The following is a 72,089-nucleotide window of genomic DNA, read 5'->3' on the forward strand; positions in this document are numbered from 1 at the left end:
ACAGTCAGAGGAGATGCAAAAGCAAAAACACTCCTGACACAAAATGTTCAGGAGATCCAAGACATAATAAGAAGACCAAACCTAAGGATAATAGGAATAAAAGAGGGCAAGGAAAATCAACTAAGAGGCACAGTAAATGTATTCAACAAAATCATAGAAGAGAACTTCCCTACACTTAAGAATGGGATGACCATGAGCATAGAAGAAGCCTACAGAAATCCAAATAAAGTGGACCATAAAAGAAAATCCTTTGAATACATAAAAGTCAAAATGCCAAGTGCCCAGAGCAAAGAAATATACTAAAAGCATTAAGGGAAAATGGTCATGTAACATATAAAGGCACACCAATCAAAATCACACCTGATTTCTCAACAGAGACTATAAAAGCTAGAAGATCCTAAACAGACATCATGCATACTATAAGAGAACAAAAGTTTCAGCCCAAGCTCCTATACCCAGGAAAACTCTCAATCATCATAAATGGACATACCAAGATATTCTAAGACAAAACTAAATTTATACAATATCTGACCACAAAACCAGCACTACAATGAATTATAGTTGAAAAACCCAATACTAGGAAGGAAACTACATCCAAGAAAAGACAAGAAAAAATCTAAGCAAGAAAACCAAAAGAAGAAAGACAAACAGGCACAATTCTACCTCTAAAAGCAAAAATAGCAAGAAACAGCAACCACTTTTCCTTAATATCTGTGAAAATAAATGGACTCAATTACCCAGTAAAACAATATAGGCTATCAGACTGGATACATAAAAAGAATCCAGCATTTTGCTGCATACAGAAAACTCATCTCAGAGACAAAAACAAACACTATCTCAGTGTAAAAGTTTGGAAAAAATCTTCCAAGCAAACAGCCCCAAGAAGCAAGCTAGAGTGGCCATTCTAATTTCAAATGAAGAAGATTTTCAACCAAATGTTATGAAAAAAGTTAATAAGGACACTTTTTACTCATTACAGAGAAAAATTTTCAGGAGGAACTCTCAATCCTTAACATATATGATCCAAATACAAGAGCACCCATATTCATAAATAAAAAACCCTACTTAAGCACAAAAATACATTGTAATCCACACAATAATAGTGGGAGACCTCAACACCCCACTCTCATAAACGGACAGGTCATGGAAACAGAAACTGAACAAGGACACAGTAAAACTAGGAGAAGAATTGAACGAATTGGAATTAATAAACATCTACAGAACATATCTTTAAACAAAAGAATACACCTTCTCAGCACCTCATGGCACCTTCTCCAAAATTGTCCATATGATTGGTCACAAAACAAGCCTCAATAGATATAAGAAGATTGAAATATTCCCATGCATTCTTTCAGATCACCATGGTAAGGCTGGTCTTTAAAAACAACAAAGACAACAAAAAGTGCATATACACATAGAAACTAAACAATACACTTTTAAATGATAGCATGCTCAAAGAAGAAATAAAGAAAGAAATTAAGGATTTTTTAGAATTTAACGAAAATGAAAACACATCATACCCAAACCTATGGGATGAAATGAAAGCAGTAGTGAGAGGAAAACTCATAGCACTGAGTGCTTCCGAAAAGAAACTGGAGAGAGCATACACTAGCAACTTGACAGCTCAGTTGAAAGCTCTAGAACAAAAGGAAGCCGATATACCCAAGAGGAGTAGAAGGCAAGTAATAATAAAATTCAGAGCAGAAATTGACCAAATAGAAACAAAAGAACCATTTAAAGAATCAACAAAACCAAGAGCTAGTTCTTTGAGAAAATTAACAAGATTGATAAACGCTTAGCCAGACTAACTAGAGGACAAAAAGATAGTATCAAAGTTATTAAAATCAGAAATGAATGTGGAGACACAATAACTAAAACTGAAGAAATTCAAGAAATCTTTAGATACTACTACAAAAACCTATACTCAACAAAGCTGGAAAATCTGGAGAAATGGATGAATTTCAAGGCAGTAACCAGACACTAAGTTAAACCAGGAACAAGTAAACCATTAAATAATGTCATAAAACCTAAAGAAATAGAAGAAGTCATCAAAAAATTCCCCCCCCAAAAAAAAAGTCAGGTCCAAATGGGTTCAGTGCAGAATTTTATCAGACATTTATTGTCCATGTAATACCAATACTCTTCAAACTCTTACACAAAATAGAATCAGATGGAACACTGCCTAACATTTTTTCAGACCACAATAACCTTTGTTCCTAAAGCACACAAAGACCCTACAAGGAAAGCAAACTTCAGACCAATTTAACTTATGAACATTGATGCAAAAATACTCAACAAAATCCTTACAAACTGAAGCCAAGAAAATGATAATTCAACATGATCAATTAGGCTTCATCCCTGGTATATAGGGAGGGTCTTATAAATAGAAATCCATCAATGTAGTCCACCATATAAGCAAACTCAAAGATAAAAACTACATGGTCATCTCACAAGATGTTGAGGAAGCATTTTACAAAATTCAACACCCCTTCATGTTAAAAGTCTTGGAAAAAACAGGAATCAAGACCAGTAACTGAACATAATAAAAGCACTATACAGCAAACCAATAGGCAACATCAAACTTAACACTGAAAAACTTGAAGCAATCCCACAAAAATCTGGGGCTTGACAAGGCTGCCCCCTCTCCCCCTACCTATTCAACATACTACTGGAAGTCCTGGCCTGAACAATTAGACTTCAAAAGGAAATCAAAGGGATAAAAATTGCAAAGGAAAAGTAAAAACATCACTATTTGCAGATGACAAGATAGTGTATGTGAGTGACCCCAAAAATTCTACCAGAGAACTTCTATAGCTGATAATTATGTTCAGCAAAGAGACTGGATATAAAATTAACTCAAACTAATCAGTAGCCTTCCACTACTCAAAGGACAAACATGCAGAGAAAGAAATTACGGAAAACATACCTTTCACAATAGTTACAAATAATATGAAATAACTTAGTGTGACTTTAATAAGCAAGTTGTACTAGTTTACAACCCCAACAACAGTGGAAAAGTGTTCCTCTTTCTCCACATCCTCCACAGCATCTGCTGTAATCTGAATTTTTGATCTTGGTTAATCTGACTGGTGTGAGGTGGAATCTCAGATTGTTTTGATTTGCATTTCCCTGATGACTAATGATGTCCAGCACTTCCTTAGATGCTTCTCAGTCATTTGATATTCCTCAATTTAAAACTTTTTGTTTAGCACTGTACTTCATTTTTTAATAGGGTTGTTTAGTTCTCTGGTGTCTAGCTTCTTGAGTTCTTTGTATACCTTGGATATTAGGCCCCTATCTGATGTGGGGTTGGTAAAGATCTTTTCCTACTCAGTTCGTTGCCATTTTATTTTCTTGACAGTGTCCCTAGCCTTACAGAAACGTTGTACTCTCATTAAGTCCCATTTGTCAATCTTCGACCTTAGAACATGAGCCATTGGTGTTCTGTTCAAGAAATTTTCTCCTGTGCCTATGTGTTCTAAGGTTTTCCCTACTTTCTCATGTAGTAGTTTCAGTGCCCCTGGTTTAAAGTGGAGTTTTTTGATCTTCTTGCACTTGAACTTTGTAGGTTCTATTTTCATTCTTCTGCATGCTGAGTGCCAGTTGGACCAACACCATTTGTTGAAGAGGCTGTCATTTTTAGATTTCCTTCTTTAGAGGTTTGAAGTTCTTTTTATACAGGTCCCTCACTTGCTTAGTTAGAGTCACACAAAGATATTTCATATTGTTTGTGACTGTTGTTTAGGGTGTTTTTGCCCTAATTTCTTTATTCACTTGTTTCTCCTTTGGGTAAAGGAAGGCTACTGATTTGATTGAGTTAATTTTGTATCCAGTCCCTTTGCTGAACCTGTTTACCAGCTGTAGGAGTTCTCCAGTGGATTTTTTGGGGTCACTTAAGTACACTATCATGTCACCTGCAAATAGTGATGTTTTTATTTCTTCCTTTCAAATTTGCATCCCTCTGATTCTCTTTAGCTGTCTAAGTGCTCCAGCCATGACTTCAAGTACTATGTTGAATAGGTAGGGGGATATTTGGCAGCCGTGTCGAGTCCCTGATTTTAGTGAAATTGCTTCAAGTTTTGCACTGTCAAGTTTGATGTGGGCTGTTTGTTTTCTGTATATTGCTTTTATTATGTATTGGTATGAGCCTTTTATTCCTGTTCTTTCCAAGACTTTTAACCTGAAGGGATGTTGAATTTTGTGAAATGCTTTCTCAGCATCTAGTGAGATGACCAAGTGTTTTTTTTTTTTTTTTTTTTCCTTTGAGTTTGTTTATGTCATGGACTACATTGATGAATTTCTGTATTAAACCATCCCCGCATCCCAGGGATGAAGTCTACTTGATCATGGTGAATGATCGTTTTGATGTGTCTTGGATTCGGTTTGCAAGGATTTTGTTGAGTATTTTTGCAGCACTGTTCTGAAGTGAGATTGATCTGAAGATCTCTTTCCTTGTAGGGTCTGTGTGGTTGAGAAGCTAGTGTTATTGTAGCCTCAAAAAATAAGTTAGGTGGTGTTCCATCTGATTCTATTTCGTGGAATAGTTTGGAGAGTATTGGTATTAGGTCAAAAATAAAAGTCTGATAAAATTCTGCACTGAATCCATCTGGACCTGAGATTTTTTTGGTTGGGAGGCTTTTGATGACTGCTTCTGTTTATTTAGGTGTTATGGGATTATTTAGATTGTTTACCTGGTCCTGGTTCAACTTTAGTATCTGGTATCTGTCTAGGAATTCATCCATTTCTTCGAGATTTTCCAGCCTTGTTGAGTATATGCTTTTTTAGTAGGATCTGATGATTTCTTGAATTTCCTCAGTTTCTGTTATTATGTCTCTCCTTTCTGATTTTGTTAATTTGGATACTCTCTCTTTGCCCTCTAGTTAGTCTGGTTAAGAGTTTATCAATCTTTTAATCTTCTCAAAGAATCAGCTCTTGGTTTTGTTGATTCTTTGAATGGTTCTTATAGCATGAACCATTAGAGTGCTCTTTAGTCAATTTCCCTCTGTAACAATGAGTTCAAGGCTCTTTTGCAATTTTCTTCTATTGGATTCTGTCTATCAAATTTTATTTTTAGGACCTTGAACCACTTGGACTTGAGAATTATGCAAGGTGACAATTATAGATCTATTTTCATTTTCCTACATACACACTGAGAGTTAGACTAGTGCCATTTATTAAAAAACTTTTTATTTTTCCATTATATATTTATAGCTTATTGTCAAAAACCAAATGTCTGTAAGTATGTAGTGTTATTTCTGGATCTTCAATTTTATTCCATTTATCAGTGTCTGTCTCTGTATCACATCATTTTTTGTTTCTGTTTTTGTTTTTCACTATTGCTTTGTAGTATACCTTGATGTCAGGGATAGTAATTTCCGCGGAATTTCTATTTTTGTTTGGAATTGTTTTCATAGTCTGTTTTTGTTTATTTGTATTTTTTGTTTTTGAGTTTTCATATAAATTTGATAATTGTGCTTTTCGTGTCTTTGAAAAATTTTGTTGGGATTTTGCTGGGGAATGAACTGATTCTGAAGATTGCCTTTGGTAGGATGGGCATTTTTAGTATGTTAATTCTACCAGTCCATGAGCATGGGAGATGTCTCCATTTTTTGTGATTCTCAATATTCTTCCTTAGTGCTATGATTATTGTCATACATATCCTTCACTTGTTTGTTTAGATGTTTTATATTTATTTGTACCTACTGTGAAGGAGTTGTTTCCCTAATTGCTCTCTCAGCCTGTTTATCATCTATATAAAAGAAGGCTACTAATTTATTTGAATTAATTTCATATCCAACCACTTTTCTAAAAAAGTTTACTGCTATAAAATTTCTCTGGTAGATTTTTTGGTGTAGTTCATATATACTATCATATTATCTGTAAATAATGATACATTTACTCCACTGTCAATTTTTATCATTTTCATCTCTTTTTGATGTTTTATTTATTTTATTGTTCAATCTAGAGCTTTGAGAACTATATTGAATAGATATAGGGAGAGTGGTTATTCCATTATTGTTCTTGATTTTCATGGGATTGCTTCAAGTATGTCTACTTGATACTGGCTGTTGGTTTGCAGTAAATTGTTTTTTTATGTATGAACCTTGAATTCTTCATATTTCCAAAACTTTTAACATCAAGAAGTATTGTATTTTGTCAAATGTTTTTGTTCAGCATCTAAGGAGATGATCATGTGATTTTTTTTTTGAGAGTATTTATATAGTAGATTACATTTTTGGATTTTTCATATATTAAACCAATCTTAGGTTTCAGGGATGAGGCCTTCATAATCACATTGAATGGCTGTTTTGATGTGTTCTTGGATTTGGTTTGCAAGAATATTGAGTATCTTTGCATCAATATTCATAATCAAAATTTTTTTGAAAGTTTTGTTGTTGTTGTTGTTGTGTCCTTATTTGGTTTAGGTATTAGCATAATTGTAGCTTCATAGAATGAATTATGTAGGGTTCCTTCTGTTTCTGTTTTATGGAAGAGTTTGAGGAATATTGATATTTTGTCTTCTTTGTAAGTCTGTTAGAATTTCACAATAAAGCCAGCTCTCTCAGGCTTTTTATTGGTTTGGTAGTTTTTAATGATATTTTCTATTTCCTTAGGGAATATTGGTATGCTTAGATAGTTTACCTGCTCTTGATTTAACTTTGATATAGGTTATGTGTCTAGAAAACTATACATTTCACCTGGATTTTCCTGTTTCGTTGAGTATAAACTTTTGAAGTAGGATCTGATGAGTTTTTAAATTTCCTCCATTTCTGTTATGATACCTCCCTTTCCATTCCTGATTTTGTTAATACTGACTCTGAGACCTTTTGTTAGTTAGGCTAAAGGGCTGATTCTTGTTGAATCCCTCAAAGAACCAGCTTTTGAGTTTGTTGAGTCTTTAAACTGTTCTTTGTGTTTCTATTTGATTTGGTTGATTTCTATGCTGTGTTTGACTATTTACTCTATTTTACTCGTCTTGATTGTATGTGCTGTTTTTTTTTTATTTTTGTTTTTGTTTTTGTTTTTTTTTGGTTTTTTTTTTTTTTTTTAGAGCTCTAAATGTGCTGTTGAGTTGATAGTGTAGGGTATATCTAATTTCTTTATTAGGGTACTTAGTGCTATGAAGTTTCCTCTTAGAACTGCTTTCATTTTGTCTCATAAATTTGGGTATGTTATGTCATTATTTTCATTGAAGTCTATGAAGTTCTTTCTTCCTTCCTTTCTTTCTTTCTTTCTTTCTTTCTTCCTTCCTTCCTTCCTTCCTTCCTTCCTTTCTTTCTTTCTTTTTTACTGACCAGGTCATTTTTGAGTAGCAATTTGTTCAATTTCCATAGATCTGTGGGCTTTCTGTTCTTTTCATTGTTATTAAAAACAGCCTTAGGCCATGGTGATCTGATAGTATGTATGGGGTTATTTGAATCTTCTTTCATTAGTTGAGGCTTGATTTGTAACAAAGTTTAAGGTCAGTGTTGGAGAAGGTACCAATGTGTATTCTTTTGTTTTAGGGTAAAATGTTTTATAGATATCTGTTAAAAGCAGTTTGTTTAAAGCATTTTTTAATTTCACTGTGTCTCTGTTTCATTTCTCTTTCAATTACCTGTCCATTAGTAATAGTGGAATGTTGAAGTCTCACAATATTATTGTATGTAGTTCAACTTGTGTTTTTTTAGGTTTAGTAAAGTTTCTTTTATGAATAGGTTGCCATTGCATTTATATCCTAGATATTCAGAATTTTGGCTTTCTCTTGGTGGATTGTTATTTTGATGAATATAATGTGTCCTTTCTTGCTTGATAAATTTGGTCGAAATTCTATTATTGTATTGAATATTAGGATGACTATTCCACATTGTTTCTTCAAATCATTTGTTTGGAAGATCTTTCTCCAGGTATTTACCCTGAGGTAGTGTCTGTCCTTGTTCTTAAGGTATGTTTCTTCTGTGTAGCAAAAAGTTTCATTTTGTTTGGATATCCAGTTCGTAAGCTTGTATCTTTTTTAGACATAAATTAAGTTCATTAATATTGAGAGATAATGAAAACATATGATTGCTAGTTTCTGTTATGCTAGCTTATGTAGGTGCATAATGTGCATGTGGTTCTCTTCTTTAGCTTTGTTGTGAGATTGTTAATATCTTGTCCTTTCCTTGGCATTGGTGCACTCCTTGTTTTGGTGACTTTCTTCTAGAAAGCACTGCTTGGCTGGATTTGTAGATAGATAGTGCTGAAATTTGATTTTGTCCTAGAATATTTTGGTTTCCCCATCTATGTTGATTGAGAATTTTGCTGGCTATTATAGTCTCTTAGAGTCTACAAGACCTCTGACTGGGCACTTTTGGCTTTTATTGTCCGGTATAAATCTCAGAGGTCTACCGTTATATATTTCTTGGCTATTTTCACTTTCAGCTTTTATTATTCATTATTTACTCTGTGCATTTAGTGTTTTAATTATTATATGATGAAAGTATTTTTTTTCTAGCCCCATCAATTTATTGCTCTGTAAGATTTTTGAACATTTATGGTTTTCTCTTTCCTTAGGTTAGGAAATTTTTCTTTTATAATTCTTGAAGATGTTTTTAGCCCATTTTAGCTGGTAATGTTCACTCTCCTATATTCATAGTATTCTTATATTTGGTCTTTTCATTGTATCCTGGATGTCCTGGATATTTAAGTTAAGAGTTTTTTTTTTATGTTTTGATCTTTTAGGCACTTGTGTGAATCTCTTTTAAGGTATTTTTTATTTCTGAGATCCACTCTTGTATTTCCTGTATTCTCTTGGTGATGCTCACATTTGTAATTTCTAAACTCTTTCCAGGGTTTTCTTTTCCGCGGTTGCCTCCATTTGTGTTTTCTACCACAACTTTTAGATATTGTAGATCTTTATTCAAATGCTTTAACTGTATGCTTGAGTTCTCCTGTTTCTCTTTAAGGAATTTATTTGTTTCAATTTTAAGTGCATCTATCTTTTTACCTGAGTTTTACTGTATTTCTTCAATAAGTTGTTTAAATCTTCGTAAATGGGCTCTTTTATCTTCATAACATATAATTTTAGGTTAACTTCCTGAATTTCAGGTGTGTTGGTATGTTCAGGGCTTGCTGTGATGGTAGAACTGGTTTCTTATTGTGATGGTTCACATATGTTTTGCCCAGGGAGTGGCACTATTACAAGGTGTAGCCTTTTTGAAGGAAGTGTATTACTCTTGGGATGGACTTGGGGACACTCCTCCTAGCTGCCTGAGGCTGGTCAGTCAGTCCCTAACTTCTTTGGATGAAGATGTAGAACTCTCCGCTCCTCCTGCACCATGCCTGCCTAGATGCTGCCATGCTCATGCCTTGAGACTGACTGGACTGAACCTCTAAACCTATAAGTCTTCCCCAATTAAATGTTGTATTTTATAAAACTTCGATTGGTCATAGTGTCTGTTCACAGCAATAAAACCCTAACCAAAACACTGATGATGCCCACATATATTGTATTCTGTTGCTTATGGTCTTGAGCTTGCCTCTTGACATCTGGTTATCACTGGTGTTTTCTGGTATAAGAGTTTCTCTCTGGAGCATCCTTTTTATGACCCTGGGTTGCTTCATGTGTCCTGATAAGCATTCAGCCCTAGATGCAACTTATCTCCTGGAAGGCATTCATACTCTTTCATCTTCAGAGGAGCAGCCAAGCTATTCCCAATGTATAAATGTTCAGCTTACAAACTGTAGTTCTGGATTGCCTGTGTGCAGCACAAATCTAGGGAGGTATTCAGACTGTTGGGTAAGTTGAGCTGTATGATGCTGAGCTCCAGGGGATCTGTAGACTGTGGAGGCAGTTGCTCTGTTGCCTTTTTTGAAGTTCATCTCCAGGGATGCTTTAAGGCTGTCCTTTCTTCAGGAAAGCAGGTGAGCAATATATACAACTGTACTTATAATATTGAAAAGAATGAGGCCAGACGACTGTGAGTGTCTGCTGTTATTTGTGTTGTGTGCTAAAAAAAAATATGGTAGAGAGAATCATGGTGCTCATTACTGTTTAACTTAGTAAAATGTTTATATATTATTCATTGGGAAAATGTTATAATAGAAGCCAGGTAAGATGTACCAGTGTGGAAATCTAGTTGCTATATAAGCCAGACTAAATACCTGAGTTTGATCCCTGGAAAATAAAGGAAGGTGGGGTTAGAAAACTCACTTTGTAAAGTTGTCTTCTGGAAACATATACTTTGGCTCAGTAGCTTTACCCCAAGAACAATAATAACCAAATATTTTGAAAAAGTATATCCAAGGTGTACAAGGAACTCAAAAATCTAGACACCAGAGAATCAAATAACCCTATTAAAAAATGGGGTACAGAGCTAAACAAATCATTTTCAGTTGAGGAACACTGAATGGCCGAGAAACATCTGAGAAAGTGCTCGACATCCTTAGCCATCAGGGAAATGCAAATCAAAACAACCCTAAGATTCCACCTCACACCAGTCAGATTGGCCAAGATCCAAACTCAGATGACAGCAGATGCTGGCGAGGCTGCGGAGAAATAGGAACACTTCTCCACTGTTGGTGGGGTTGCAAGCTAATACAACCACTCTGGAAATCTGTCTGGCGATACCTCAGAAAATTGGATATAGTACTACCTGAAGACCCAGCTATCCCACTTCTGGGCATATACCCCAGAGACACTTTAATACACAACAAAGATATATGCACCACAATGTTCATAGTGGCTCTACTTATAATAGCCAGAAGCTGGAAGGATCCCAGATGTCCTTCAGAAGACGAATGGATACAAAAATTGTGGTACATATACACAATGGAATACTAATCAGCCACCAGAAACAATGACTTAACCAAATTCTTAAGAAAATGGCTGCATCTAGAGAAGATCATCCTGAGTGAGATAACCCAGTCACAAAAGAACAGACATAATATGCAGTCACTGATAGTGGGATGCTAACCCCAGAGGCTTGCACTCCCCCAGAAACAACTCACAGACTGTATGAAGTCCAAGAAATAAAGAAAACAAAAAATATACATATATTCACAAAACAAGAAGACTTTGACTATTTCCATGTTGCGTTTTGTTTTACATGTACTTTACGCTTATTGTAACTAGTAGGTTTTTAATGCATACTGTCAAGCCCTTGAAAAAAATCAAGTACTGACTAAAAAATATATTCACATGGTTTTATGTAAAATTTATTTTAATGTCTGAAAAAACAGTACTGACAAAAATGTATAATTTTAAGCAAAAAATGTTTAAAATCTGTACATGTATCTTTGTTTTGCAAAATAAAGTCGTTAAAAAAAAGAAAAAGTATTCTATAATAGAAGATTTTTTTACAAGAAATAAGGCAATAGGTGTATCACTTCAGCAAACTTTATTTAAAAAACAAAAACAAAACAAAACAACAACAACAAAAAGAAAAACTAGAGAAGAATCCTGCCAGCAAGCACTTCTTGGCATTAGCAATAGGGACTAGGTTTGGTCTTAGAGGAAGTGAGAGGGGATGAGAGTATTGGGTGGACAATGACTAAACCCCACTGTGAGTTCCAACAATTTCAAATAATAATTTTGCTTATTGATTAAAAGAAAAAAAATCTTGCTTTTAAAAAATTACTCTCTACACACCTGTGCTCCAAGCTAAGATTTTTTTTTTCTTCTTTTATGTAGTGGTAGTCAGAGAAATGACTTTCAGATCCCAAATACCTTAGATGCACAAAAATGTTTAACAGTATATAGAACAAAATTGAATTTAAAGGGAAAAACAGACAGTTGACTTATAGGACCTTAAGGATGAAGATGTTTACATAAGGTCTAAGGTGGCTTCTCAAGAACATTCTTCCCTCTTCCCTTCCTCTTCATCTTCAATAATTTTCTTGCTGGACTGAATGTTCCAGCTTGGTGTTTTGTACTTGGTTTGTATCTATGTTTCCAATGCCATTTGTAGAATGTACTTTGATTCCCAAGTAACTGGGTGAGAGCTCATGCCTGTCAATCAACTCCTTCTAGGCTGAGTAAGGAAGATTCACAATATAAGGCCAAGGCTGAAATAACTTGAACTCTTTTGAATCTTCACACATGTAAGGATACTACAGAGGGTACATTTTCAGATGAAATGTAAATTTTTCATATCACCATTTCAATAAGTTTGTATCACTGACTTGTGGAAAAATTTTCCTCCTTTCCAGGGTACACAAATTACAATTAGTATTAATATGTGTTCTTTTCATGGTAATGATTTTCTTGCTTTCTTTTGTTGATTTAAAGGTATTCTGTCCCCTGGAATCTCTTTGAGATAGCTTTCAGGATACTCTGTTGCCTTCTGCTGGTAACTTTTGTAGTGTTGGTGACAAACAGTGAATGATTGAGATGTATCTCTTTTGGTCTTCTTCCTAGAGAATATCATTATACAGGGACTATGCACTTATATACCTTGTCCATTTTACTGCCTCAAATAAGGGGATGAACCAGAATCTCTAAACTGTGACATTGTTTCTTGACATGCTGATGTTTCTTGTTCTCTTACATACCTAGTTTGTCAGCTCTTGCGCTGTTGGGAAATGCCATGTTCCGTTTCATTCTTGGTGATGTTTCTTCTGAGGACATACCAATAGTCTGAATTTTGAGCTCATGTGATATTGAATCTTCTGTAAACATTTTGTGAGAAACAGATCTGTAAGAATAGGTTACCTTTTCTATATTCTTAAATGTATATTGATGTCATAGATAAGTAAAAAGACTTCATCTCTACAGAGACATTATGGGTTAAAATTTATTGTATTCCTTCACATTTATAGAGGATGTAATTTATAGGATGTGTTTTAACGTAGATATATATGTAGATATTTAGCTTTTTATATGCTTCAAGAATAATTGTGTCATTTCTTAACATTAATTTTAATTAAATTTTCATGGCATGTTAGGTATTTAATTAACATTTTTTCAGGCCTTTTATTTTTAAATTATTGTTATAAAAAGAAGATATTGAAAATTACATTTACTACCACTTTACTAGCTATATTATACATTTTACAGCCAACTTTTCTGTAGAGAAAAATTATTGTGTCTATTTCTATAGTGAGCTAACTAATGTGCTAATTTACAAATGATAAAGTTCCAAAGGAAAAAAAAATGATGTGCATTGGCTGTAAACATGAAGTATTTTTGTTAATGTTATATTTCAAGATTTATTCCTGATAAGCATATTTGATTTTATATATGTTACCAAATTTTTGTTTTTCAGTACAGTATCATAATATCATATAATATTATATTTAAGTAACCTCAAAATTCTACCAGATTACCCATAAACCTGAAAAACAACTTCAGCCAAGTGGTTTTATATAAAATTAACTCAAACAAATCAGTAGCCTTCGTCTTTTCAAAGGATAAACAGGCTTATAAAAATTAGGGAAGCGAGATTCTTCACAATAGTCACAAATAATATAAAATATCTTGGTGTGACTATAACCATGCAAATGAAAGATGTGTATGACAAAACTTCAAATCTCTAATGAAAGAAATCAAAGATCTCAGAAGATGGAAAGATTTTTCCATGCTCATGAATTGTGTTGATTAATATAATAAAAAATTGCCATCTTTTCTGAAGCAATTTAAAGAGTCAATGCAATCCCCTTCAAAATTTCAATTCTGTTCTTTATAGAGTTAGATTATATGAAAAGAACATTTTCACAAGACAGAATCTGATCATGTAAGACACAGTCACACAGTCTATTCGTGAGGGCATGTACAGATTAAGAAATGAGAGAGAACATTGGAGGCAGAAATGAAAGAGAAATAAGGAAGTCTCTGAGCAGTGATGATTCAGAGGTAGCTGGAAGTTACTATTGGGGGACAGAATCAGCAGGTTCCCCTTTGCTCTACTCTATTTGGCATCAGGCTTTTCTGTGCATCTTCATTTCCTCTTGTAGTCTCAAGCCATTCACCATTTTTCAGTGATTGGTAAACCATTGTCACTTGACTTGAAAAGCAATTCAAATTATTTTCATCACAAACAAGCCAGCTAGTTGGAAAAGCTACAATCAAATCAGAATACAGTTTAGTGAGAGACTTGAACATATTCTGAAAAGTGTTAGTTCACAGCAACAAATTATTGAAATCAAATAGTCTCTTACCCCCCTTTTTATTCTATTATTATTATGTTTTTGTTACTTCCATTGTCACTTTAAATGCTGTTGTTATTATTATGATTAATGTATTGTACAAAATCAAGTCTTTGTACACCTCCAACCCAGAACTGTACCCTCAGTCCCAGGAAAGTGTCTAAAGTCTTCAGCATGAGCAATATCCCTAGTAATGTGCATAGCAAAAACTTTGAATGAAAGCCTATTGATGGAAAAACAATCTTTTCCCTTAAAAGAAATAAATGATTGTATATTCTGAAAATACTTTGTGTGATTACAGCTCCTTGTTCTGATTTGGAAGCAGTTTCATAAAGTTTGGTAGTTCTAAAGAAGCTAGAAAATTATAAATCAAAATAATTTCAGCAGAGTTTTGTGGGTTCATCAGAGAGATGGTTGTAGTAAAATTGGTAAAGCTTTTATACAGGTCATCATAAGGCATTCTAAGCCTTCAGCTTGGTGGGAGTTAATGGTCTGCTAGGCTCATGGATTTCCTGAAGTTTTTAATCCATTGGTCACAAGTTGCTAGTTCTGACACAGGTAAGATAGTCTCTAGAGCCACACCATGACAATGTTCCTATTTCTCTATAGTTTAAATCAGTCTATGCTGAAATAGTTTCTTTTAAGGAATTCTCATCAGAAAACCATGAGCTAAATGAATTGAAAAAAAAATCACATCATCTCACATAAAATCAATTGTGAATATTTACAAGCCAACTGATAGACTATAATATAACTGGTTTTGTGTGATAATTTATGTCAGAGTTTCATAAATGTGTATCTCCCATGACTTAATTGAATCCCATTATTTCATGAATAAAATGTTTTTCTTAGTATTTTCTAAAGTATATTCCATGTAGTTTGTAAACAAATGAAAATAAAATACTATAAAAAACTCAAATAGACAGAAGTGGATTATGATCTAAATAATTTATGCTCTATATTTGTGTGCTTAATAATTATACGTTGCTTTAAAATATTGAGCTAAATATTTCTAAAATAAAGAAATATTTCTTATGTATTTGAAAAATATCTGTCAGAAAGTGTATATTGGTGTAGAGGTGTAAATCTGTAATTCTAATATAGAAAAGAGTGAGGCCAGAGGACTGTGAGTGTGAGGTCAGCCTATACTATATGGTAAGGTACAACAACTATCTCAAACAAGAACAAGAACAAAGAAACCAAAACAAAACAATAGCACAAAACAAAACCCAGGCCAGAGTCTGTTGCTTAGGGCAAGGGTGCTTACTATTCAAGCTCATTATCTCAGATTCCATTTCCCAGCACTATAAAAACATTATTAGTAAAACCAAGCCATATATAATAATATCAGTGTTCTGATAATAAATATCATACATGAATAGAAATCTAGAGGTGTGTAATGGAAATCTTCACTGGAGGAAATATGAGTGCTTTAAAGGCTTTCTTAGGACATACTTAGCTGCAATAACCACACTTCAAAATAAAGAAATAACTTTACATATAGTAAAATAAGAGAAAAATTTTCAACAGCCTATTCCAAAACTAGGAACAGAGGAGTATTTTTTCCTCCTTTGCGTTGTGGTTTTGCTAAAGACATTGGTTTTGCTTTCCCCACAGGAATTTACATCTCAGTATTCAAATATCTATTGTGGACATTAGTTTTGCAGCATTGGGCACAATATGTTCCTTCTCTTCTTTGCTCTCAGAGTCAGCTTTCATTAATCAATTTCCTCTTTTTGGTCAAGACCAGGAGCAGAAAAGCATGAGGTTGAGTACCACTTAGAGTAAATTAAATTTTGTTCACTTTTGGAGGCTCTTAGGGTATACAGACAAGTGAAGACCAACTTTTCCCCCATTAGAGAATCAATCTCCTCCACCAGAATTACTAAGTGATAGAGATACAGGTAACAATAGCTGCCTTTATTTTTTTTTTATGTCAAATGATCAAGTATACGCTAGAGAATCTCAGATGGTGTGACATGAGACCTAGATTGATGGGGAAGTCCTGTTAGTTGGGTTAGAGCAGGTTACCCCTGGCAGCATGTGAAAACTGTGATTCTGTCCTAGAAATATTTTTCAGAGTCTTCTGTAAGTTGTGTTTTATTATAATAAATTACCATGGAAGTATCTATGGAGTTAATACCTCTTTAACTAGATTAAATGTTTATATATTATCCATTTGAATGATGTCAAATTAAGAGGCAGGTAAAATGGTTCAGTGTGTAAATGTACTTACTACAAAGCCTGAATACTCAAGTTTGATACCTGGAGCTCAAATGAAGGTAGACAGAAAACTTTGTAAAACTGTCTTCTGGATACATGCCTCTTGGCTCGGTTATACACATTCCAACAGCAATAATAACAACAATGTTGAAAAACAATTCTGCAATTGAAGGATTCATTTTATGTCAAGGAATAAGGCACTTGATAAATCTTTATAAATTATAAAAATAGTTAAGAATTCTATCAACAGGTAGCATGTCCATTTTATCTGCTGGTTCTCATTTCAGTTATTAATGTAAGGGTAATATCAGTTATAAATACTTACTGTTTATTAATGCACTGATATCTATTATCAGATGGTATTCCTTGTGGGGATTAGCTTATGTATACAGCATGGTGACAAATTTATTTTCAAATAGCTTCTTCCTGCAACATCATGTACAAGTATATTATATGTGGCATAATTATGCATATGAAATGATTTGAGATTAAATCTTCATCTTGTATCTTATATACCTCTCTCTGTTGTTCCCACACTCTACCTGGCAATGTCTTCTTTCAACTTTCCTGGTTGCTACAATTACTAAAATTTACAAATCATATGTGAAATCTGATTCAGGAGAATCAGATGAGAGAGATATTCAGAATTTGTCTTTCTAGGTCTGGTTTAACCCACTCCACATGATCTTTTCTAGTTGAATCCACAAAAAAAAAAAAAAAAAAAAAAAAAAAAAAAAACTTCAAGCATAGAAAAGAATGTGTAGACTGTGGCTCAGTGGAGAGATTGAACATTTTACCTGACTGGGTATTTAACCCAAGAGATATTTATGTGGCTTGGATCACAGGCAGTATTGACCTTCAAATTCTTTTGATGGTAGTATCTGGGAAACCCTGCAAGTCATGCATAAATAAAAAGAATGAAAAATTAATATTCATATGTTTATCAAAATGTGTAAATAATTTAAAGCAATATTTTAATTCCAAAGCTATGAATATTTTGTATTTACAATAGTGTTTAACTGTTTTTCAATGATTTTCAGTGGTACCAATTTTACCTAATATTTTGTATGCTGAACTTAAAAAAGGGAGCTTTGTCAATTTATGAATGACTTAGAAATTTTTAATTATTTTCGTATTTTCAGTATGCATTGAAATCTTACTATTTACAAAGATTATACAGTATATGTAAAACAAAATGTAAGATGAAAATAGTCAAAGTTTTCTTGCTGTGTAAATATTAAACATAATGATTTTTCCCTTTCAAATTTATTTTTTAAAAGAGAGATACATGAATAAATTTTTAAAGGCATTTTGGCATAACAATATATGAATATATTTTTGTCAGTACATAATTCTTTTAGAGGTTTGATAGTATGCATTGAAATATTACTAGTTACCATAAGCATAAAGTACATGTAGAACAGAATGAAAGTAACATGGAAACAGTCAGAGATTTCTTGGTGTGTACAGATTAAACATAATAATTTTTGAATACCAAAATTTGCCACAAGGCTTTATTCTTAGCTCTTGGATAGTAAATGATTTAAGTTTCAGATGTACCACACTCTGAGAGGGTGCAATATGCGTATTTCCTTTCATAAGAAGGAACGAGGCTTTCAAATTTTGGCCTTTGTTTTTCTTGAGCTTCATGTGGCCTGTGAGTTGTTTCTGGGGTATTCAGAGCTTTCTGAAGCTAATATCCAATTATCAGTGACTGCATATTAGGTCTTTTCTTTTTTGACTGGGTTACCTCACTCAGGATAACAGTCTATAGATGCATACATTTTCCTAGGAATTTCTTAATGTCATAGTTTCAAATAGCTGAGTAGTACTCCATTGCATAAATATACCATAATTTTTGCATCCATTCATTTACTAAAGGACATCTGGGGACTTAACAGCTTCTGGCAATTATAAATAGGGCTTCTATGAACATGGTGGAACATGTGTCCTTATTTTATGTTGAAGCATCGTTGGGGTATGTGCCCAAAAGTGGAATAACTGGGCTTGTTTTGTGACTGACTATATGATCAATTTTGGAGAAGGTGCTGTGAGGTGCTGAGAAGAAAGAGTATTCTTTGGCTTAGGGTAAAATGTTCTGTAGATATCTATTAATTCCAGTTGGTTTATAAACTGTGCAAGTTTCACTATGTCCTTGTTCAGTTTCTGCTCCCATGATCTGTCCATTGATGAGAGTGTGGTGTTGAAGTCTTCCACTATTATTGTGTGTGGTGAATTGTATGTTTTGTGCTTTAGTAGAGTTTCTTTTATGAATATGGGTGCTCTTTTATTTGGAGCATATATGTTAAGGTTTGAAAATTCATACTGATTAATTTCTCTGTAATGAGTAAAAACTGTACTTCCTTATGTTGCTGATAACTTTTGATTGAAAATCTACATTTTTCCATATTAAAATGGATATTCCAGCTTGTTTATTGGGGCCGTTTGCTTGGAAGGTTTTTTCCCAGCCTTTTACTCTGAGATTGTGTCTGTCTTTGTCTCTGAGATGAGTTTCCTGTATGCATCAAGATGGTGGATTCTGTTTATGTATCTAATCTGATATTCTGTGTCTTTTTATTGGGGAATTGAGCTTATTTATGTTCACAGATATTAAGGAATAATGGTTGCTGTTTCCTGCTGGTTTTGCTTTTAGATGTAGAATTATGTCTGTGTGTATTTCTTCTTTTTGGTTTTCTTGTTTAGTTATTTTCTGATGTAGTGGAGTTGGATTAGTGTCTCTACTCTGATGTATGACACAGTGAGAGCTCAGGGACTGAAGTGGCAAAGTTCTCATGGATTGTTTGTTGCCTAACAGTCTTCTCCAAGAGTGAATTGTATATCTTGGTATTGAAGAGCTTATATAGCAACAGAAAACACTTATGTGGGGCCCTTTTATCATTCTCTCTACATTTCTGAATCATCTTTCTTATTTCCTCGCTCACAGTGCTTCAGACCATCAGGGACTTTATGAGTAGTCAAGTAAGGCAGACTTAAAATATCTATGGTTATAAATACACAAGGTGTTTACAAGCACAAGAAATCTCAAAATAGAGCTGTTTTGTGTTTTCTTAAGAGCTATTAAATTTACCAAATTTCATGGTTGTGAAAGTTCTAGCTTAAAATACACAAGCAATAGGAGGTAGAACACTGACCGGGAAACCAATCCTCCCATTAAAGCAAGTGATCAGCACTTTTCTCAGGCTGGTGACTACCCCAGGTGTCCACCACCTTAGCATGGACCAAGAAAAACAGCTTGCAGCTATGCAATGACAGTACTGAGGTCTGAGGATCTGATTGGAAGGTTTGAATGTGGGACTAGGATCGTGTCTGTCTCAACATTAAGGGATGAACAGTTGTGGGTTATTCAATAAAGGTTTTTACACCAAGGATATCAGGAAAAAATATGTGTGTGTTTGTCTGTGTGTGTCTGTCTCTCTCTGTCTATGTGTGTGTGTGTGTGTTTATATATTTTTGTTGTCCTTTTTCACAAAAAAAATGGTTTAAAAGACAAAACTCAAAAAAAAGATATTTCTTCACAGTTTCACTTCTTTGTTTTATTACCTGGTCATGTGTGCTTGGTACTTCCTGTTTAATGCAGCACTTTGACCAAAGAAACAAACCTGGTCTGTTACTCAATTCCATTCTATCCAAGGTCACTAAATCTTCAATCATTGTGCTCCTTAATGTTTTATTCTTCTGTAAATTCAGAGCCCAGTTGTACAGAGCTTAGAGGAAGCTTCTGATCTTTGGCTATGCTCTTATTGGCACACTCCTTTATAAAACAATAAAACAAATACAAACTCTACATGCAGTTTCAGTTAACTACTCTTCTCCTTCATAAATTACCCTGATAGGCCCCTCGTCTCCTGCTAATGTTGTGGTCACAGTAGTGAGCAGTCTGAAGTCCCAGTTCACAGACTTTGCATGATCTTAGAGATTCAAGAATCTGGGAGCTCAGAAGTCTTGAGTGGAAACATCAACCCAGGCTCTTGTGACTTCATGTAAGTCCCATTATTCACAAGTGTTGATCACAACAATCAGAAGAGCCATTTCTTTACAAGGTTGCTCTGAAGGTTTAATTAGGTACACTTTTTGTTTTGTTGTATCAGAGACAAGGTTTCACCATTTCCCACTGGCTTCCCTGGAACAAGATATAGATACCTGGTTGGCTTCAAAGTCATAAAGATTCTCCCCCCCTTTCCATCCCTCCCCCATTCTCTCTCTCTCTCTCTCCCTCCCTCCCTCTCTCTTTCTCTCCATCCCTCCCCCTTCTCTCTCTCTCTCTCTCTCTCTCTCTCTCTCTCTCTCTCTCTCTCTCTCTCTCTCTCTCTCTCTCTCTCTCACACACACACACACACACACACACACACACAGTACTCTGAACTGTGCCTTCCATTCCAATGGACTGCCTCAAGTCATCAGCATGATTAGAATGTAAGACCTCTTGGAAAATGTGCTCAACAAGAACTTTGAATGAAGGCCTGTTGATGAAAACTTTCACTATAAAAGAAATAAAAGATCACATATTGGAAGCATTTTGAGTGATCATGGCTCCATGTTACAATGTGAAGCAGTTTCATGAAGTTTTGTACTTTTAAATAAATTAGAATGACATAAATCAGGGCAATTTCAGAGTATGGGTGTGTAATATAGGTGGTTATAGCAATATGGAGGAAGCTTTTCTATAGTTTATCAGGAGACATTCTTAGCCTTCAAATTGTTGGAAATTAGTGGTCTGTTAAGTTCACTCATTCCATGAAGTTTTGATCTATTAGTTACAGAAAGTTAGCTCTGCAACAGGTTACTTTGAGGGTTATAGCTAGCCTCTGGTAAGGTAATATGCTCCTAGACCCACACCATCGCATTGTCCCTATTCTCTGTAATTTAAGTCATTGCTTCCTAAAACAGCTTCTTTCCAGAAATTCTAATCACAAACCAATGGTCGAACTCATAGAAGAAAAAGAACCTCATCTCATCTCTAAAAAACCAATTGTGAATATTTTTATGCCAGTTGGTAGACTATAATGAACCAGATGTCATGTGATAATTGTGTATTTCCTTAAATCCCATGACTTATTGCATAAAATGTCTTTTTAGCATTATGTGAAATATATGCCATGTAATTTTTAAACTAACAACAACAAAATACTATAAAACAATTAAGATATTGATCAGTGGATAATTATCAAATTAATTTATGCTATATAAAAGTGATTAAATACATATGGTTTTACAATCCTGAGACCAAATAAAGTGAAGATGCTTATTATTTATTAGAAAAAATGTGTATCAGAAACAAAGAGTAATCTGGTATAGCTGTGTATAGCTGTATTGCTCAGACAGAAATTATTGAGGCCAGAGGACTTTGATTGTGAGGTCACCCTATGCTACATAGCAAAATACAACAACTATCTCAAACAACAACAAATCAATCAATCAAACAAACAAACAAACAAAAGACAACACCAAAATATCAAAACAAAACAAAATCATGCTCTGAATCTCTATCTCAGATGAAATGTATTTGCTGAGCATGCTCTTTTTCTTAGATTCCATATCCCAGCAGCATGAAAACATCAGCAGTAAACTACTCCCTATGGAATGACATCAGTGCTCACAGGAAATATTATCTATGATTAAAAAGCTACAAGATTGTAATGGAAGCCTTTTAAAGTAGAAATGTGAGTGCATCAAAGGCATTCCTAATACATAAGTAGCTGCAATTAGCATAACTGAAAATCAATTAGTAACTTTTAAAACATAGTTAACATAAGAGAAAATTCCAAAAGCCCATTAAAATGAGTAGCAGAGCAGCTTCAGTCCCCCTTTATCCTGGTAGTTTTGCTAAGGACACTGGTGTTGCTCTCTTTGCTTGGTGCTCATATTCTCAGTCTTCATGTATCGACTGTGGACATTTGCTATGCAGCCTCTGACACAATGTGTTGCTTCTCTCCTTTGCTCTCAGTTCTAGTTTCATTAAACAATTTCCTCCTTTCACTTGGGTCAAGAGTAGGGGTAGAAAATCATGAGGTTTAGTATCACTAAAAGGAAATTCAATTCTGCCTTCCTTCTTGGAGACTCTTAGAGTATACAGGCCAGGAAAGTCCAACTTGCCCCTTGGAATTGAGGGATCATTTATCTCTACCTGACACTCTTCTGGGTAGAGACACAGGTAACAATACCTCTTTTTATTGTTTTTCTATGACTATGACCAAATATACTCTAGAGCATTTCAGATGGCCAGATATGGAATGGAATGTACAGGGAAGCCCTGTTCATTGTGTTTGATAAAGTTAACTCTGGCAGCATGTGAAAACCATTATTATGCAATAGTATTTTCTTTCAATCTATATTGGAACTTGTGTGATAAGAAATTAAGGGAGAGGGACCTATGAAGTTCATTACTCTTTAACCTGGTCAAATGTTCATACATTATCTTTCTGAAAGATGTGATAATAGGAGCCGGGTAAGGTGCATCAGTGTGTAAATGTACTTGCTACCCAAGCCTGATCTTACACCTGCATTTGATTTATGGAAGTCACATGAAGGTCAAGTGAAAGAACTCACTTTGTAAAATCCTCCCCTAGACCCATGCATGCTGGATCGGTCACTCTAAGAGCAATAATCATAAATAACAATTTTGAGAAAGAATTCTGCAATGGGAGGAATCTTTTTTTTGTCAAAAAATAAGGTAAATATAGAATCACTTCAGAAAACTTCATAAATTTAAAAAATACTAGAGAAAAATGATGTAACATGTAACTTGTTCTCTTTATTATCTGCTGGTTCTCTTCTCATTTATAATTATAAGGGTAAAGCCAGTTACAAATACATTTTACTAGTACATTGGCATACATTACCAGGTTGTATCCTCCTTGGGCTTTATTAGTTCATGGATTCTGCATAGATTCAAAATTTATTTCCCATATAGCCGCTAGCAACATCATGCACTAGTATATTATGTCAAGATTATGTACATAGAATACTTTGAGACTAAAAATGAAAAAAAATCTAACAATTATTTTAAACAAACAATATATAAAATTTATACATTGCTCTCAATAAAAAGAAAGGAATATTTTCTAATTAAAAATGTTTATATTATATCTTCTGTGCCTCTCTCTGTTGTTTTCACACTAGTCCTGGCAATGCCCACTTTCTATTTTTTTGGTTATGTAGTTACTAAAAATTACAAATAATTTCTGAAGACATTGAGATAGGAGCCACAGATAAGAGAATATTCAGTACTTTTTTTCTGGTTCTGGATTATCCCACCCAGAGGGAACTTTTCTAGCTGAATCCATTTTCCAGGGCCAAGCATGGAGACAAATCTGTACAGTGTGGCTGGATAGAGTGGTTGTACATCTCAGCCGATGGTTCTTCAACCCAAGATATAATTCTGTGTCTTGGATCATCTGCAGTATCAACCTTCAAAATTCTTTTGAAGGTAGTGTCTTAGAAACTCTGAGAGTCATGTATAAATAGAAGGACTAAAAGAACATTTAATATTCATGTGTTTATCAAAGTATGTAAAAAATTTTGAAACAACAATTTATTTATTCCTAAAACTTCAACTCTTTTTCATTTGAATATATTGTTTAAATATTTTTCAACAATTTTAAGTTGTTGCAATTTTACCTAACATTTTTATGTGCTAAATATTTTAAACAAACCAGGTGTGTCAATATTATAATGACTTATTAGTAAATAGTTAATTATTTCCATATTTCTTAAAATAATTGCTATGAAAAATAGAAATATAAATCTAATTTTGTATTTAACTTGAACAGAAATTTGCAAAGGGTTCTCACCTGTAACTGAAATGGCGGCCAGTCCATGTTAGGGTGCTTGGATCTTTAAGTAAGTTAGTTAACACAACGCTTTTCTAACACTCTGTATCATCAGATCCAGGTACTTTCCTAAAGTTGTATACTTTATCTCTTTCTTTAGAAATCTATTAAGAACACACTTTAACAGAAAAAATACTCTTAGTACTCCCAAGATGAGTGAGCAGGAGGTCACTTATTCAGCTGTGAGATTTCATAAGTCTTCAGGTTTACAGAACCACGTGAGGCCTAAGGAGACTCAAGAGCCCAGAGAAGGTAGCTACAAAGGTAAGTGCTTTAACTGTCTAAAATCACTTGCTCTTCATGCATTTTTAACTTTTACAAATTTCAAATAGTTTTTACTGGATTCTATTGAAAACTATAATATTCCATTTCATCTGGGATTTGTTATGCACAGGGGTAGGAGCAAAAAACTAGTATTAGTTGAAGGGTAGTCACATACAAAATTGTTCAAAACTAAGTTTAAAAACTAAAAATTAAAATTAAAATTAGAAGGAAGAACTTATAACCCTATGTCTACTCTTCAGTTGTTTGCTGGCAGCAGAAGATACCAGATGACAGAGTAGAACAATAGAGTCAATAAAAAATCTTCAGAAAAAAAGTAGAGAGAAACCACTAGGAAGTTTTATTATTATTTATTCCAATAAAGCAGAATACTGAAACCTTCAAAATTAACAGAGTTTGAAAAAACTTAAATAGTTTATAAAAACAAACTCCTAAAGAAATGAAGCATATGTATTAAAAGTACTTTCATTCCTGAAAAAAAAAAAGTGTTTTTTTTTTCACAAATATCCCTAATATCTAATGAAACAAAGCAACAAATGTTGTTCATCAGAAGGGAATGTCTTCTCTGGGAATAAAGTTCCAAATGAAGGGAGAGAGGACAACAGGGTAGTGGGGGGGGGGGAATGGTTGTAGGAATTATTAAACCTTGCTATGAGTTCACTAAAATGTCAAACAATATTTTCCTTTATTAATGAAAAAGAAGTGAAGTCAACTTTTATTTTCTTTTTTTAGTTACTCTGTACACAGTCTCACAGCTGTGCTCCAAGTTAAGATCTTTTTCTTTTTTGATGTAGTGGTAATCAGAGCCATGAGTTTTAGGTTCCAAATGCCTTAGTTACACCAAAATGTTTAGTATTATATAGAGCAAAACCAAACTTATAAAGAAAAAGAAACTTATAGGCCCTTTCAAGGATAGAGATGTACATAGATCAGGTCAAGGGCAGCTCTGGTTTCCTACCAGTTCTCAAGAATACCCATCTCTCTACCTTTCCTCTCTGCATTCAGTTATCTTTCTTAAAGCACTGCCTGCTCCAGTTTGGTATCTTGTATTTGGATTGCATCTACACCTCCAATGCCATCTGTTGAGTTAACATTTGTTCCTGTAGAAATGGATGAAGGCATATGTCTAGCATTTAGCTCCTTCTAGGAAAAGTCAGGAGGATTCATAGTACAAGGCCGAAACTGAAATAAGTTTGAAATTTTGTGAAACTTTGCACACATAGGATTTCCACAGTGGGTGCATTTTATGTAGAACTTGACAATTTGAGAACTTTTTTTTAGCCTGTTTATATTATAAACTTGTGCATTTTTCCATGTTTATATGGTATATACAATTGTAATTTGTATTGGCATGTGCTCTTTTATGGTAATGATTTTCTTGCTTTTGTTTTGTTGATTTAAATATGTTCAGTCCCCAGGAAGTGCATTATGGTGGCTTTTGGGATCCTCTATTCCCTTCTGCTGGTAACTGTTGTAGTGCTGGTGGCAAACAGTGAGTAATTGACATACGTCTTCTTTGATCTTCTGCCTACACAATAGCTGTAGACATGAACTATGCAGTTACACACTCTGTTGTCCTGCCTATAATAAAGGAATGAGCCATAAAGTCTAAACTTCAGTATTTTGTCTGACACATTACAGTATCCTGTTCTTTTCCATACTTAAGCTGTTCACGCTGGAGCTTTGTGAAGCTGCCCAGTTCTGTCTCATTCTTGGTCGGGTTCTTTCTGTAGACTTGGTGAAAGTTGCCTGCTAAGTTCAGGTGATTGCTAATCTTATGTAAATGTTTTGTGAGAAACAGCTGTGCAAAGAATTGGTGTTCTTCTTTTCCTTTTTCTTCAATTTATATTGAGGTCATGGTTAGGTAAAAAGACTCAGTCTGGAGGAGAAATTAAAGATTAATCTTTATTGGATTCCTTCCTATGTATAGAGGAAATAACTTCCAAGCTGTGCTTAAACAGAGATATACATATAGATATTTTTATTCTACAAAAATATGCTGTTTCTTAACATTTTTATAGTTCAAATTTTGATGGTGTATTAAGTATTCCCTGAAATTTTTACTTAGGTATTTATTTGTAAAACAGTGTTGTGAAAAATGAATTGGAAGTTACTTCTACCATAATTTTATTCAACTATATTATATACATTACAGTCAATTTTTTCTGTAGAGAAAAATTGATATATCTAGTTTTATAGTGAGTTAATTGAAGTTCCTATTTACAAATTGTAAAGTATCAACAAAAGTAATGATATATGTTGGCTGTCAACATGAAGATTTTACCATAATCTTAAATTTCAGTATTTACTTTCTATGAACATTTTTTTATTTTATATATATTATTATTTTTAGCTCTTCAGTATAAGCAAGAGAAAGAAAAACTGCAAGCAATTCTAAACTACCTCCAAAATGAACAACATGCCATGCAAAATATCATTTATTTACAAAAAGAAATGCTGGGAAATAAGTCTGTAGAATGTCGTGCAGGCAATGATCTTCTGGGATCCCTTGACAGAGAACAGAAAAGATGGTACAACAAAACCAAGACTGTTTCAGAACCATCAAAGGGAAAAGGTATGTAGGGGGCAATAATCATGAATAAAGAACTGCATTATTATTTATTGTTTATTGTCCAGATGTTTTGGAGTCCAACCAGCAGCTTAAGATGCTAGTGATCTCTGGGGTAATCCTTTGGGAGTTCCTTGTTTTAAGTATGGGCTTGGCAACACAAAAATTCCTGCTTGGATTAGGGGAAACCCTTGAGATTCTAGGAGCCAGTGTCTGTTTGGCACTCCTACTTCTCCCTGGGTCTGGAATTACAAAGCAGTACTTCTGAGAATGTTGATTGTTTTTGGTCTATTAGAATATCCGAGTCTCCAACTTTGTTGTTGTCAGAGCATGAAACTTTTTAATATGACTGTATTGCCAACTATTTATGCTAAAAATGGATTTAGAGCATTTACATGAATCCTGTTATAAAAGTGTGTGTGTGTGTGTGTGTGTATGTGTGTGTGTGTGTGTGTGTGTGTGTGTGTGTACGTGCGTGCGTTTTCCATATGACTTGTTTTGGAAGAGTTGGCCTGTTTGAAAGAAAATAATTCTCCCTGAACCAGACAGGTGAACTTCACCATTGTGTCCACACATTGTAGCTCTGTCAATGACACTGTGAATGAGACTGGAAAAATGAAAATATCAAATGTCACAAGGAACAATTCTTTCCTTTCAGCATGACTGGTCATACTTAACTTGCACACTTTATTAACCATCATTAAATATTATTTTAGCTTTTAGAGTGAGCAAAGACCTCATGTGTATAATCTCACCACATTGTGAAAGTAGGGTTTGACAATATCCATTGTGTAAGAATGAATATATTTAAGACTGCTATATTATAAAATATGTGACAGGAAAAAAAATCCCCAACACATCTTTGAAATATTTCAGACCCATAAAACTGTTTTGTATTATTATTTTAAACACACTTCATTATCTGAAAAGGGTAGCATAAGGATGTAATCCCTATGAAAATGAGGTTCAGATATGAACATTACAATTTTCAAGATAATGTAGACAGTCCACATATTTCTAGGCCAGACTGAGCTACACAATTATACCTCTCACTGAAAAATAAAGGTTGGAGATAATGTTTGTTAATAGAGCATGACCATTTGACCATTCCCACTTTAAAAAAAAAATATGTGCTCTTGCTGCACAAGCTGCACATAGTTTAATATGTTCAACATGAGATGTTTGTTCAGGTGTACATACCATTGAAGGCATCAACATAATCAGGAGTACACATTATCAACATCAAAATCTCCTTCCTATGTCTGTTATACTTCACTTAAGTTAGAAGCATTTAACAAAGATCATGACACAATGCTAGAATCACAGTAGTGTGTGCACCAATGTCTGCACAATGGTAATTCTACAGAACTAGAATTCTATCATTAGTTTAACTGCCTCTGAGTAGCAACTGTTCATTGCCTGCCCTGCATCCCTTGTTATCTCCCAAGCCTCTGTTTCATAGAACTGGGCTGTTTTAGGAAAAGGATCTGCATGGAATCATAATGTCCTAGGTCTGGTGTGTTTCATTTTCCACATCATCCTCAAGATCAATGGAAGTCATCACATAAAAATCATCACATATAACAGCATCTCTTTTGTGTTTGTTGTGATAGATGATGTCACTCTGTAGCCCAGGGGGACTTGGAAATCACTGTGTAGAAAAGTCTGGCCCTGAAGTTACCACTTAGCCTATGATGGCATCAAATTGGTAGTAATCCTCCTGTCCCTCAATGTGGAGTGCTGAGGTTATAGGAATAATTCATCAGGACAGACTGAATTATTTTTCTTTTTAAAATAAATAGTATTCTATTGGGTGTATGTGCTACATTTTCTCTATTGATTCATATATTATTGAAACATAAAATTTTTCTATGTCTCTATGTGATCATGTTTTATGGGTCATGGGTGTGCAGGGGTCTCAGGACATTATGGAAATTCAGTTTCTGAGACCTGTGATAGAGTACTTTTTAAACACAAGGTTAATAAATACATTGATTTGATAACAGAGTACCAGAAAATAATGTTTAATCATTTATGTTCTTTGTTGCAGGCAGAAGTGTTGAAATACACTGGTTTTGCTTTGGTATAAAATGTTATTATTTCATCAAGGGCAATTTAAATTGGAATAAATGTAATCAGACCTGCCAGAAATCCAGTTTCTCCCTTCTGAAGATAGATCATGAGGATGAACTGGTACTGTAGAAACTTACTCTTCCCTCATTCTCTTAGAGTCTCTCACAGACTCTAAACAATGCGATACTGAATGAAGGTTATTTTTTTTTTTTTGTTTTGTTTTGTTTTGTTTTGGTTTGGTTTTTTTATGTTTATATCGTTTTCCTGTAATGTGAAGGAAACTGTGGGACACAGGTCTGTTAAGAGGAGACTGATTATTACTGAGATATTTATGTCTTTCAGTCTTCTCCCTTTCTCAAGAATCAATGAGAGAATCCCTCTGAAATTGTGTCTTTCCTTGATAAAGTTTAACCCTTTGGTACAGCACATCTTGTAGCTGACAGAAATGAGGCTGTCTGAGATGAGTAATCAGGTGACAAAAAGAAAATTAACTGAGCTCTAGTCCTGTCTGCACAATAAGATTATATAATAAATATGAAATTAAATGGTTGACCTGTTAGCTCCATAGTCATTTTCGCTGAATTTGTTCATAATTTTACAACATAGTTTATGTTTTGTAAAATTATATACATCTTTAGAAATCACTATTTAAAAAAAACAAGGTTTTTAATATTCTGATATTCCTATGTAAATTGTTACTAATGAAATATCTTCAAATGCAAAGAATATATTTTTTCTGGAAAATTTTATAACAGTATTATGTTCATACACAAATTTAATACATGTTTAAACCACAACATAAAAGGTTTTTTAATGGCAAATAATAGGGTAATTTTTCATTTAATACGGTAAAAAAAACAGTTTTTTAAATTAGTAGTAGTAGTAGTTTTTTCTTATTTTACTTATTTATTTTTCATCCTAGTCACTGCACCCTTCCTGGTAATTCCTTCCAATAACAATATCAAATGCCCCATCCCTTCTCTGAGAGGGTGGGGGGCTCCCTAGGTATTCAATGCTCTGACACATCAAGTCCTTCTGCAACTAGGTATATTATTTCCCACTGATGCAAGACAAGGCAGCCCAGTTAGCCTATATATAGCAACATCTATAGGAATAGCTCCCATTCCAGTTGCTTGGGACCCACATGAAGACCAAACTGCACAAGTCCAGGGAAGTCTGGTTCAAGTCCCATGTATGTTTTTTTATTTTGTGGATCAACTCTGAGAGCCTCTATGGTCCAGTTTAGTTAATTTTGTTGGTCTTCCTTAGAAGTTTCTGTCACATTTGGGGCCCATAACATTCTTTTCATTCTTTTTATTTTTTATTTTTTGACTTTATTATAAAAAGCAAAAATAAAAAAATTTTGAACATTTTCGCATAAATGTATACAAATACAACTGTGTCAGAGCTTGGCTTTTTCTTTTTTTTTTTTTTTTTAACAATGAGCAAAAAGTACATGTAATACAGGGTGTAACCTGAAATTCGTCAATGTGTTCTTGGTGAGTAAGGATTGAGCATGACTTTTTTTGTTGTTTTTTTTTTTTTTTTTTTTTTTGTTCTTGGACTCCACGAAGTCTATGAGTTGTTTCTGGGGCAGTGTGAGCCTCTGGGGTTAGCATCCCACTATCAGTGACTGCATATTATGTCTGTTCTTTTGTGACTGGGTTATCTCACTCAGGATGATATTCTCTAGATGCTGCCATTTTCTTAAGAATTTGGTTAAGTCATTGTTTCTGGTGGCTGAGTAGTATTCGATTATGTAAATGTACCACAATTTTTGCATCCATTCATCTAATGAAGGACATCTGAGTTCTTTCCAGCTTCTGGCTATTATATATAGAGCTGCTATGAACATTGTGGTGCACGTATCTTTGTTGTATATTAAAGTGTCTCTAGGGTATATGCCCAGAATTGGAATAGCTAGGTCTTCAGGTAGTACTATGTCCAATTTTTTGAGGTATCGCCAGACTGATTTCCAGAGTGGTTGTATCAGTTTAAAACCCCACCAACAGTGGAGAAGTGTTCCTCTTTCTCCACAACCTTGCCAGCATCTGGTGTCATCTGAGTTTTGGATCTTGGCCAATCTGACTGGTGTGAGGTGGAATCTCAGGGTTGTTTTGATATACATTTCCCTGATGGCTAAGGATGTCTAGCACTTCCTCAGATGTTTCACAGCCATTCGATAGTCCTCAATTGTAAACATTTCTTTTTGGCTCTGTACCCCAATTATGAATAGGGTTGTTTGATTCTCTGGTGTCTACCTTTTTGAGTTCTTTGTATACCTTGGATATTAGGCCTCTATCTGATGTGGAGTTCGTTAAAATCTTTTCCCATTCTCTTGGCTGTCGTTTTGTTTTCTTGACAATGTCCTTAGCATTACAGAAAATTTGCAATTGCATTAAGTCCCATTTGTTAATCTTTGACCTTAGAGCTTGAGCCATTGGCGTTTTGTTCAGAAAATTTTCTCCTGTGCCTATGTGTTCTAAGATATTCCCTACTTTCTCATCTAATAGTTTCAGTGTATCTGGTTTAATGTGAAGATCTTTGATTTTCTTACACTTGAGCTTTGTACAAAAAGATAAGAAAGGGTCTATTTTCATTCTTTTGCATGCTGAGTGCCAGTTGGACCAGCACCATTTGTTGAATAGGCTGTCCTTTTTCCATTGAATGTTTATGGCTCCTTTGTCAAAAATCAGGTGACAATATACGTGAGGGCTCATTTCCGGATCCTCTATTCTATTCCATTGATCCACATGCCTATTTCTGTACCAGTACCATGCAGTTTTCAGCACAATTGCCTTGTAATATAGCTTGAGGTCAGGGATAGTGATTCCTGCACATGTTTTCTTGTTGTTGAGGATAGATTTCGCTATTCTAGGTCTTTTGTTATTCCATATGAAATTGCACATTGATCTTTACAACTCAATGAAGAACTAGGTAGGAATTTTGATGGGGATTGCATTGAATCTGTAGATTGCTTTTGGTAGGATGGACATTTTTAAAATGTTGATAGTTTCAATCCATGAGCATGGGTGATCTTTACATTTTCTGAGATCTTACTCGATTTCCTGCTTTAGAGGTTTGAAGTTCTTTGTCATACAGGTCCTTCACTTGCTTATTTAGAGTCACACCAAGGTATTTCATAGTTTTTGTTAATATTGAGAAGGGTATCTTTTCCATAATTTCTTTCTCCACATATTTGTCCTTTGAGTATAGGAAGGCTACTGATTTGTTTGAGTTAATTTTGTATCCGGCCACTTTGCTGAACTTGTTTATCAGCTGTAGGAGTTCTCTGGTGGATTTTTGGGGTCACTTAAGTACACTATCATGTCATCTGCAAAGAGTGATGTTTTTACCTTTTCCTTTCTTATTTTTATCCCCTTGATCTTCTTATGCTGTCTAATTGCTCCAGCCAGGACTTCCAGTACTATGTTGAATAGGTTGCGGGAGAGTGGGCAGCCTTCTCGAGTCCCTGATTTTAGTGGGATTGAGAGTTCCTCATTACAGATTTCCCCGGTAATGAGTAAACAGTGTCCTTCCTTCTCTTTTTTGATAACTTTTGGTTGGAAATTTACTTAATTCGATATTAGAATAGCCACTCCAGCTTGCTTCTTGGAGCTGTTTGCTTGGAAGTTTTTTTTTTTTTTTTTTTTTTTTTTTTTTTTTTTTTTTTTTTTTTTTGTCACCCTTTTACTCTGAGATAGTGTCGGTCTTTGTCTCTGAGATGAGTTTCCTGTATGCAGCAAAATGCTGAATTTGGTTTATGTATCCAGTCTGATAATCTATGTCTCTTTATTGGGGAGTTGAGTCCATTTATGTTAATAAATATAAAGGAACAGTGGTTTCTGTTTCCTGCTATTATTGCTTTGGTGGGTTGAGTTGTGTCTCTGTATTTTTCTTCTTTTGGTTTTCTTGTTTAGGAGTTTTCTTGTTTTTACTAGGATGTAGTTCCCCTCATTGTATTGGCTATTCCACATATAATTCATGGTAGTGCTGGGTTTGTGTTCAGATATTGGGTAAATATATAATTTTTTCTTGAAATATCTTCATCTCTCCATCTATGGTGATTGATAGTTTTGCTGGGAATAGAAGCTTGGGCTGGCACTTGTGCTCTCTTGCTGTGTGCATGATGTCTGTCCAGGCTCTTCTAGCTTTCATAGTCTCTGTTGAGAAATCGGGTGTAATTCTGATTGGTCTGCCTTTATATGTTACCTGACCTTTTTCCCTTACTGCTTTTAGTATTCTTTCTTTGTTTTTGGCACTTGGTGTTTTGACTATTATGTGTCGGAAGGTAATTCGCCCTGCCTGATCCAGGGACCAGGAACACAGCTTTGGAACCTCTGTTTCCACCTGATGACTTTGGGGCACAGAACAGGGCTCGGCCCATCTGCCACCTGGACCAGTGGAGATCCAGGGACACAGACCAAATACAAGGGAAAGGCAAGAACATATCACTGACAACAAGATGGAAAAGCGAAAGAGTATATCCCAAGGAAACCAAGACAGTCTGGCAACACCAGAACCCAATTCTCCCATAACAGTGAACATAGGAATGCCAAACAATCCAGAAAAAAAAGATGCAGACCTGAAATCATACCTCAAGATACTGATAGATACTTAAACCAGAATGGGAGAAAAAGGCAAAAGAATCAGAAGCTTTTAAAGAGGAAATAAGAAAAACACTCAAAGAACTCAATGAACTAGAGGAAAACAGAACCAAAGAGATGAAGGAATGGAAAAGGGAATTTAAAACGGAAATTGACACAATAAAGAAAACACTAAAAGAGATAACTCTAGAGGTAGAGCACCTAAAAAAGAAATCAGGAGTCACAGAATTAAGCATTTCCAAAGGACTACAAGAGATGGAAGAGAGAATCTCGGGGGCAGAAGACAACATTGTAAACATAGACAAAACAGCCTGAGAAGATGCAAAAAAACAAAAATATCCTAACCCAAAATGTCCCGGAGATCCAGGACAGAATGAGAAGACCGAACCTAAGGATAATAGGAATAGAAGAGGGAGAAGAGTATCAACTAAGAGGCACAGTAAATATCTTCAACAAAATCGTAGAAGAAAACTTCCCTACCCTTAATAATGAGATGACCAAGAGCATAAAAGAAGCCTTCAGTACTCCAAATAGGTTGGACCAGAAAAGAAATACCTTTCATTCTTTTTATCTTTCCCAAGCTCCAACCACTGTTTTGCTGTGGGTGTCTGTATCTGTCTGTTTCACCTGCTAGGCAGTGCCTCACAGTGGATATCCATACTAAACCTCTATCTGCAAGCCTAATCAAATCTCATTAATAGAGTCAGGGATTGGTGCTTTACCCTGAGATGGGTACCAAGTTGAGCCAGTTATTGTGTGGTTATTACCTCAGTCTTTGCTCACACCCCAATTTCTTATAGACAAGATAAATTTTTGGTTGAAAGTTTTGTGGGTGGGTTGGTGTCCCTATTGTTCCCCCATGGTTTCTTTCTGGCCAGAAAGGGCAGCCTTCTCTGGCTTCATTTCCAAAGTGCTGTGAGTCACAGGTAAGTACGTCACCATTGACCCTTGGGCACATCTCCTATCCCAGGTCTCCATCATTTTCTGTATATGCCCCTTACTCTTCCACTGAGTTGTAGAATTCCATTAATTCTTGTAGCAATCAGTCCATCCCAACTACCTCTAACCACACCCAACCCTGGGTTCCCCATTCCCATCCTAACCCTATCTTCCACACTATATTCTCCCTCCATTTGCCATCTATGACCATTCCATTTCATCTTCCAAGTAAACCTGAATCATCCTTGCTTGTGTTTTAAATCCTTTCCAGATTACTTGGTTCAGTGGAGAGTAGCATGAACATCCTGTGTATTATGGCTAATATCCACTGATAAGTGAATATACAGCATGCAAGTCCTTTTTGTACTAGGGTGCCTTAGGGTGATATTCTTAGCTTTCATCAATTTGACTTCAAATTTTATGATGTCTTTATTTTTCATAGCTGAATAGTACTTCATTGGGTAGATATGTTAGATTCTGTATCCCTTCTTCACTTGAGAAATAACTGTCAGTTCCAGTATCTAGTTATTACATATAAAACTGCTCTAAATGTAGTTGAGCAAGTGTCTTTGTGGGATAGTGGAGCATCTTTTGGGTATATGCCCGGGAGTGGCATAACTAGATCTTGAATTAGAAATATTGTCAGTTTTTAGAGAAACCACCAACTTGATTTGCAAAGTGGTCTCACAAGTGTGCACTCCCACCAATAATGGAGGACTTTTCTCCTTGCCCCACATGCTTTCCCGCATGTGCTATCATTTGAGTGCTTAATCTTAGCTTTCTCAATTACTGTAAGATGGAATCTTAGGTTGATTGGCATTTCCCTAGATGCTCAGGATTGAGGATTTTTAATATGCTTGTTGTCAATTTGAAATTCCTCTGTTGAGAACTCTGTTATGCTCAGGCATCGAAGATGAAATAGAAAAAAATGAAACATCAGTCCAAAAAATGATATACTTAAAAATGATATATTTAAAAAAATTTCTTCCTCAATCAGGAAGATTGTGAGGTCAAGGAAAGTCTTGTCTAAATAGTAAGGGATTGTCTAACAACACCATCACATCCCTATATTTCAGGACATCTGAAGTTTTTCATTTAAATAACTTATTGAACTGACATCATTTTTGATATAAATATGCTACTAGAAGGAAGTAAGTTTAGAAAATGAACATGGTGGAACTGAGCCATAGGAGGATATGACAACAGAGAATGGAACAGGAATCCTAGGAACGTTTCCTGCTTGCTCTTTTCTCATCTTACAGATAGAAATTTCCTCATGAGGTATGTTGTTTCCTTTTCAGATGTTCCTTAGGTCCCAGGTTCCTTCAGAGAATTACTGGATTGGATTGTCATATGATAAAAGAAAAAAGGAATGGACCTGGATTAACAATGACCCTTATAACCTGTAAGTTTCTGGACTCTTCACAATGTAACCTTGATTTGGGAGTTGAGAGGATTGTGTGCATAGGTTTTTCTCTCATTTCACATGACTTTCTTTGTCTAGTAGTTAACCTAAAGACTCTTAATATTGCATGCATATCAGATTTTCTGTTCCAAGATGCACAGGGGCCTAGAAAGTCAATAAGGTAAGATGGTGTGAGGTGACAGACTGAAAGGAAAGAAACAGTGATTCTGAGTCTATCCAACACTCTTTTGAAATTTTTTACTACTGTCAGCTTATAGAATTGTTGTTTATTTATAAATATAAAACATGTTTATATACAAATATATATGTATGCCTAACTTCAATTTACAGTTGTTCTGCTCTGTGAATCTCAAGTTTTATGCTCATTTGTAATCTGGTAGAAAACTGTACACTGCTTATCTTTATTAACATTCATTTTTCTTGATAATCGCATATACATCAAATAATATATGAACATATCATCCACTAGTACCACTAAAAGCATTGACATGTTGTCCTTTAACTCATGTCTTCATAATGCACTGTCCCTAGGTGCATGGTTGTTTGCATCCACTTGAACAAGGAAACTCACCAGTGGAGACATCCTCAATAAAGTATCAAATCTCCAGTCTTTGTTAGATGATACCTAAGAAGGTGATTTCTTAAGAGGAAATAATATTTGTAGCAATGTCCCTTGTCCTAAGGCTGCATTTCACAGAGCTCTATTCATTCTCTGGTTCTTATATTATTTCTATGTCATTCTTCCCTACTCTTCCATGAGTCTTGCTGGAAGTATGGAGGGGGAAAAGTTGATAAAATGTCTCCATTAGGACTCATCAAATAAACACTCTTCTAAGCTCTTTGACCAATTCTGCCTCTCTGCATGCACTATGGTCCACTTAATAATAATAATAATAATAATAATAATAATAATAATAATAATAATAATAAATAATAATAATAATAATAAACTTCTGATGGAGGATGAGAGCAGCACATGTCCACATGTCTAGGTTATAACTATAAATGGTAAGAAATGCATTTTAACCACTGATTACTTAGCACAGCAACTGTAGCAAGTTCCAATTTAGAGCCTGTGCCCCCCTCAATCTTGGGCTTTTGATTTGGATTACAACACCAATGGTAAAGGCCTCAGTTCCAATAAGAAAATATGTATTTATTATATAGCATATCTTGCCTAGCAGGTCAGAATTGTAACCTGTAGGTCCAGTGCAGGATAGGACTACTAATGTCTTTTCTCCCCTGTAACCTGCAAAACATCCTCACACCCTGTGAAAGCCAGCCCAGAGAAAGATATTTTCATATTGGTTTGAGATTGACTTCTCTATGTGTTGATGTCAAAGCATAGTGTATCTGCAGCAATGGGGCTTTACCATCTGGTTATGGTAACAGTCTTAGTCAGGGTTTGTATTATTGCACAAAATATCATGACCATGAAGCAAGGTGGGGAGGAAATGGTTTATTCAGCTTACACTTCCACATTGCTGTTCATCAGCAAAGAAATTTAGGACTGGAACTCAAGCAGGTCTGAAAGCTGGAGCTGATGCAGGGGCCATGGAGGGATGTTATTTACTTGTTTGCTTGTGCTGGCTTGCTCAGCTTGCTTTGTTATAGAACCCAGGTCTAAAATCCTAGGGATGGCACCACTCACAATGGGCTGGGCACTCCCACCTTGATCACTAGTTGAGAGAATGCTTTATAGCTATATTTCATGGAGGCATTGCCTCAACTGAGGCTCTTTTTTCTATGATAACACCAGCTTGACACAAAACCAGCCAGTACAGTAACCAAGAGCAGGAGATCTCTCCCCTAAAACAATAACAACAAAAGAGGGAAAATAAAATTAAGCAAGTAAGAAAACAAACAGAAAAGCCAATGAGAAAAAAAAATCCACCTCCAAACCAATAAGGAAACACACACACACACACACACACACACACACACACACACACACACACACACACACATACACACACACAGACAGACAAATACACATGATTCCAAACCACGAAGGTAATTTGGGGTCTGTTTTGTGTTAGTTGACTATAAGCTTACTAACTAGTGGGTTTTCATAGGGACTTTTATATATCCTTAGTTTTGGCTAATCCATCATTTATTTTCTCCTGTCCCCTCCTGTCTAGTACTTATCCATCTTTGTCCTCAAATCTGCAGAGTCCCCCTTCTGTGTTCAAATTGTACATTTTTTTCTGATTGTGGATTTTTTTCTGAAATACAAAATTTGAGACATACCCTGCATAATTATTTGTTCTTTAATAAATTTGCTAATAGTGATATTTTAAAATAAAATTTAATTTATATCTGTATTTAACTGGTGTTCAGATTACAGGCAGGCATTTCTGGCCTGTGTATCATATCTGGAGCCATATTGGTTATTTTTGTATTGCATGTGCTAGTTCATAATCTTATTGTCTGTGCTTTTGTGGGTTCAATGTACTGTTTCTGTTGCTTTTTGTTCATGCTGTCATTTTCTTTGCGACATTCACTTGTTCTTTTTTTTGTTCTTCAGCTGATACAGAAAATGTCTAAGGCATGGTATCCACAAAGATAACTTTCTCAGGAATATTTCCTTTAGTGCCAGGAAACATGGCAGACCTCTCCCACTTCTATTCTAAGTGTGGCCCTGTAAGTGTTGATAGTTAGGTTCCAAACCTTCAGGAATATGTCTTCACTCTTTCAGTGAGGAACATTCTTAAGTGGGTGTCACAGAAGTGGCAAGAGAACAGTCTTACAAGGTGTATTACTGTCTGAATCACAGAGATTATTAGTCCTGTTATTTACTTTTGTTTGTCTATATAAAGGATCATTTAACACAGTATAGCCTTACTCTTCCTTGCTCCAACTTCCAAACACTGGGTTTTCTGGCATTTGACATTATGATTAGCCACAGGGTTAACAGGTTTCTTTTATAGCATCTAAAATCATATAGTCAAGGATGGGCAAAATGTGGGAACATTAAGAATGAGATGCTCAAGAAGAGAAGTGGCCTGCATCTAAGAAAAGAGAGCTTTTTTGACTTTGACTACGATACATAACAGTTTCCTGATGATGGTGTTGTTACTAGAGCCAGACCCAAATTTTGAGTCAGGGACTGCTGTGGCCAGAGTGTTTCTGAAGCCACCAAAGCATTTTCTTCCATGTGAGGATACAGAACCTTTCCCATCTTTTAAAGTACTTTATTCTTCCTTTTTGATGTTTAAAATAGTTTATTTGTTATTGAAAATACGTGGTATAGACACACCATCATTTATTGGTTCATTCAATTAGTGCTAAGGGAGAGCCTTTGTAATTTTCACATATAATCTTTGTTTGGGATCCCTAATCATTTCTTCCCATTTTTTACTCATAGGCTAACTCAATACTCCAGACATTGAGAAAGGTAGAAATGCTGCTATTACTCATAATGTCATGTTCTCCCAACCAGTTTATGTTGAAACAATATAGATCTTGTGGCTACTACAGTTCTCTAATAACATTTGAACCCAGTGAGCAGCTGTTTCTTGTGTACAAGTCTAGGTGCTCATCACTGTGAAGGTAAAGATAAGAGCTCGTGATGCAGTACATATGCGTCATGTGTATCTGTAAATAGCTGGTGTCTTTGGATCCGTTTCCTTTTTACACATATTCAATAGACATCCTTCACTGATTATAGCCAAATGAAATCTCATGTCTGGCTAATGTTTATTCTCACTTCTAATGTATCTCATCGCCCCTGTCTGTTATTAATGGCCCTACACAGGTTTCATTTATCATCCTTTCCTGTTCATACAGTAAATTGAAATACACTGTTTATCCATGAATTAAATCCAAGGTTAAGGAAAGTTAGTCATTTGTTAAAGCTTTATCCCTTTGACATTACTTCTCCTAGGAGCTTGGGGGATGTCTTTCTATGTCTGATATTCTTTGACAGATTTTTCCTAGGCTAGCCTGGTTCAAATTTTCCCAATGCCTTGAACATCTGAACTTCATGGATTCGTTATTTAGTATTTAAACGACCATTTCACATAGATCCTCTATTTTTCTTTCCCTGACATTTTAGAGAAAGAATGGCTGCCAGGATTTGATGATCTTCTAAAGCTTTAACTCTGCTGAAGCCTATGCCTGTACAGAAATCTGCTTATCAACTGTTCATCAAGTGAAGTTTAATTATTAGTTAATATTTGATTAAGGCCTCACTCTATAGCCTTGTCTGACCTGGGTTATAAGCCTCCTAATTCAGTCACCCAAATGATGAGTTTAGAGACCTGTCATACCTTTCATAGTGTTTTATTTGTTAGTCAATAGTTTAAAGTGTGTTTTCCCAAGAAGGTGGTTGTGGCATTTAATACACCTTCCTGCAGAGATTGAAGTTGTATTATATGTAGGGAAGGCATGTGATCACTATGCTTCCATTGACTCTGGGGGAAGTAGACCAAGAATCCCAACAGAAGTGACAAAAACTCTTCTGTAACTGCATTGCAAGTCATGCATTTCCACTTTAAATATATATATATATATATATATATATATATATATATATATATATATATATATATATATATATATATATATATATATAAAATATATATCCTTTCTGTCTGCCATGTAATGTATTTCTTCTTTACATCAGATAAGAATATCAGAGAAAATCAACTTTAATAAAACCATCTCTTACAAATATGGAAAACTGAGTTGAGCATGAAAAATTAACAGTGAAGAGTGTATGAGGAGTTGACTTGTGATCAAAAGACGATTTTATTTAATTTAATTTTTGTGTCACATACAGACATGTGTATGGGCCTTTCATAGCATGAGTGTAACTAGAGGGCAATTGGGGAATGATGTATCTCTGAGTTTCTGGGGTCTGACATCTGAAATCAGGTTGTTAGGTTGGGTGAGAAGTGTTAGTGGCCTGAGAGAACTTTTTTTATGAATTTAGAGAAAATTAACAGTTTTATTGATACACTTTTGATTAAGTCCATATTCTATACATTTTGGTTAATAAACCTTTTTTTTTCAGAACCTGGGCCTATACCAATACATGATTCAAACTTTAATAAATGCCCATTTTATTATTTGTTTTATAGTTATTTACCTGCAATAGAATCATTATATAAGAGAGGCAGTGTATTTTTCAGTTTCCCAAGTATAGATAATGGTGACTGTGGTAAAGGCCACCCCTGTGTCTGTGCAAAAGAAGTTGATAAATTCCATGATTTCATGTGACAAGTGAAGGAAAGGTAACTGTGGATTATTTCATTATCTTTGTTGATTTCCTGGGATAACTTGGGACTACATAATGACTACTCAGATCTCAGGCAACTATGCAAATACTCGATGGTGAGCTGCAAAGGGAATACATGCTCTTCAGAAACCTGTCTTAAACTGGCAAAAGCCATTTTTCTTCCTGGTATACAGAGCAGCTTTGTCATCGCAGCCCTTTCAATTTGTGTGAGTTTCATTCTTTTTCACCTCTTCTTTGATAGAGACTCAGTAACTAGCCTCAAACTCCCTAGGTATGGAAGGTTTTCCTTGAAACTTAAATCCTTCTCCCTTTATCTTCAAAATACTAGAATACAATCATTTCCTACTAGACCTAGCTAGACTTAATATTAAGAATTTCATTTTTGAGCTAGAGAAATTCTGGCTTACTTCAGTTTTAAGCTGGCCATCTGAGGTTTGTTCCAATTCCTGCTAGCACTTCAGCCTAAGTAGATTTCTAAATTATGTTGGTATATACTCAAATATGTTAATAATTAATTATTAAATAATTGCTTTTTGAGTTTTTGTTTTGCCATATATTGTTTTGCCATATAGCACACACTGTCCCAGAACTCACAGTCCTTCCATTTTGGTGATAATTTGCTCTGAGTTCCAATTTTCTTATTTTATTTAGCTGCTTTTTTAACAGAAGGATAGTTGTTGCCTCTAATATAGTACCTAAAGAAATCAGAGTTGTATTACATACAGGCAGTTCATTAGATTACCATGATTCCATGAAGTCACAGCTTCATTAATTATAAAGTAAGAAGGAAGAGAGGAAAATAGCCAAAAATTTAAGTCACAAGCCTGCATCTGTGATTGTATTTAAAATCCCCCCGTTCTCTTTAAAACATTAATATATGAGATATTGTATTGTGTGCCAAACATATCTGTTTTAATATTATCCTAGAATTTTATTGATTAAAATATAAATGTAAAAGCAGGTTTATCCTAAAATAAATATTTGGAAATATTAAAAATCCATTTTAAATGCTGTCAAAAATAATTTGAGTGTGAAAAAAGATGAAAACTTTTTGTGTGATCAAAAGAACATTTCTTTCTTTTTTGTACAACTTTATTTTTTTAAAAACAGAGATACATTTACAGATTATTAAAAACATTTTAGCATAAATAAATATGAATATATTTTTCTCAGTACTTGATTTGTTTTAAAAGGATTGATAGTTTGTATTGAAATCTTACTCTTTACAAAGATCATGAAGTATACATAAAACAAAAAGTAACATGGAAATAGTTTTCTTGGTGTGTAAAGATTAAACATAATGATTTCTAAATACCAAAAATTGCCACAAGGATATCTTCTTAGCTCTTGAGTTATTAATAATTTAATGTCTGCCACACTCTGAGAGGGTACTATACATTTATTGTTTTTATTTTTTAGGTGTTGTTGTTTTTTTCCTAAGAATAGGGGCTTCCACTTTTTAACTTTATATAGTCTGTTGTTTTGTACATATTCAGAGCTTTATTTGGCTAGTATCCAATGAGCAATGACTGCATATTATGTCCATTCTTTTGTGATTGGGTTACATTACTCAGGATGATATTCTCTAGATACATGCATTTTCCTAAGAATTTCATAAAGTCATTGTTTCTGATAGCTGAGAAGTACTTCATTGTGTAAATATACCATAATTTCTGTATCCATTCATCTATTGAAGGACATTTGCGTTCTTTCCAGCTTCTGGCTATTGTAAACAATGCTGCTATGAACATGGTGGAGCATGTGTCCTTATTGTATGTTGGAGCATTTTGGGGGTATATGCCATGAAGTGGAATAACTGCATCTTCAGGTAGTATTATGTCCAATTTTCTGAGGAACCAACAGACTGTTTTCAAGAGGGGTTGTACCAGGTTACAACTCCACCAACAGTGGAGGAGTATTCCTCTTTCTTGGCATCCTTGTCAGCATGTGCTGCCATCTGAGATTTTGATCTTAGCCATTTTGCCTGGTATGAGGTAGATCTCAGGGTTATATTGATTTTTATTTCCCTGATAACTAGGGATGCTGAGCATTTCCTTACATGCTTCTCAGCCACCCAATATTACTCAACTTAGAATACTTAGCTCTGTACCACATTATTAATAGGAATGTTTGATTCTCTAGATACTAACTTCTTGAGTTCATTGTATATATTGGATATTAGACCTTTACTAAATGTGGGATTAGTGAAGATTATTTCCCAATCTGTTGGTTGCCATTTTTTTGACAGTGTTCTTAGCCTTACAGAATCTTTGCACTCTCATTAATCCCATTTCTCTATTCTTTACTTTAAAGCACAAGCCATTGTTGTTGTGTTCAGGAAATTTCCCCCTGTGCCTACGTGTACTAAGGTTTTCCCTACTTTCTCTTCTAATAGTTTCCCTGTACCTGGTTATAAGAGGAGATTGTTGATCCATTTATACTTGAGCATTATAAAAGGAGATAACAGAGGATCTATTTTCATTTTTCTACATGCTGTCTGCCAGTTGAGCCAACACTATTGGTTGAAGAGGCTATCCTTTTTCCATTGAATGTTTTCAGCTCCTTTGTCAAAAATTAAGTTACCCTCTATGTTAGAGTTCATTTCTGGATTTTATATTCTGTTCCATTGATTTACCTGCCTATCACTGTATCAGTACCATGCAGTATTTTAACACAATTGCTTTGTAATATAGCTTTCTGTCATGAATGGTGATTCCCACAGAAGAGTTGTAGGTGTTGAGAATAGATTTAGATATTCTAGGTTTTTTGTTGTTTCATATGAATTTGCAAATAGCTCTTTCCTGTTGCTACCTTCTCTGACCAGCAGAAAAGGAACAATGACACAGCATTCTTCACAAAGCAGTTTATTAAGGAAACTTACAGCATGCCCAAGAAAATCTTTCTGTCCCATTCTGTCCCTCTTTCTGTTTCCCTTTCAGTTTCTCTTTCTCTTTCTCCCTGCCCCCAAGAACAGTCCTATTATCCTGATTTCGTGTCATGGATGCACCTGCTCAGCTCGCACAGTGGGAATGGCTAATATCGGGGGCAGAGGAAGTGAGGTGCTAGTCACAAGAGTAGGCCAGAGTCCAAAGCATCATCTTGGGACTGCTGCCACACCCGCTCTCCACATCTCCCCCTTCTTTATAATTTTGGCCAAGAGAATGTCTGCCTTAGTTTGACCCCTGTGGCAGTGCCCCTTACCCATCGTTGGGAGATAAACTGCATTGGTTCAATTCCTGTCTTAGGTTGGTGACATGCCCAGGGAGTCTTACCCATCACTGACTACTTCTCTAGCATGGCAAGCCACACTTGAGGAGACTGCTCAGTCTCAACCACTGCCTGTATCATTAAGGCTTGAGTTCTGAGCTGTCTAAATTGTATACAGCACATGCACTAGAATGCCAGGGCACTCATGAGGACCAAGCAAAGGGCTAATCTAGCTAGTCCAGCCCATTCTTTTAGCCTTGAGGTGGTGGTTGTGATTCAAAATCCCTTTTAGGCCTGAATAAGGTCATAGCTGAGGGGGCCTGTACAGGCCAGGGAACAAAGCATGGCATTCTAGTCTCCACAGCCAAATGATGCATGGATGCATTCCAACACATGCTATAAAAACAATTATCATTACTACAATTCAAAGATCCTATCCTCGGACTGATTATACAATTGAATGCAAATACTATTTTGAGAAGTATTGGTAATCATCTAAAAACATAACAATCTTTTAAGGAAGAATATTGCATCTCAAAGGGGTGCAATATCCTCATCCCAGGGTAAGAAAGGCAATTGCAAGGAGGCATTAGATGCAAAAACCCAAGAGAAAACTTGTGCTGAGTGTGTGAGAGGTAAAGGCTTATGGAACACTGATAGGAGCCCCCATCACAGATCTTCAGTCTTCACCACCGGCAGCATCAGCAGCATCAGGCTCATCCACAGGGTTGTTGCTCCGCTCATCCTGGACCACTCTGGTCAACTTCTCTGGGACCCAAATTCGATGTTCCTGAGGAAACACACAAACAAACCCTCTCACCCAAACAAACACCGGATTGGGACCCTACCATTTGCCAGTCAGAACACCTTTCCCTATAATCAGGCCTTTGGGAGAAACATCAGGATTGGCATGACGCTCAGCAGCTACCCGTCCATACTTGTCTTCATTTAAAAAATTTAAGGTAAAAGGAGAAATAGCCAGTCTCTCCCTAGGAGAAGAACCTCCAGAGGCAGTTCACCCCTTCTGTTTAACTATATACTCCTTGAGGGTGTAGTGAGCATGCTCAAAGATTCCTTGTCCTTGAGGATTATAGAGCAATCTATGAGTTATTCAAACGTCCATAATTTTGCAGAAGGACACAAAAGAAGCAGAAGTATAGGCAGGCCCCTTATCTGTCTTTAATTTTTTGGGCTGCCCCCAGGCGCTCCATGCTTCAAAACAATGTACAATTACATGACGTGCCTTTTCCCCTGTATGTAGAGATGCAAAAATGATCCCAGAGGTTCTATCAATAGAAACATGGAGATACTTTAATTTTCCAAATTCAATGAAATGTGTAACATCCATTTGCCAGAGGTGTAGAGAGCACAACCCATGTGGGTTAACCCCAAACCCAATCTGGGGTAGCATAGAGGCATACTTCTGACACCCTTTTACAATATCCTGTGCCTCATCGCACGTGATCTTAAAGAGTGAGGACAGGGTCTTGGAATTAACATGGAACTGTGAATGAAATTCTTGAGCCAATGAAATAGGTGATGTCTTGAAAAAAAAAAATCAAGCAAGCCCTGGTGGCTTTATCTGCAATATCATTTCCCTCCGCTAGGGGACCAGATAAGTTATTATGTGCACAGATATTCTGTATAAAAAAGGGTGACATTCTTTTTAAAATCAAGTCACTCAAGGTGACAATGAGATGTCCAGTAGTTGATTTTGAATTGATTTTACCCACTACTTCCAAGCAGAGCATCATGTTAACAACATACTAGCTATCAGAAATCAAGTTAAAAGGACCTGGAAACAACTCAAATATCTTAATCACAATTTGCAATTCAATAGCTTGGGGTGATCCAGGAGGAAATTGTATGGTAACCTGAGAAGACCCTGATACCACATACTCTCCTTGTCCTGTCTTGGAACCATCTGTAAAGATAAGTGGGGCATCTGGCAAAACATCCTTTGAAGTGATGTGAGGGAAAACTACAGAATGGGTGGTATCAACTGTAGGATAGGATTCTTAGGGAAGTGATTATCAAAGTTACCCTGAAAACTACACCTCAAAATTGCCCAATCATCTATTGAGGCTGATAAAACTTTTAACTGTTTTACATTATAGAGAACTATTACATCCTTAGGTGGGATGCCAGAGTACTGTATGCTTAGTTGAATGCCTAGCAAAGCCAACTGTGACAATGAAGTGGGATAATTCTTTTGACCATTCTTTCATTTTCTGCAAACTATCGGCTATGCTCTCTAGATTGTCTTCCGAAATTTCTCCCTCACTAGACACTTTTCCCACCTCTGAATTCTGGGTGCGCTCTTCCCTAACCTGATTCAGAGCCTCATTTACCTTCTCTAGCTCCACACTACACAGTTCCTTATGTCCTATACAGTTTTTCACCAATTTCCATACCGGCAGCACTCCTTTAGTTAGTATCCATTGCTCTTCAGCAAACCGCAAAACCTTTCCTAATTTTTTTCAACTAAACATTGTGAGATGTCCAGATACTGGGAACGAGGGAGCTACCTGGTCCACTGCTTTTTAAAAATTCTCTACAGTCTCCTTTCTTAGCCCAGTCGCTTTAACTTTCAGCAAATTCTTCAGAGCTTGGCAAACTGTCTGAACTGATGTTGTGTTTCCCATAGTGCCGGGTGCAACTTGTCCCTGTAACGGGAACTTTATAGTCTCAAACCGAGAGCCTTGATTGTCCCCTTTACTGGGGAGCTTTATAGTCTCAAACTGAGAACCTTGATTTTTCCACTTACCTGGGAGATTACCAACTAGTTACCCTGATGGCGATGAGTTCTGAATGCTGAAGGAAAGTTTCCCCATACGGGCCACCACTTGTCGCTACTGTCTCCGACCAGCAGAAAAGGAGCAGTGACACAGCATTCTTCTCAAAGCGGTTTATTTAGGAACCTTACAACATGCCCATGAAAATCTTTCTATCCCCTTCTGTCTCCCTTTCAGTTTCTCTTTCTTGTTCTCCCTGCCCCCAAGAGCAGTCCTATTATTCTGATCTCAAGTCATGGGTGCACATGCGTAGCTCGCATGGTGGGAATAGCTAATATCCGGGGCAAGAGGAAGTCAGGTGCTAGTCACAAGAGTAGGCCAGAGTCCCAAGCATCATCTTGAGACTGCCGCCATACCCGCTCTCCACACTTTCCAACTCTATGAAGAACTGAGTTAGAATTTTGATGGGGATTTCATTGAATCTGTAGATTGCTTTTGGTAAGATGGTCATTTTTACACTGTTGATCCTTCCAATCCATGTGCATGAAAGAACTTTCCAGCTTCTGAGATCTTCTTCAATTTCCTTCTTTAGAGATTTCAACTTCTTATTATATAGGTCCTTCACTTCCTTAGTTAGGGTCAGACCAATGTATTTCATACACTTTGTGACTAGTATGAAGGGTATCTTTTCCATAATTTCTTTCTCAGTATGTTTGTATTTTGAAGAGAGGAAGGCTACTGATTTGTTTGAGTTAATATTATTTCTAGCTACTTTGCTGAAGTTGTTTATCAACTGTAAGAGTTCTCTGATAAAATTTTTGGGGTCACTTACGTATACTATCATGTCATCTGCAAATAGTGATATTTTAACTTCTTCCTTTCTGATTTGTATCCCTTTGATTTCCTTTTGCTGTCTAATTCCTTTGGCCAGGACGTCCAGTATTATGTTGAATAGGTAGATGGAGAGTGGACAGCCTTGTCTTGATTTTAGTTGTATTGCTTCAAGTTTCTCACCGATTACTTTGATGTTGGCTATTGGTTTGTTTTATATTGCTTTTATTATGTTTAGGTATGGGCCTAGAATTCCTGTTCTTTCCAAGACCTTTAACATGAAGAAATGCTAAATTGTGTCACATGCCTTTTCAGCATCTAGTGAGATGACCAAGTGTTTTTATATTCTTTGAGTTTGTTTATATGGTGGATTATATTGATGTATTTCTGTATATTTAACAATCTCTGCATCCCAGGGATGAAGCCTACTAGATCATGGTAAATGAATGTTTTTTTTTTTTTTTTGGATTTGTTCTTAGAATCAGTTTGCAAGTATTTTATTGAATATTATTGCATCAGTGTTAATAATAGAGAATGGTTTAGTTCTCTTTTTTGTAGGGTCTTTGTGTGGTTTAGGAATAAAAGTAATTAAGGCTTCAAAGAATGAGTTGGCTAGTGTTCTATCTGACTCTATTTTGTGGAATAATTTGGAGAGTATTGGTATTAGGTCATCAATAATTTTCTGATAGAATTCTGCACTGAACCCATCTGGACCTTGGCTCTTTTTTTTCAGTAGGGAGGCTATTGATGACATTTTATAATTCTATAGGTGTTATGGCATTGCTTAGATAATTTATCTCATCCTGATTTAACTTTAGTATCTAGTATTTGTCTAGAAATTTATATATTTCCTCCTGATTTTCCAGTTTTTTTGAGTATAGGCTTTATAGTCTGATCTGATAATTTCTTTAATTTCCTCAGTTTCTGTTGTTATGTCTCCCTTTTAATTTGTGATTTTGTTAATTTGGATATACTCGGTCCACTCCAGTTAGTCAGGCTAAAGTATTATTGATCTTGTTGCTTTTCTCAAAGAACCAGCTCCTGATTTTCTTGATTACTTGTATAATTTTTTTTGTTTCTTCTTGGTTGATTTTTGCTCTGAGTTTGATTATTTTCTGCCATCTACTCTTCTAGATTGTATCTGCTTCTTTCTGTTCTAGAGATTTCATCTGTGCTGTGCAGTGGCTAGTGTATTCTCTCTTTAGTTTCTGTTTAGAGGCACTCAGAGCTATGAGTTTTTCTCTTAGTACTGCTTTCATTGCATCCCATTGATTTGGATATGTTCTGTTTTCATTTTCAATAAATTCTAGAAAATCTTAAAACTTTCTTTATTTCTCTTTTACCATGCTATTGTTGAATAGAGCATTGTTCACCTTCCATGTGTATATGGGCTTATGTTTTCTTTGTTGTTATTAAAGATCATCCTTAGTTCTCAGTGGTCTGATAGGATGCATGGGAGTATTCCAAAATTCTTATAACTATTGAGGCTTGTTTTGTGACTGACTATATGGTCAATCTTGGAAAAGGTGCCATGAAGTCCTGAAGAAGTTGTATTAGTTGTATTATTTTGTTTTAGGATGAAATCTTATGTAGATATCTGTTAATTCCAGTTGGTTCATAACTTCTGTTAATTTCACTGATTATATGTTCAGTTTCTGTTACCATGATCTGTCCATTGAGGAGAGTGGGGAGTTAATCATGCTCTTCTCCACAATCTCCATCATCATTGTAAAGTATGAATTCAAGTCTGAGTCTTGTTTTTCTGGATTGCTTGGCAATCCACTACTTGTTGTGGTGGGAGAGCTGGGTTCTGATGATGCCAGGTTGTCTTGGTTTCCATGACTTAAATTCTTTCATTTTCCCCTTGCCATCTTGTTATCTGTGAATATATGGGGTCTTGTTGTCAGTGACTGGTGCCTGTCTCTCCCGTGGATCTGAGGGCCCATGGGCTCAGAAAGAAAATTGTTTTTTCTGAGTGTTCGGCTTTTTTTTGTGGGCAGGCAGTGAGTACTGGTGTCAGTGACTCATCTCTGTCTTTGTGGGCTCAGGTGTGGGAGCTCTTATGAGGCTGTCCTGGGAGCTCAGCTCTGTTTCCACTGGTCCTTATAATAGTAGTGGGGACCTGGTTCTTTCACTAGGCCAAAAAGGACCCTTTTCCAGGAAGCACAGCACTCTCTTCTCACTGAGAACTCCCAGTATGCCCTTTCTGGGCCTATGTGTCAGGTTCACCTCTGGTCCAGGTGGAAACGTGCCTGTGGAACTGATCTTCCAGCACCATCTTTTGCAGACAGATCAAGATTCTCTCTGACACAGGCCTGGGAACCAATGCCAAGCACTCTCTGTGCTCTGGGTACTCACATTGCAAGCTCACCAGGCCTGAGCCCCAAGTTCTATGCTGGTCCAGGTGGAAAAGTGCCTGTGTGTCTCATCTGCAAGAACAGCCTTTCTGGACAGATCCTGATACCCTCTTATTGTGTGTCAGAAAGGAATCATTTCCACAAGCACCATCACCGAGCACTCTCTCAACCATTTATATTATTTTATTAAGTGCAAAAGAAATTCTGATAGTTTTTATTTTTTTACCACTTTAGTTTAAAAAACAAAGATAAATGTTCAAATTTTAAGCATTTTTGCATAAAAGTATATGAACCATTTCTTTTTATAAGCTTAGAGAAAATAAAACATTTTGGTGGTGAACTTATGATTAATAGTTCTATATTCAGTATACACTCTGACAAATAGAATTTTAAAATCGTGACTTATTTCAGAGAATGTTCAAAATTAAACAGTTGCCAATTATTGTTTTTTTTTACAGTGCCTTGAACATTAGTAAATACAGTACAAAGGATGAAGAATGTGTGTTCTTATCTAAAACAAGACTAGAAAATACTATTTGCTCAAAAGGCTATTTCTGTATTTGTGAAAAGCGACTAGATAAACTTTTAAACTTTCCAAAACCAGGTAAAAGTAAAAGTGAAATGTGCTGATTCTCATTTGTTTTCTGTAATAATTTGTGACTACTGACGAACAAGTGTTTTGATAACAGTATTTAGTCCACTTTACAAACAGAGAGATAAGCTGGAAGAGATCTGGAATGTTCTCTGGAACCTGATGTGACAGAGCAAAGACGTTTTCCTTCTTGGTGGACACAGGACACTCTGGTGCATGGGCACACTTTGCCCCAAAGCCTCCAGGACTCTGTACTTTCTGTTTTCTGAAACTCTTATAAAACTAAATAAAGAACCCCAATAAACAGCTTGAGTATCTCATTATTATTAGAATAAATTTTATTAATTGAAAGCACAATTAAGAGATAGAGTGTAGTTGTAGGTTTTGGCTTCTCATTGTTAGTTTATTTTTTTTTTGTTTTGATTTAAATTTCATGTAGAAGTTTCTCTCATTATAAATGTTTCTTCTAGTCATTAAAAGTAATTTCAAGTTTGGTGAGTAATGGAAAGGATTAGTACAAGAACTGAATAATATCTTCTATCTAAGGTACCAGTTGTCCCACTTACCTGCTACAATTCATCTATGACAGTTGAGGCCTTATAGAAATGGTAATAATTGAAGTTGGCAAGATGTAGAAGCTTGCGCTGTGATACTGACAATAAGGGATCTATGAAATGATTGTTAAAAAATGAATATAGTGAGAGTATATGTCATAGAATCAAACATAACAAACAAAATTGAGGTGCTGAGATGCCTAATCTTTTATATTCAGACTTCTGAACTCAGGTAAACTAACATGCTAGTAGCTATCATTAGTTTCCAAGTTGCCTCCCAACAAACACAAGCCTACCTTCAGTTTCGGCTAATCCCAAATTAGGCCAGGTTTTCCTGGTTGCACCCTCACATGACCAATGTCTCTAGGTTATTAACCCAACAAACCTGTACACCCAAATTACAAGTCCACCCCTTCCTAACGTCCACCAATGCAGAGGGGAACAGAAGTTTAATTTATGATATGGCTCCCAGCACCAGTGAATATTAAAGGCCACAGTGTTTTGGGCATCACCAATATTTCCCTGGCACAACAGTGACCAGATTCCTCCTTATTTTCCAGAAACAACACATTATGTTATATAATTTCACGCAAATGATCAAACTCAACTTAATACATTTTTGAACAACTGCAGCATAAAATAAATTTTAATGTGAAGTAATGATATGATTTTCTATTTTATAAAAGAAGACTAAGGCGTGGATCCTTTAGTCCTTCTTAGAAAGGGAACAAAATATGTACAGGAGGAAATACTGACACAAACTGTGGAGCAGAGACAGAAGCAAAGGATGTCCAGAGATAGCCCCACCTGGGGATCCATACTATATACAGTCTCTAACTACAGACACTATTGCAGATTCTAAGAAGTCTTTGCTGAAAGGAACCTTATATATCTATTTCCTGAGAAGCTCTACCAGAGTCTGACAAAAACAGAAGAGGTGGCCTGCAGCCAGACACTGAACTGTAAACAGGGTCCCCATTGGAGGAATTAGAGAAAGGACTGAAGAAGCTGATGGCATTTTCAACCCCATAGGAAGAACAACAATATCAACCAACCCGACCCCCTAGAACTCTCAGGGACTAGACTACAAACCAAAAAGTACAAATGGAACAACCCATGACTCCAGCCACATATGTAGCAGAGGATGTCTTTTTCAGGCATCAAATGGAGAAGAGGTCCTTAGTCCTGCCAAGGCTCAATGCCCTGGTATATGGGAATGCCAGGATGGGAAGGTAGGAGGGAGTGAGTGGGTGGGTGGGTAATCACCTTAATAGAAGCAGGGTGAGGAGAGATGGAACAGAGATTCTGGAGGTTAAACTGGGAAAGAAAATGACACTTGAAATGTAAATGAAGAAAATATCTAATAAATGAAAAGAAAAATGTATTCTGTAATTTTAGTAGATGTTATTCTACTCCAATGTTAAAAGTAATATTACCAAATATCTCCCATATCCTCTTAAAGTTTTGTCACTCCAGTTTAGAATTATAAAAATGTTTCCTCTCTAGAAATTGGAGCACAGTCAAGTTTTACACAGGTCTTTTTATCTTAGTAAATTTAATCTGAGGACAGGGGTTCATATATGATCAACACTACTACATGTTTTGTGATCTTCTTATTTGTGCATTTGAATAATTTCATAAAATGTTATACTTATTTAAAAAGCCAGGTATGCAATGTACATTTAGGACTCTGAAGCTGGAGATGTGTGAGTTCAAATCTCTCCACGGCTGTACAGCAAGACTTGTGTAAGAAATATAGTCACAAATTATTTCATTAATCCAATAGCCCAAGACCCCTGAGGTTTTCATTAAAATAACTTATATAACTGGCATAACCTTTGACATAAATGAGTTACTAGTGGGAAGTCACTTAAAAATGAACTTGGAAGAACTGAAGGTCTGGAGGACAGAAGCAGAAACTGACACAAGTTATCTGAGATCTGTTCTGGTTGTCCCTGTCCCACAAAAGACAAATTTTATCAGGAGATATGTTATTCCTTTTAGAAAAGTTCCTCCAGTCCTGCTTTCTCCAAACATTTATTAGATTGTATTGCATTATCCTATAATATGAAAGGCTATTGGTAATGAATTGGCTATTACCCACCCTAACTGTGAACTTCCTGAACCCTTCACACTCTAACATTGGAGCAGGGGTTGGGAGGCTTGTAGAAAAAGGACTTTTCTAAATTCTTTTTCTCTTTTTTCTATGAAATCATTTTATTTATTTACATTCCAAGTGTTACTCCCTTCCCAGTCTCCCATCCAGTGTTCTTTACACCCTCCTCTTCCCCTTTGCCTTGAGAGAGTGCTCCTTAACACATTTATACCCACCTCACCCTCCACCTAGTATTTTCCTTCCTGTGGCATCAAGGCTCTATAGGATTAGGTGCATCCTCTCCCACTAAGGCCAAACAAGGCAGTCCTCTGCTATATATATGCCGGGGGCCATGGACCAGACCATGTATGCTCTTTGGTTGGTGGTTTAGTCTCAGAAAACTACAAGGGGTCCAAGTTATTTGCTACTTTTCTTCTTCCTCTGGGGTTCCCAATCCCTTCACCTCCTTCCATTCTTTCCCTAACTCTTCCATAGGTTTTCCAACAGTAGTCTAATGGTTGAGTATAGGCTGCCTACACTCTGAACTACTTTCCATGTGGTCCTATCTGACATTAGTGGTTGGAGGTGAATTGGTGCAACATCACCAACACAGGCTCAGGGAGCAGGTGTGAAATGCCTGCAGCAATCTCCTCTGAACAATGTTATAAGCTCCTTTAATACCCACCACTCACAGGGCATTGGTCCCAAGAAAACATCTCTTCTTTTTTTTTTTTTAAGTGTACCGTTTCCTTTTCTTTTTTTTTTTTTACAACATTATTTAACAATAACATAGAAACATGTACAAATTATTAAAACCATTTTAGCATAAAACTATATGAATGTATTTTTTCCAGTACTTGATTTTTTAAAGGTTTGATACTATGCTTTGAAATCTTACTATTTATTTAAAGTAATCATGAAGTATACATAAAACAAAACATAATGTGGAAATAGTCAAAGGTTTTTATTTTGTGTAAAGATTGAACATAATGATTTTGAAATACCAAAAATTGCCCCCAAGGCTACCTTCTTAGCTCTAATGATTTAAGGTCATGGGGTACCCCACTCTGAGAGGGTGCTATACACTATTGTTTTTTTTTTTTTTTTTTTTTGTTTTGTTTTGTTTTGTTTTTTTAGAACTAAGGCTTCTGCTTTTTGGCACTTGTTTGAGCTTCATACGGTCTGTGAATTGTTTCTTGAGTATTTAGAGTGAGAATATCATTCTGAGAAAGCATTTCTTCTAATAAGCAGTTCCCAATTGCCTGGCATTGCCTGTACCAGCAATCCTTGGGCTCTCAGGCAAATGTCAATTTTGTCCTCCTGCAGGAGATACTTTTATGGATGCACAGGGCCTAGTATTTACATAGACGTGGCTCCAACATCTCTGATTCGGGTATAAATATCTGCATCTGTCTTAATCAGTTGCTGGTTTAGCCTCTCTGAGGACAGCCATGTTAGGCTCCTGTTTGCAGGCTTAACATGAAATCAGTAATAATGAGAGGGTTTGGTACCTGTACATGATATGGATCCAAAATTGGGTTAGTCTCTGAATGGCCTTTCCTTCACTCTTTTCTGGGTCAGTGGGTGACCCCTTTTCTGCACTGGGGTCCTCTCCTTCTACTGGAAGACATCTCTTCAGGTTCTATCTCTCCACTGTTGCTCATTTAGGCTAAAGTCATCCCCAGTGTGTCTTTGAAAGCCTCTCATATACCAGGTATCTAAGGCTTTCTAGAGGTTTACCCAAAACAGCACTGCTGCATATTTCCATTCATTACCCTGTCCTCTGGGCTTCTCTCCTGTCTCCCCCCATACCTGATCCTGTCCTCTTTTTTCTCCTCCACATTTTTTTCCCACCCAGATCTCTTCTTGCATCTGCTTCCTATTACTATTTTGTTCCTGCTTCTAAACTCAATGCAATGCCCATCAAAATTCCAACCCAGTTCTTCAAGGAATTGGAAAGATCAATGTGCAATTTCATATGGAATAACAAAAGACCTAGAATAGCGAAATCCATCCTCAACAACAAAAAAACATCTGCGGGAATCACTATGCCTGACCTCAAGCTATATTACAAGGCAATTGAGTTGAAAACTGCATGGTACTGGTACAGAAATAGGCATGTGGATCAATAAAATAGAATAGAAGATCCAGAAATGAGACCTCATGTATATGGTCACCTGATTTTTGACAAAGGAACCGTAAACATTCAATGGAAAAATGACAGCCTATTCAACAAATGGTGCTGGTCCAACTGGCACTCAGCATGCAAAAGAATGAAAATAGACCCTTTCTTATCTCCTTGTACAAAGCTTAAGTGTAAGTGGATCAAAGATCTCCACATTAAACCAGATACACTGAAACTATTAGATGAGAAAGTAGGGAAAACCTTAGAACACATAGGAACAGGAGAAAATTTCCTGAACAAAACACCAATGGCTCAAGCTCTAAGGTCAAAGATTAACAAATGGAACTTAATGAAATTGCAAAGTTTCTGTAAGACTAATGAAATTGTCAAGAAAACATAAAGGCAACCAACAGAATGGGAAAAGATCTTTACCAACACCACATCAGATGGAGGCCTAATATCCAAGGTATACAAGGAACTCAAAAAGCTAGAAACCAGAGAATCAAATAACCGTATTTAAAAATTGGGTACAGAGCTAAAAAAAAAACGTTTTCAGTTGAGGAACACCGAATGGCCGAGAAACATCTGAGGAAGTGCTCCACATCCTTAGCCATCAGGGAAATGCAAATCAAAACAACCCTGAGATTCCACCTCACACCAGTCAGATTGGCCAAGATCCAAAACTCAGATGACAGCAGATGCTGGTGAGGCTGCGGAGAAAGAGAAACACTTCTCCACTGTTGGTGGGGTTGCAAACTAATAAAACCACTCTGGAAATCAGTCTGGCGATACCTCAGAAAATTGGATATAGTACTACCTGAAGTCCCAGCTATTCCACTTCTGGGCATATACCCCAGAGATACTTTAATACACAACTAAGATATATGCACCACAATGTTCATAGCAGCTCTATTTATAATAGCCAGAAGCTGGAAAGAACCCAGATGTCCTTTAGAAGATGAATTGTTACAAAAATTGTGGTACATTTACACAATGGAATACTACTCAGACACCAGAAACAATGACTTAACCAAATTCTTAAGAAAATGGCTGCATCTAGAGAATATCATCCTGAGTGAGATAACCCAGTCACAAAAGAACAGACATAATATGCAGTCACTGATAGTGGGATGCTAACCCCAGAGGCTTGCACTCCCCCAGAAACAACTCACAGACTGTATGAAGTCCAAGAAATAAAGAAAACAAAACAAAAAAAATATTTACAAAACAAGAAGACTTTAACTATTTCCATGTTGCGTTTTGTTTTGCATGTACTTTACGCTCATTGTAACTATTCGGTTTTCAATGCATACTGTCAAGCCTTTGAAAAAATCAAGTACTGACTAAAAAAATATATTCACATTTTTTATGTAAAAATTATTTTAATATCTGAAAAAACAGTACTGACAAAAATGTATAATTTTAAGCAAAAAATGTTTAAAATATGTACATTTATCTTTGTTTTGTAAAATAATGTCGTTTAAAAAAAAATGGGATTCTAGCATCTTTACTTGGGCATTCTTGTTGAACTTCATACCATGCATATTCTGTTGGGTCTGCGTTACCTCACTTGGAATGATGTTTTCTAGTTTTATCCATTTGCCTGAAAAATTTATGATGTCCTAATATTTAACACAGAAATAGTATGTCATTTTGTAAATAAGCCACATTTTCTGTATTCATTCTTCAGATGAGGGACATCTGAACTCTTTCCAGTTTCTCCCTATTACCAAGGAGACTGCTATGAACATAGTGTGGCATGTGATCTTATGGTGTGGTGGAGCATTTTGGGTCATATGCCCAATGGTAGTATAGTTAGAACTTCAGATAGAACTATGTCCAATTTTCTGAGGAAAGGTCAGATTGATTTTCAAAGTGGTTGTACAAGTCTGTAATCCCACCAGCAATGAGGAAGTATTCTTTTTTTTTTTTTTTTTTTTTTTTTTTGTCCACATCTTCACCAGCATGTGCTCTAACTTAAGTTTTTTATTTTAGTCATTTAATTGGTGTAAGAAAGAACCTCAAGGTCTTTTATGATTTTTATTCCTCTGATAACTAAGGATGTTAAACATTTCTTTAAGTGATTTTCACACATTTGAGAATCTTAAGATGAAAATTCTCTGCTTAGCTCTGTACTCCAAATTTTAATTGAGATATTTCAGTCTTAGAGTCTATTTTCCTGGGTTCTTTATATTTATGTATTTGTGTATTATATAAACCTTTACAGGATATAAGGTTAGTGAACATTTCTTTCCAACCTGTCAGTTGACATTTTGTTCGATTGACAGTATCTTTTGCCTTACAGAAGCATTTCAGTTTCATGAGGTTCTATTTGTTATTTTTTTATTTCAAAGCCTGAGCTATTGGTGTTATGTTCAGGAAAATTTCCCCCATGCTAATGCATGTATATCTGTTTTTTTGTTGTTGTTGTTTTTGTTTTTGTTTTTGCATTGGAGACCTTGATATATGTTGTGGTCCTTGATTTACTTAGACTTAAGATTTTCACAAGGTGATAAATACAGATCAATTTTCATTCTACACACAGACTGCTCACCAGAACCATTTTTGAATATGCTTTCTTTTTTTCTACTGTGTAGTTTTGGCTTCTTTTTTAAAGATTAAGTGTCCATAAATGTGTGTGTTTATTTTTGGGTCTTCAATTCTATTTCATTGATCACTTTGTCTTTTTTCTCACAGTTCAGGTTTTCTATCTGTTATAGAGCACTTTAATACGCAAATATTCCATAATATTTTGTTATTTACATATGAACTTATGATGTGTTTATGAGTTTGACAATTATGTATAAAGTTCTCATGCCATTTTGTATGTAGGCCATTGTGTGAACATATACCTATTATTTTTTTAGTATACATCTAGATCTCTTATATCAGAATGCCTAATTTAAATGCATTTTCATTTCCCAAGGAAGCTCTAACATGTTTTGAATTTCTTAGTTTCTCTGCAATATGGGAAAATTCCCTTTGCCTATCATCTTTGCCAATACTTGATATTATCATGCTTTCAAAATTTTTAAATTATGACTAATTAAGGGATTCTCATTTCTCAAGGAACTAATAATACAGACCATCCTCTTAAGTGCTTATTGGTTACTCTCATGTTTCCCTTTGTCAAATGTCTTTTTGTATTTATTAATTTCAGTAAAGATCATATTTTTATTTAACTTTTGCTGGATGCCATGCAGGAAGAACTGCAGCGTACCAGTGAGCTTCTTGGAGACAACCTCCTCTTTTGTATGGATGCTAAGGTTGAACTCTGGCAACGCAGGGCTCCACGTGGTCATTTTAGGATTGCCTCTTGTTGCAGATGCACCTTCTCATGCTTGTCATTTTTGTATTCCTAATTTTTCTCATATGGTATGATTGGGCAAAAAAAAGTCACTCTCTGCTTATAGTATGTTTGTTTGATTCCTTGATATTATCCCACCATATTGAACAAATTGCCAGCAGATCAGCAGGAAGATGACCTTTAATAAAATAATGTTGTTTAAATGAATTGATAGTTTTATAAAATTCCTGATTTGATTCAAATGATTTTAAGAAGTTAAGGCAGTAAGAAAATTTAAAGTTCGAGTCAAAACTTGAATGTTCCCCCTCTGAGCTTTCAGCCACTACAAGCATGTAAATTGCATGAGAAAGAATTAGGCTTGAGACAGAATTATGATTAAGGATAAGCATTAATTCTAAGTCAGGTTCAAGGATGAGGTTATAAGTGATCACCATGATAAAACAAGGTCACCAATATATAAAACTATTGCTTCAAACTTATATAATGACTTTATAGGTTGAACTGCAAAGAAAAATGACTACTTGAATGTATTGTTAACAATCCTGATGAAACTTTCTCTTTTGTAATAGTTAATCCATGAAGTAATTTTTCTTTTGTAGAAAAAGTTTGTCTTATGTAATTATATAAACAAACCAAAGAAAATAAATAAAGTTATTACAGCCTGCTCATTAGAACTTTGCTGTAGCCATAAATTGAACATGCAGGTATATGTTTATATATGTCTATATGCCTGTCTTTATGCATATATATATGCAAACCTATGTATGTATATGTTTTGTGTATATGTGTATGTGTAAAATTGTTAGAACTTGTTTGTTGGAAATAACTTGTTAGAACCTAGTTTGCTTCCTGCACTAAGTTTGCTTGTGTGAGTGTATGAATTTTCTTTCTTTTCTTTCTTGACAACCCATAAAGAGTTAAAGAATTTGAGAGTTTCTTGTTACTTACAGAGAGTACCTGCGTCAGCTAATTAAACTTTGCTCCTATTATCACTGCCATTGATGACCCTAAAAATTACCTGTTGCTGTCAGGAGAGGGTGTTTTCATCAGAGGCTATTAGCATCAACCCTAATCAGCAATGCCACAACTCTCTGCCTTCCTCAGTAGACATGTGGTACTAAATCTGGACTTTGACAATAGTTTATTATATTGTTCAATTTTGATTTTGTTTAGGTATTCAGATAGCTAGTAACTTTGTTCAGTTACAGACAGACAGACAGACCAAAAGACAACAAAGACAGAGACTGGGAGGGTCTTGGGCTTTAAAAATTCAAAGACCATTTCTTGTGGCACAGTTCTTCCAACAAGGCCACACTTACTGCAACAAAGACTCACACACCTCCTGATCATTTTTAATTTTTATCACTCCTTATTCACCAACATGTAAATACATGAGCTTAAGGGGCTCATTCTTCTTCAAACTAGGAATCCAAACTAAGACAAGGTATATAAGGATTTATGAGTTCTTCTCATGTTAAAAAATTAACAATGGCTGAATTACAAGCATGTGATGAGGATCCATTTATTTGTTTGGTCCTTAAAGCTGGTGTCTCAACATTTGCAGTAGTCTCACAATAGCTGTCTCTTACTAGGGAAGCTGACAACCTAATGGTTGCTCAGTCCATACTTCTGGATACCTCAATAGACCCAGTGAGGCATCAATACCCTTTGAGATTCCTGGAGAGCAGCTGTTTGTAGTCCATGATAAAAGGCTGAAAATGGTGGCTCTAATATTACCTGATTATAATTTTTGGTGAATTTAAATGAAAAACAATCACAGAAATGTCCAAACCTAAAAATTCACAAAGATCTTAATGTCACATGAATACTGAAAACTAATCAAGTTCCTCTGAGAGAATAGCTCCAGCTCTCAACTACCTAGCCGTCTCTCTGCCTGTCTATGTGAATATTTTAACTAGGAACATGAATAATAGCAGATATTCTTTGAATATCCTACTATTACAATATGTCCTTACTTATAAAGTTTGAGAGCTATTATTATAAAGGGCTAAGATTTAAGTTGTACCATATAGCCATTTGGTTATGTTTTTGTTATCACTTTATTTTTTCCATTTTTATTGGATGTTTTATTTGTTTACATTTCAAATGTTATCTGCCTTTCCAGTTTCCCCTCCATAAACCCCCTGTTTCATCCTCCCTTCCCCCTGCTTTTATAATAGTGCTCCCCCACCCACATCCACCTACCCACCCTGGCATTCCCCTATACTGGGGCATCATTCTTTCACAAAACAAAGGGCCTCTCCTCCCACTGAGTTCCAGAAAAGGCCATCCCTGCTACATATGTAACCAGAGTCATGAGTCCCTCCATGTGTATTTTTGGTTGGTGCTTAGACCCTGGGAGTTTCAAGGGGTTATAACACAGGTGCACAAGAAATATTTCCTGAACAAAACACCAATGATTTATGTTATACTATTCAATAAATGGGATCTTATAAATTTGAAAAGCAAAAAAAAAAATACTATTATAGAAAAAATGGCAACCAACAGATTAGGAAAATATTTTAATAATCCTACATCCAATAAAGAGCTAATATCCAATATATACAAAGACCTCAAAAAGTTAGACTCCAGAGAACCAAATAACCCTATTAAAATGGGGGACAGAGCTTACAAATAATTCTCAACTGAGGAATATTTAATGGCTGAGTAACACCCAAGGAAATGTTCAACATCCTTAGTCAGGGAAATGCAAATCAAAATAACACTGAGATTTCTCCTCACACCAGTCAAAATGGCTAAGATCAAAAACTTAGGAGACAGCAGATGCTGGTCAGGATGTTAAGAAAGAGGTACACTCCTCCATTGTTGGTGGGATTGCAATCTGGCAAAACAACTCTTGAAATCAGTCTGACTGTTCCTCAGAAAATTGGTCATAATACCCCCTAAGGACCCAGCAAAACCACTTTTGGATATATACCCAAGAGATGCTCCAAAATATAACAAGATGATATGCCCTACAATGTTCCTGGAAGACTTATTTGTAATAACCAAAAGCTGAAAAGAATGCAGATGTTTTTCAACAGAGGAATGGATACAGAATATGTGGTGCATTTACACAATGGAATATTACTCAGCTATTAAAAATGACTTCATGAAATTCCTTGGTAAATTAATGGAACTAGAAAATATCATCCTGAGTGAGGTAACCCAGTACATAGTATGTACTCACTTATAAGTGAATATTAGGCCAAACTCTCAAAATACCCAAGCTACAATTCACTGACCACATGAAGCTGAAGAAGGAGGAAGGCTAAAGCATGGACGCTTCAGTCCTTTAAGAAGGGGGAACAAAATACTTAAGGGAGAAAATACAAAGACAAAGTGTGAAGCAGAGAATGAAGCAAAGGTCATCCAGAGACTGCCCCTCAGGGGAGATTCATCCAATATACAGATACCAAATCAAGGCACTAAGGTAGATGCCAAGAAATGCTTGCTGACATAAGCCTGCTATAGCTGTCTTCTGAGAGGCTTTGCCAGAGCCTGACAAATACAGAGGAGGATGCTCATAGCCAACCATTGGACTTAGCATGCGGTCCCTAATAGAGGTGTTAGAAATAAGACTGAAGGAGCTGAAGGGTTTTACGTCCCCAAAGGAAGAACAATATCAATCATTTGAATATTTTAATAGCTGTAGTTCTATGCTTACTCCATAATAAGTCAGGATAAAAATCACATTCAAACAAGAAAAACATATAATCCATCACACAGAAAAGATATGAAAACTTTACTCAGGTAGCCCGCTTTGTTATCCTAGATTAATAGGATTGATTGAGAAAGATCATAAGTTCCAGATTCTTCTTAGCTCCTGGCTGGCCATTCTTAATTAGAGCATAGCAAGCATCAAAAATACTGAAAATAATGAGTGATTTGATGAGATGAGCCTTCAGACTTCACAGAGAATACAGTGAAGCTGGAACAGAGTCTCTGCTTTAAAGTATGACATCGTGACAAAACGGGGACTGAAGAGACAAAGCTCTTATGGATTGTTGCCTAACTGCCTTCTCCAAGAGTGAATTTGAAGAGTCCAAATATTTAAGTGAACCCTCTTGTGGGACCTTTTTTATCATGATTGCTATGTTCCTGGATGCTCATCCTCATTTCTTCACTCTCAGTGCTTTATTCCATCAACGATGATGTGTGTGGACAGATTAGGGAGAGTGTTAAAATAGCAGTGAGTACAAATGCCCAGGGTGGATACAAGCACAGGAAATCTCATAATATGGAGTTTTCCTCTGACCTGGAAAATTTAATATATTTAATAATTGGGTAAGTTCCACTTTAAAACACAAGTACACAGAGGTAGGACCCTGGCCAAGAACAACCCCTCCTCACAGTAAAGCAAGTAAATCTGTCATCCTTTCCTGTGGGCTGGTAACTATGCCAAGTGTCCCTCACTTCAACCCAGGGCAGGAAGAGCAGCTTGCAATGATGGTGCTGAGGTCTGATGGTTTAACTTGAAAGTTAGAATGTGGAACTAGGATTTTCTCTGCCTCAACATAGAGGAGTGAGATGTTGCGGCTTCACAAATAAAGGCTTTTACAGCAAAGCAGTTGTGGAACTAAATACATAATAGTGTGTGTGTGTGTGTGTGTGTGTGTGTGTGTGTGTGTGTGTGTGTGTGTGTGTGTGTTTAACATGTGTTTGTAGATTTTTTGTTATTTTTTTTCAAAAACTGAATTTAGAAGAAAAAGCTCATGACCAAAAAAAATAAATAAATAAAAACCAAAAAAAAACTTTCTCTGCAGGTTTTACAGTTCTCTAGTTTCTTAGCTGGTCATGATAATTTGGTGCTTCCTGTTTTATGTTGTACTTTAGTCAAAGAACCAGACCATGAGCATCAATCAATTCAGGCTAAAGATACTATATCTTTCATAGTTAACTGTGATGCTTAATAGTTTACATTTTCTATAAATTCAGAACTTATTTACAAAGTACAGTGTTCAAAGGAAGCTGTTCATTTTACAGTTATTAGCATCCTTCTATCTCTGTGAAAAGAATATTGTCCAGTTAGTGCTCTGCTTCTACTAATTGCTATCACTGTTCATCAACTATACTGGTAGACTCTTCATCTTCCAGTAATGGTATGGTTATAGTAATGAACCCTTTGGGCTTCCTGTTTACAATCTTTGCATGATGCTACAGAAGGCAAACAATGTGCAAAAGGCACAAATAATTGTGCTCTGTGCATGTGGTTAGTTAGCCTCTGTGGTAAGGATAACACCCTGTCTGCAGTGGTAAGGATGAAAACCCTTCTCAGCACCATTAGTATTTTCATGGGAAGTGTGACATAAGTGTGAGTTTTTAAGAGAAGCAATAGCCCAGTACACAGATGTGTCTGCTCCTCACTTTTGTTTATATACCCTCTCTGTCCTGCACTTCTAAACACCTAAACTCTTGGAAATGATAAGATAGAAAATCTAGTCTATTTTGTGTCTTAGAGAAGCTTCTGGGGAATAAAATGCTCAAAAATGTTTTTTTTTTTTTTTTGAAATCTATGAGCTTCTTTCTACATTGAGAAGTATGTGACATGATCTTGATGACCACATAGACACATGCATAAAGATTCAATGCTTTGCTCAAATTTATATGCTCTGAAGATTTTGGAGCCTTGGACTACAAGTAATAATGTTTAATGTTGACTGCCACATATTATCCATTGGCCAGTTTATGACTGACAACTTTATTTGAAGCTGGGAATGGTAATCCATACCGTTAATATCAGCACTTGGAAGAAAGAATTATGCAATTTCTCTGATTTAGAGGCCAATTTAACCTATACATTGAGTTTCAGGCCAGCCAGGTACTAAATAGTGAGACCTTGTCTCACACACAAGAAAACGATGTCATTTGTGAATCTTATTAAACCTTCACAGCAATACTGTAAAGAACTGGCTCTTCTGCTTTCCTGTAGTCAAATAAATTGAGAATGATGGGACTTACATGAAAGCACAAGAGTCTGAATTAGCATTGCCACTCACAATGCCTCAGATGCCAGACTCATGTGTTATGTATGTCAAGCTAAAAACCCACGCCCTTCTAAGTGTTTATTGCATCCGAATTCTGTGCATGCATTAATGATGTATTTGGAGCACAGGTCCAGTGTTAATTATGCAATGTCCTTAAGTAAGTCAGCTTATTTCTTCAGAGTCTTTCTTACGAAACACTAAGACATCACAATCATCTGCCTGCACTAGGACACTGAAACCACTTTCTTCAACACTGCTGATCCTCTTCCCCATTTTCCATGTCTTCGAAGAGTGTGTGTTTGGGATGGGAGTTAGAAATAAATAGATTCACCCAGCGTTAAGGAAAAGAAACAAGAGACTAGCTGGAGATATTATGGTAGCGTCCACACTGTACACAAGGCACTTTTGGTATAATTTTGAGATAAGTTAATGTCTTCTAAGTATTTCAGGGGTCCTATGATGCATGATGATGGAAAAATTTAATGGTGATTCATAGATATTTTGGTTAAAGGACCAGAAATTGGACTTTCAAGATGCATCTGTAGGTAAAAGCACTGACCTCACAAGCCAAATGATATCCCCAAATTTGATCAATGGAATCCTCCATATAAGAAATAAACTAATTCCCCCAAATTTTTCTCTGAACACCATCTAAACTACATGATATATATGCACTCAAAGTGTCTCTCAAACATACACACACACACACACACACACACACACACACACACACACACACTATGCACTATGTTAGGTATATTAGGAGTAAGGCTAACAGATCTTCACATCTTCAGAACCTCTTCTAGTATCTTGCCATTCGCCATTTCTCAGTACTTGATTAATTATTGTCAATTGATTTAAAGAAAAATCCAAACTATTTTCAACAAAAACAAGCCAGCAAGTTTCAAAAGCTACAGTCAATCAAATGAATGTGCAATTTAGTGAGAAACTTGAAAATATTAGAAAAAGTGTTAGCTTCTAGCAACAAACTATTAAAATTTAATAATATATTATCTTCTTTCTATTATGACTAATATTGTTTTAGTATAATTATTATTACTAGAAGCATTATTATTAATGTTTATCATTATTTTGATGGTCAAGGTAAAGACTGTGTCTTTGTACCTGCCAATCAAAGCCCTACTCTGAACTGTACTCTGGATACCAATGACCTATTTCAAGTCTTCAGCATGATCAGAATATGAGGCCTCATTGGTAATTTGCTCAACAATATCTATGAATGAAGGGTTGTTAATGCAAAGCCCAGCTTTCCCCATGAAAGGAATTAAAGATAATATATTCTGGAACCATTTTAGTGATCATGACTATGAGTTACAATGTGAAAACAGTTCCCAGTTTTCTGAACTGTATTTTTACAGAACTGAGAAGTCACAAATCAAGTCAAATCCAGCATATATTGGTGGGTACATCAGGGAGGTGGTTAGAACAAGGAAGAAAAGATTTTTAGTAGGTCATCAGATACTATTTTTAGCACTAAGTTTGATGAAATTACAGGTCTGCTAAGTTCATATATTACATGAATGTTTTCTCTATTAACAACTTAATGCTAGTTTTGACATGGGGTTCAAGGAATGGCAACTTTGAGGACTAGGCTAGACCCAGAACCATCCAAATCTCCACTATAAATTAATTAATAAATTGGTTGTAGCTGAAACAGTTTCTTTCCAAGAATTCTCATCATAAATTCATGGGCAAACCTCCAACAAAAATTGACTACCTACTCTCACTCTTAAACATCATTTGTGAATATTTTCAAGTCTAACTGGTAGACTGTAACTAAAATAGATGTTATGTAATAATGTGTATCAGAGATCCTTAAATAGATATCTTCTTGAATCCATGACTTCATGCGTAAAATCTTTTTTAATATGTTATAAATATTAAGTATTATATATATCATGCAATTTTTAATTGAACAACTTTATTTAAAAAACAAAAATAAATATACAGATTTTAAAAGCATTTTTGCATAAAACTACATGGATACATATTTGTCAGTACTAGATTTTTTTAAAGGTTTGATAGTATGCATTTAAATCTTACTAGTTACAATATGCATAGAGTACATGTAAAACAAAATGTAACCTGGAATTTTTCAAAATTATCTTCGTATGTAAAGATTAAACATAATAATATTTCTTTTCTTTTTTTTTGGCCTTTGTTTTTCTTGAACTCCATAAAGTATGTGAGTTGTTTCTGAGGTGTCCAGAGATTTCTGGGGTTAGTATCCAATTATCAGTGACTGGATATTGTGTCAGTTCTTTTGGGACAGAGTGACCTCACTCAGGATGATATTCTCTAGATGCATCCTTTTTCCTAAGAATTTGATACAGTCATTGTTTCTGATAGCAGAGAAGTACTCCGTTGTATAAATATACCATAATTTTTGTATCCATTCATTTACTGAAGGACATCTGGGTTCTTTCCAGCTTCTGGCTATTATAAATAGAGCTGCTATGAACATTGTGGTGAATGTATCTTTGTTGTATGTTGGAGTGTCTCTGCGGTATATGCCCAAAAGTGGAATAACTGGGTCTTCCGGTAGTACTATGTCCAATTTTCTGAGGAATCAACAGACTTATTTACAGAGTGCTTTTACCAGTTTACCATCCCACCAAGAGTGGAGAAGTGTTTCTCTTTCTCCACATCCTGGCCAGCATCTGCTGTCAACTGAATTTTTGTTCTTAGCCATTCTGTCTGATGTGAGGTGGAATCTCAGGGTTGTTTTGATTTGCATTTCCCTCATGGCTAAGGATGTCGAGATGCTTCCTGAGATGCTTCTCTGCGATTCGATATTCCTCAATTGAAAATGTTTTGTTTACCACTGTACCCCATGTTTGAATAGGGTTGTTTGATTCTCTGGTGTCTAACTTCTTGTGTTATTTGTATGCCATGGATATTAGACCTCCACCAGATGTGGGGTTGATAAAGAACTTTTCCCAATATCTTGGCTGTCATTTTGCTTTCTTGACAGTGTTCTTAGCCTTTCAGAAACTTTGCAATCTCATTCAGTACCATTTGTTGATATTTGACCTTAGAGCACGAGCCCTTGGTGTTCTGTTCAGGAAATTTTCTCCTGTGTCTGTGTTCTAAGATTTTCTCTATTTTCTCTTCTAATAGTTTCAGTGTACCTGGTTAAATGTGGGGTTTTTATCCACTTGCACTTTAGCTTTGTACAAGGATATAAGAAATGGTCTATTTTCATTCTTCTGTATGCTGAGTGCGAGTTGGATCAACACCAATAATTCAATATGCTTTCATATTTTCATTGAATATTTACAGCTCCCTAGTCAAAAATCAAATGACCATATATTTGAGGGCTCATTTCTAGATCTTCTAGTCTATTCCATTGATCCATGTGGCTATCTCTGTACCAGTACCATGGAGTTTTTAACACAATTGCCTTGTGTTTAACACAATATAGCTTGAGGTTGGGGATGGTTATTCCCACAGATTTTTTCGTGTTGTTGAGGATGTATTTCACTATTCTAGGGCATTTGTTATTACAGATGAAATTGCACATTGTTCTTTCCTACTATATGGAGAATTGGGTTGGAATTTTGATGGGGATTGCATTGAATCTATAGATTGCTTTTGGTAAGATGACTATTTTTTACAATGTTGATCCTTCCAATCCATGTGCATGGGAGATCTTTCCAGCATCTGATATCTTCAACAATTTCCTTCTTAGAGATTTGAAGTTTTTATCATACTGGTCCTTCACTTCCTTATTTAGGTTCAGACCAAGGTATTTCATAGATTTTGTGACTAGTTCGAAGGGTATCTTATCCATAATTTCTTTCTCAACATGTTTATCCTTTGAGTACAGGAAGGCTACTGATTTGTTTGAGAAAATATTATGTCTACCCACTTCACTGAAGTTGTTTATCAGCTGTAAGAGTTCTCTGGTTGAATTTTGGGGTCACTTACCTATACTATCATGTCATCTGCCCATAGTGATATTTTAAATTCTCTCTTTCTGATTTGTATCCTTTTGATTTCCTTTTGCTGTCTAATTGTTTTGGCCAGGACTTCAAGTATTATGTTGAATAAATAGAGGGAGAGTGGACAGCCTTGTCTAGTCCCTGATTTTAGTGGGATTGCTTCAAGTTTCTCACAGATTACTTTGATGTTGGCTGTTGGTTTGCTGTATATTGCTTTTATTATGTTTCGATATGGGCCTTGAATTCCTGTTCTCTCCAAGACCTTTAGCATGAAGAAATGTTAAATTGTGTCATATGCATTTTCAGCATCTAGTGAGATGATCAAGTGTTTTTATTTTCTTTGAATTTGTTTATATGGTGGATTATATTGATGTATTTTTGTATATTAAACCATCTCTGCATCCCAGGGTTGAAGCCTACGTGACCATGGTGAATGAATGTTTTGATGTGTTCTTAGATTTTGTTTGAAAGAATTTTGTTGAGTATCTTTGCATCAATGATAATAAGGGAGAATGGTTTTAAGTTCTCTTTCCTTGTGGGGTCTTTGTGTGGTTTAGAAATGAGGGTTATTTTGGCCTCAAAAAAGAGTTAGGTTGTGTTCCATCTGACTCTTTTTTTGTGGATTGTTTGGAAAGTATTGCTATTAGGTCTTTAATAAATGTCTGATAGAATTCTGCACTGAACCCATCTGGACCTGGGCTTTTTTTTTTTTTTTTGTTGGGAAGCTTTTGATATCTGCTTCTATTTCTTTAGGTGCTATGGGATTATTTAGATGGTTTACCTAGTCCTGGTTTAAAATTAGGATCTGGTATTTGTCTAGGTATTCATCCATTTCCTCCAGCTTAGTTGAGTATAGGCTTTTGTAATAGGATCTGGTGATTTCATGAATTTCCTCAGTTTCAGTTATTATATCTCCAATTTCATTTGTGATTTTGATGATTTGGATACTCTCTCTTTGCCATCTCATTAGACTGTCTAAGGGTTTATTAATCTTGTTAATTTTCTCAAAGAACCAGCTCTTAGTTTTTGGAGGCTTTGAATGCTTCTTCTGTTCGTATTTCATAAATTTCTGCTCTGAGTTTGATTATTTCGTGCTGTCTACTTCTCTTGGGTGTATCTGCTTCCTTTTGTACTAGAATTTTCAACTGTGCTGTCATATTGCTAGTGTATCTTATCTCCAATTGTCTTTTTGGAAGCACTCAGAGTTATGAGAGGTCCTCTCAGTGCTGCTTTCATTGCATTCTATAGGTTTGGGTATGTTGTGGTTTCATCTTCATTAAATTCTAGAAAATCCTTAATTTCTTTCTTTATTTGTTCTTTGACCTTGCTATCATTTAATAGAGTATTGTTTTGCTTCCATGTGTATATGGACTTTTTGTTTTCTTTGTTGTTATTAAATACCAACCTTAGACCATAGTGATCTGATAGGATGCATGGGAGTATTTGAATCTTCTTATATCAATTACGACTTGTTTTTTGACCGATTATATGGTTAATTTTGGACATGGTTCCATGAGGTGCTAAGAAGAAGGTGTATTGTTTTGTTTTAGGATGAAATATTCTGTAGATATATATTAATTCCAATTGGTTCATAACCTCTGCTAGTTTCAATGTGTCCTTGTTCAGTCTCTGTTTCCATAATTTCTCCATTGCTTATAGTGGGGTTTTGAGGTCTCCCACTCTTATTGTGTGTGGTCCAATGTATTTTGGAGCCTTTGGGGATTCTTTTAGGAATATGGGCGCTCTTGTATTTGGAGCATATATGTTAAGGACTGAGACTTCCTCCCGACAAATTTTCCCTGTAATGAGTAAGAAGTGTCCTTCCTTATCTTTTTTGAAAACTTTTGGTTGAAAATCTACTTTAGTCAATATTAGATTTGTCACTCCCTCTTGCTTCTTGGGGCCGTTTGGTTGGAAGGGTTTTTTCCCAAACTTTTACTCTGAAATATTGTCTGTCTTTGTCTCTGAGATGAGTTTCCTGTATGCAGCAAAATGCTGGATTCTGTTTATATATCCAATCTGATAGCCTATATCTTTTTATTAGGGATTGAGTCCATTTATGTTAACGAATATTAAAGAATAGTGGTTGCTGTTTCCTGCTATTTTTGCTTTTAGGGATAGAATTGTCCCTGTGTGTCTTTCTTTTGGTTTTCTTGCTTGGGTATTTTCTTCATTTTACTATGATGTATTTTCCCTCCTTGTATTGAATATTCCACCTATAATTCTTTGTAGTGCTGTGTTTGTGTTCACAGATATTGTGTAAATATAGTTTTGTCTTGGAATATCTTTTTCTCTCAATCTATGGTGATTGAGAATTTTGTGGGTATAGCAGCTTGGGCTGATACTCTTAGGGCCTCCATGATACCTGTCCAAGATCTTCTAACTTTCATAGTCTCTGTTGAGAAGTCTGGTAGATTCTGATTTTTCTGTTTATATATGTTACATGACCCTTTTCCCTTACTGCTTTTAGTATTCTTTCTTTGCTTTGGGCACTTGGTGTGTTGACTACTATATGTTGGGAAGAATTTCTTTTCTGATCTACTTTATTTGGACTTCTGTAGGCTTCATTGATGCTCACGATCATCTCATTCTTAAGGGTAGGGAAGTTTTCGTCTATGATTTTGGTGAAGATATTTACTGTGCCTCTTAGCTGATATTCTTCAACATCTTCTATTCCTATTATCCTTAGGTTTGGTCATCTCATTGAGTCCTGGATCTCTTGGATATTTTGGGTTAGGAGCTTTTTGGCTTTTGCATCTTCTCTGACTGTTTTGTCTATGTATTCAATATTGTCTTCGGCCCCTGAGATTCTCTTTTCCATCTCCTGTAGTCTGTTGGAAATGCTTGCATCTGTGACTACTAATTACTTTTTTAGGTTTTGTACCTCCAGTGTTGTCCCTTTTAGTGTTTTATTTATTGTTTCTATTTCCATTTTAAATTCGTTCTTCAATTCCTTCATTTCTTTAGTTCTGTTTTCCTCTAGTTCTTTGATTTTTTGAGTGTTTTTCTTGTTTCCTCTT

General features: G+C 35.6%; 1 protein-coding gene across 1 annotated transcript; it reads left to right on the top strand.

Annotated features, from left to right (window-relative positions):
• Positions 1 to 24,328: 24,328 nt before the first annotated feature.
• Positions 24,329 to 51,074, top strand: LOC308418403 (killer cell lectin-like receptor 7; the record flags this gene model as incomplete). Its single annotated transcript, XM_080913755.1, has 5 exons — positions 24,329 to 24,440; positions 26,812 to 27,033; positions 27,096 to 27,142; positions 35,948 to 36,051; positions 50,903 to 51,074. The coding sequence occupies 5 exons, from the start codon at positions 24,329 to 24,331 to the stop codon at positions 51,072 to 51,074; spliced, it is 657 nt and encodes a 218-aa protein (XP_080769881.1).
• Between the last annotated feature and the right edge of the window lie 21,015 nt (positions 51,075 to 72,089).

Source organism: Micromys minutus (genome assembly GCF_963924665.1).
Source record: "Micromys minutus genome assembly, chromosome: 3".
NCBI lineage: Eukaryota > Metazoa > Chordata > Mammalia > Rodentia > Muridae > Micromys > Micromys minutus.